Raw genomic sequence first — 66,050 nt, forward strand, 5'->3', positions numbered from 1 at the left:
TATTGCTAACTGTCCATCCCTTTATGACCACAGTAGATCCACCTTCTAATGGCTGCTTCCAGCTTGAAACCAGTTCATGTTGGCGCCATATCTCAAAGCTCAGATCCTCTCTAACTGGCTTCTTGAACATGGCGTCACTGATGGAATGAAGAATGTCTAAAAAGAATTACTGAAGATTTAATATAGTTTCAAGCCCTCCGTCTCCTCATCTCGCCCCTTTCACACTTTCTTATTTTGCTGATGAACACTGCATATGCGTGTGCGCGCGTGAGTATGCAATCAGGAATGTAGTCTGTTTTTAGGAGTGGAAGTGCAGCAGAGATTGAGAGATTGGAAGTCTGGTTATTGCCTACGGGAACTGGGAGTCTATTTAATAAACGGGACTGGAGGCCAGAGGGATATGTCAGAGAAATGTTATTACCTGGGTTTTATGAATAGCCCCAGCAAGGTGGGGAGGGGTCTAGTCAGCCTCTCACCAGAGCCCTAATTCTGCCTCCAAATCCTATTTACTACTGGGTGCCATGACTACATCCATGTTATTTCCATATAGGATGACAAGGACTTCCCACTTTTGATAAGCAACTCTTTGTGTTTAACAGCTCCTTTATTATTTTAGTAGCATTTAACGTGTTGCTAAACATAATGTACTTTTTTTTTTAAATCAGAGTTTAGTTTTTGTTGTATATTTTACTTTTTCTTTCCACCTGCAGGACTTTTGTTCTCCTGAAGCTCCGTTTCCTCCCGTAAACTCATCTCAGACTTGGTTGGGCAGTGCTCCCAGTCCTTTCAACCTCCTACCCAACTCCAGAATCCTAACCTGGGCCTCCAACGCCAGCTCCTTCTCATCCTGGCCTCCTCTCACTGCACTCCGTGTCGTGGCTTCACTCGAGAGCGAGTCGTGTGTGAAGGCATGCCAGACTGCAGGACTAATCTGCGAACCCGCCTTGTATCGTTTCATTAACATTAGGGAGACTTTCAGCGCGTAAGTCCTTTTTTCCTGAATTTGTTGAATGATGAATCATTTTTGCGTGCACATCTCTTGCGTGCCTGTCCTAGCTCAGAAAAAAAAAAATTCTCAGCATCTGAGTGTTTTTTAGGTTAATAAGACAAGTTAATTTACAAAAAAACATTTGAGGGATCCTGCTGGCATCACTAAAATAAAGGTTACAAGTTCCATAGTTCATGTTTAAATGTGAATGTGATGTAAATTTATTCTAAAAAGGAAACTTCAGCTGTGATGTGCACTCATCTGAAACATCTAGTGCAGTTTTTTATTTTCATTGTTTTTTTGCAAACTGTAACATCTTAAAAGTCCATCTCACTGAGCTCATTCTACAAATAATTATTTGATTGCATTCCATCAGCGCAGCACCACGCCTCATTTGCACTTCTAGTTTCAGTATTATACAGTAGTACAAAGTACTGATGAAACAACTGGATCACCCTTTCCTCTGTTGTTTTCCTGCCATTCTGAACAACAGCCGTAGTAAACACATTAAAGGGTTTTATTAGTGGGTTTTTATATATAAATTGTCATGAAGAAAGAGAGTCATTGCTCATAAAATGAGGTCAGATCTTCACACGTAGTTTGTTTTGAGATGGTTTCATTTCTTTATTGAGCGTCCTGAGTAATCGTTCACAATACATGCTGGTAAAAGTAACTGAACTCATGAGTCTAGTACTATGTTGAGCCTCCTCCATCTGCAGCTTCATCAGGTGTTTCACACTGTCTGCTTTCAGAATGCACGTCAATGCTTTGGGAATTTGAACCGTTCCTCCAACAAAACTCTTAATATTTCTCAGGTGTAGCAATTTACTGGCCTACTTGGGCACTCAAAGCACTTTATACAACATCTGTCGATCACCTATTCACACAAACACTTTTTTCTAAGTCTAAGTGCTAACTACCTAGCATCCACAATCTGATGAACACACTGGAAGCAGCTTCGGGGTTCAGTATCTTGCCCAAGTTTACTATTTTATTCAAGGATGCAGACTGGAGCAGCCAGGGATTGATCTGCATCCTGAGCCACAGCTACCCTACAATTATCAGATTTTGCTTTAAGGTCAGCATTCCTACTTCAATTTCTTCATTTTTACCCACTTTCTTGTCTTCATATGACACGAAAGTGGGTTTTGGTCATCATGTTCCACAGTAGGTGTTAACACTGTGCTGTGCCTTTTTTGAGAAGTTTTGTCACCTGTCCACAGAACATTTCCACGGAAACCTGTTCCAGGATTACAAGTATTGCTCTTTCTCGGATTTTTGCAGGACACACAAACTTTAAGAAGTGTCATTAGCGCAGTGGTTCACAGTGCAGTGTATATGTGTATGTATGTATGTATGTATATTAGGGGTGCAACGATATTCGTATCGATATTGAACCGTTCGATACAGTGCTTTCGGTTCGGTACGTGTATGTATCGAACAATACAACATTTGTAATTTATTTTATCAACTTTCCTTCTGACGATGCTGTCTGTGTGGAGCGCTCAGTGAATCTGCGTTCGACTACTCCGCCTAGGCTGCACTGTCGAGCGCAGATCCACTGAGCGCTCCACACAGACAGCATAGTCAGAAGGAAGAGCGCAGGGCACCTCCCCCACCCTCATTCAGATCTGGCGTTTGGAATTATTTTGGTTTTCATGTGACGTATGACCCTGAAGGTAAGCGAGTCACGGACTAAAGTAAAACAGTATGTTGGATGTGCCATGCAATGCTCAATTACATGGGTGGGAACTAGTGTGTTAGCGCAGTTAGCTCGTTAACGTGTTGGCCGTCTAGCCCCATGCACGGGGCGATCGGCGGTAGCTCGTTAACGGAGATTTGCCATGTTGTGGTGTTAAGGTCATTTCAACGAGATTAACCTGAAAGCACTAGTGGGAACACAACGAATATGACTGCACATTTACGCCGACATCATCCTAGTGCAAAGACAAAAACAACAAGCATGCTACTAACTTTAGCCGAGTCATTTAGACAGCTGTTAGCACATGATTCTCCTTATGCTGCTGAGAATATAGCCCAGAAGAAGCGGATAGTATAGCTTTTATTTTGGAAAGAGACATTTCTCTGTAATAAACTCTCTTTTCCAAAGATGCATGATTCCTCAATCAGATACAGGGCTTGCAATATCGCTAGCCTGACGTCCTGGGGCTAGCGATTTTTTCAGTCGGGCTACCAAAATCTATCTCTTCCCTGCCCGTCGGGCTATTGTAGGAAAAATATATGTCAATGCTTTTGCATTCTTTCAGAAATGTAGCTGGGTAATTATGTCATTGGGTGAGCCACTGTCAATATGTGACATATTGAAATCGCGTTTGAATTTGCGCTTGTTTTTTTGCTTTCACTTTGCAATCGTGCGAACTGTGTATAGAGAGCGACAGCACTGATCTGTGAGTGATGATAATTTGTGCACCAATTCCTCTGACATCGTCTTATTAATCGTTAGCTTACTATGCAAACATGACAAGTGAAATCTCCCGCAGCTTAAACATGTGAGAGGTTGATCGCGCAGAGAATCGCTGAGCTTATGTGAGTCCCTGTGTAAAAGCAGCAGGATTTATATTTGACTATGATGACCTGGATGACTGAGAACCTTCACAGACAGATATATATTTTAGTTCTGCTGAGCCAAATAAGACAGGTCAGGGTGAAGAAGTGACAGCCAAAGAAAAGCTTACCACAAAACGGAGAAGTTATGACAAATCAGACTATAAGGCAAAAAGAAAGTGCAGCTTTATGGTTTCATGGACAAAATAATTTCTGTGGCTGCAATATGACGAGCTATATAACCAGGGCTGCACATAAGTGGTCCGCAGGTGCGCATTCGCTGTCAAAATTAAAAACACGCACAAGGGTTAGGGTTAAATTTAAAAACTGTACTTTTGAGTTAAAATATATATTTATAATTTTAATAAATGACAAATTAAAAAGGCATGAACATTTTTTTTGTATCGAAAAAATATCGAACCGTGACACCAAAGTATCGAACCGAACCGAACCGTGAATTTTGTGTATCGTTGCACCCCTAAAATATATATATATATATATATATATATATATATATATATATATACACGCACACGCACACACACACACACACACACACACACACACACACACACACACACACACACACTGTAAACTGTGTCCTCATCCTTTGTCTTTGTTCCCAGGCTGGACTTTCAATGTGAAGGAGTGGAGTCTGAGAAGAACCACCTCTTTCCTGCTTTCTCAGCAGAGCATGCTGAATGCAGCCTGCAGCAGGACCCCTTGCTGTTCAGCTGTGCCGGCTCCAGTGCCAAATACCGACGCCTTTGCCCCTGCAGGGATTTTCGCAACGGCCAGGTGGCATTGTGCAAGGACTGCTTATGACCAGAAGAGGACCTGGATGATGGAGGCTCTTTTGTAATCCTTGGGTAGGAAACTCACTGGCAAGAGACAGTGTGATAAAAGCAGCAAAGCATACACACTGACTGTGCTACCTTACCTCTGACCCAGAACTGGCTACCAAAGTAGGTAAGGTGTAAACGTCTCAGGGATCTGCATGATTGTACTTTGAGTCTGGAGGGTTTGAAGCTTCACTGTACAGATGTTCTGCATTCAGACAGTCTTTACAGAAATCACGATGAAATGTAAAACTTAATGGATGAGTTATATGAGTAATCAAGAAAGATTTGAATAAAAAAAAAATGCTTGATTTTCACAAGTGTGGTTACTTGTTGTTGTGTGAATATTTACAGTGTCATAGTGGAGTTGGATATTTGTACTAGATGCACCCAAAGCCATTTACACTATATTGAGATGTACTATTTTAAATGTCCGTGATGAAATTTGTACATAAGTGTTGTTTAATAAAATACATACAGGAAACATCGTCTTTTTCTATTTAAAAAAGTACTCTACTAGCTATCAGTCTCTGTATCTAAACACATTTTAATACAGGTCTCTGAGGGTTTTGAGAGAGCACATCTTCCATCACGGTCAGAGCTCCTTCTTGTAATGTCACCATCTGAAATGTTCTGGATCCACACCAAAATTTAATGAGGTCTGTCTTTTCAAATGCTTCAAATTTTCACAATTTCTGGCTAGACAGATTTCTTCAGTAAACTTGCTGATTTACAGACATGACAATGCACAAATCGTGATTTAAAGTGAGGTAAAACTATCCATCTTTTATTATCTTTTTATGGCAAAATATAACAATTACTTCTTTCAGCCTGATTTATACGGACATAAAGCTTTGTTGGCACAGACTCGTTGGTTATAAAGTATACTTTGGATACAAGATGACACTTCTTGGTTTGATTCCTGCACGAATATTTGAGGGTTTTTTTCCCCTATATTATATCCTAAGCTGATTTGTTATAATAATATATTCCTCATAAGGCACATCTCTGCAATCCTTGTACTCTATCCCTTGCAAAAATTTATACTGTCTTTATAGATAAACGCATGCCTGCTTAGGTAGCAGAACAAATGGCGAAAATAATGGAGTCAGACATCAAACTTCAATACTTGGATGATAAAAACACAGCTTCCCAACCCAAGACACATTTTACAATATGCTTCTATATCACTCATGGAAAGGGTTTAATATTGTTACCAGGTCGTATCAGAATAGTGTTCATTTGGTAACCGTATTTATTCTCCAGCTCACTCTGCCTATGAAATCACTCCTTTCCTGCTAAAGGTGCAGAAATCTACAGTTTTCACCACAAAATTTCCTCCTTACTTTTTCAGCACTATTTTATGCATAGCAGGTGCAAGGAGGGATTTTTTTATTTTATTTTATAACGAAATGATTTAGTAAGATTATGTACCTACTTGATTTAACTGCAGCCTCGTGTTACTGTGGAGACTGACCTTCTCTTTCATTACAACTGAATAACGAAAGCTCATCATAGTCAGAGTGAACTGGCTGAATGATTACAGGGGCCAGAGACTCCTTCAGTATGTGTGTGTGTATTTATATATATGTAGACTAGGCTGGCGATGACGGAAAGATGGATTTTACCCAGGACGTATGAGAAACTGCATCAGATTTTAAATATTTAAATTATGTCAGCAGTAATGAGACACATTATTCAAGAGTGATATTCATATGCAATATGATATTGTATCTTGGCAGACTGGCAAATCAGTGATTTTATCTCCTGCTAACGTACATCACTCACTGTAATGCTGCTATCTGCTATCATTTTTTTTTACATTTGCTTCTGCTGTTAAAGAAAATATCTTTATCTAGAAAAACAAAACTATAAAAAGAGCATATATGTACAGACTATAAAGTATTTCAAATTTCACAGCATGGCACAGTGAAGATGGAAAATAGCTCTTTCCCACACACTTCTCTTTAAGTACCTTTTCCAGACTGAGGGAGAAAATATGCTGTATAGTATTTTTTATTTATTTATTTCAATTTTTTTTAAAAGGTGTCTGGAAGTATAGTTCTTCAGGTTTTCTGAAGGTCCGGTCCAGCCCTCATACCTAAACATTTTCACAGGAATGGTTTTTTTGTTTGTTTGTTTGTTTATTTCTTTCAGCCAATTAATGCTGACTTGTGAATTATTCGAGGAAAAAACAAGTAACTAAAAGCAAAGAACCAAATTTTAAAATTTTAAATTTCAAACTCTGCTAAAATACTGTTGCACAAACACAGAATTGTTCCCATCTCTATAAAAAGGTTTGATGCAAACAGTTTGACAGGCTTAAAAATTGTATTCTTGCACCAACAATGTGATTTCTAAAACAATATTAGCTGAAAACTTGACATATTTCAATTTGATGTGCAGTGTATCAAGTGAAAACTGACAAACACAGGACAAAAGAAGATATTTCAATCCTAAATAAAAGCATGAACAGTATATAAACACATGTCATTAAGAAAGGACATGAAACTCCAGCAGGGACTTGACACAGAACCTCAGAAATTTATCTAAGCCTTAAGTTGATCTTTCTACTGTTCCCTGAGTCGTCATTAGAAATGGTCTCAGCAGAAGGATGGCCGGCAAGAAGCCATTCTTAAGGAAGGGAAACGGGGAGAAAATGCTGAGGTATGGCGAATTACACAAGAACTGGACTGAAAATCTGTTGTCAGTATGTATACAGGAGGTCAAGAGGTGGGTACAACAGTGCATGACTGTAGCCATCTGTAAAACTCGGCCGAGGCTGTGTCATGGTTTGAGGCTCCATTTCAGTCAGTGGTGTTGGGGATCTTCTCAGAACTGATGGAATTATGGACACAGAAAAGATTCACCACACAATACCATCCTGAAAACATCTGACTGTGATCATTGTCATTCTGAAAAATGGAACCAAGCACAACACAAGTGCAGTATAAACATCCCGGGATAGAAAAACAAAAAATGAAACCCTAACAGTTATTGACTGAGCCTGGATCTCAACATTACCGAAGCAGTGTGGGATCATCTTGAGTGAAACTGGAACAAAAGGCAGCCAACATCCAAAAAGGAGCTTTAAATGCCCTTTAAGAAACCTGTGTTCAGGATGTGCTAAAGAATAAAGGTGGTCATATCAAACATTAACGTTCAAGCTGAACTGATTCTATTTATTACCACGTGTTTCCATTTAATAAATCACTCAATCTATTTTGTATTTGCATGTTACAACTTTTCCAGAATTGATCTCAGATTTCCAACGTTAATCTCAGAATTCTGAGGACAAACAGTCAGAATTCTGACTTTAAATCTCAGAATTCTGGAAAAGACGAAAAAAAGGACGTGCCCACTTTTCTTTTTCTTCCGTACTTCAGTATGGTTTATGGTGGCTGTAGTGTATAGAATGCCTTCAACAATGAATCTCCATGTTAGCACACATAGGTGATCACTCAATTTTGGGCCAGTGGTCATTATAGTGTGCATTAATGTTTTTGTTTTTTTTTACAGTCATCATTATACTGCTCATTTGCTTTGATCTACTGACCGTAATGTTAGCATTTTTCCTTTATTTCTTTACTAACGTTGGCACACTCCCATGGGGCGCTAGCACCAATAAGTGCTGTGTGAGGCTGCAGTCCTTTGTGTTGATCTCATGCCAAGTAAATTCAGTGTCAGTCCTGCTCATAGTGCATTGATCCTATTAACCTCCTATACTATTACCTGTGTTGGTATTGCTACTATGGATCTTTAGATCAGTTCTCCCACCTGTAGCATCAGTAAGCAGCTCTCTGTAACTTCAGCTTTAAAGACTCTTCAATGCTTTAGTCGATCTCGTTAACGTTTAAAAATGATCTATTCTAACCTGATGTAGACTGTTCTGCTGGGCACTGACTCTTCACAGCAAAATTTGTAGCAATATTTGATACTTTTTGATTTTGTTTGTGTGGGATTTATGAAACCACTAAGTGAAGTTGAATATTCAGAGCTATTTAAAATCACCTTTACAGATGGACATTTTAATATGCACAGAATGGCTGCAATGTCACCGAAGTCATTATCATGTGAGCCGCTGCTCCACTGAAGCTGAAACCCGTCACTATGATAAGAGGATTTTAATGAGAATCCTCTGAAGACAGAGCTCGAATTTGCCAGTTTTCATTTAATGACGGCGCTAGTGTTTCTTTGACTGATAGTAAGGACCATTTCACAATGTGCCCATTTCTCCTCTCCAATTTATAATCTCTAAACTAATATTGAAATTTCTCTTGATCCTCCGAAACAACAGGATGTGTGTGGCAAGAGCAGTCAGGAGCTTTGAATCTTTTAGGACTTTTATGGCGAGAAATGGAGTGTTGAACAAAAACCTCTTAGACTTAAACTCGCGTATAAAGAATATAAATGTAACACTTCAGAGGCTTTTTTTTTCTTAGATGGTATTTTTTTCTGAAGTAACCCTAAAAAGCTGCACCTACCTTTAAGTGCTTTTCTATTCAGCTCTCTTTTTCTCCATTTCACCACTTAAAAAATATCCCTAATATTCCAGGAAGAAAGAACTGCCACAGCAAGAAACGGGTTTTGCAGAAACCACGCAATGACAGGTTGACATCTTACAGATAAAATGTGCTTCTTTCACACGTGTTTTGTCTTGAAGACCCATTGACGTCAGGCCTCGGGCAAAATAGCCTGTGTGCTGCTGCCGTGTTCCAGAAAGAAGGCCTGCGAGCTCTGAGCTCAGCTGTGTGAAGCCCCTCTGCAGCCAAAGAAAGAAAGAAAATCTATTTCAAGTCTGCGTTTTACAATTTTACTGAGATTCAAATTGTGCACTTCAGACAGCTTGCAAGTTTTGATGAATATATGCACACAGTTTGGTTAAGACAGAATGCCAGCTCAAAAGGCCAGCCTTTTAAAGTTCCTGTTGCCTATAGCTAAATCATGTTGAAACATAATGTCTTTATCCAGTCATAGCCAGGGAAGACAGCAAGCTATAATTGTTATGTTAAGTGATTTTGGTACGACTGTTTAAGTTATTGAGAGAGCAAACTTATTAGTTAAATGTGCTGGCTGCAGTTCATCCTGGAAGTTAAAAGCTGACGAGAACAGCCTCCTCGTATCCAAACATTGGATACGAGGCTGAGTATGATGCCGTGATTTCCATTGGCAGTATCCCCAGCTTCCAAACGGCACAGAGATGCTTCAGCTAAGACAGCCCAACATTGTCCAAATTGTTTCACTTCCAAGTGAAGATAAAGATGAAGATAACCTACTCCTTTCAAATTTTCTAAATTTGGGATGGCACGTTTGGGAAATTCTCAAGGTTACCATTTAAAAAACAGGTCAGTGCAGCATTTCCCCAGATTTCTGAGCATTTCACGCCCAGCTCCACTCCTCCGAGACGGTGACACTGTGGGCAGAGTGATCACTTTAGTCCACATCTGTCATCATTAAGAATCGCATGAAATCCTGTGTTAGCTGTTTAAGCAGCAGTTTTAGCAACGGACCAACTTTTACACGTCACTATATGATTCATGGTGTGGCAGGCCACCTTTTTCAAAGAGAGAGATCACACAGACTAGGATTAATACGTTTTCTCAACACACCGCAGGCATCTTCATTCGTCCCGCTTCACGCTCAGCTCCTCACCAGTGCCCCTCGCTGCTCCCTTATTCTCTTCAACTCCTCTTCGTTTCATCTTTTTCTACTGCTTCTCAATTTACACAGGTTTCTCTTTCTCCTCAGCCTCTTTTGAAACCACCATCATCCCTTCCTCAAAATTGAAATGGTTCCTTTTTTCTTATTTCCTCACCCTATTTTTTTTTTAAAGAAAATTTCTCCATGACCAATTCCCATCCTTAACATTGGTGTAGTTTTGATACTATTTTTCAAACAGCCCCCCCTCTCTCTCTCTTCAGCCCGTATCTTTTTAGTATGGGTGATGGAGTGGGGGCTGTGCTGCCTTCTGTTCATGCTGCTTCACCGCTGCCTCCCACAAAGATAAATGTATCACACATAATGGTTCTGCCCCCCCGTGTGTGCACGCTATATGTGGATATCTTTCTCTATAACAATAGGTGTGAAAAACTGACACTCTCATAGAGAGAGTACTTGGACTGATGGACGTAATGGACTGAAAATAAATATTAGTTAGGTTGTGATCTAAACTAGAACAGCACTCAAAGTACTCGTCCTCCTTCAAAGCCAGCGTCCAGTCACATCATTTTAAAGACGGTGAACCACATCAAAGTTTTATCGGTTCACTGGTTTGCCAGACCCCACGTCTCCAACAAGTTCTAATTTTGATCTGATAGTTTTTGGGTATTCTTGGTGAGAGACAAACAGATCACTTGGCAGATGAACTGTATTGTTTCTGCTCACCAATATGTATGAAAAAATGATTTTCAAATGTAGTTCTGTTAGAGGATACCTCTCCAGCAGTCACTGCAGACGGTATCTCTGCCACAGTGAGAACCGAGCCAGTGGTATCTGGTGACTTCCTTTTTTGTCTTTGAGCATAATTACACATAATCTACCCCAGAGGTGACACATTGTTTAAGAATCCATTCAGTTTGGTGCAGATGCAGATAACTTCAGAAACAGTGAACTGAACTGCCTTTGGTGGAGAATGTCATCTGTGGGTTTATAGATTTACATACTTTTTCAGTCTGTTTGCTTTCCTTCATTTCAACCTTTTGTTTTCAACTTGTTCATCACAACTGAATAACAACTAAGTGGTCTATCAGCTATAAAAAATAATTGATTACAGTTTTGTTTGATTTGTAGATTTAGTCCATTGTTACAGGGTTGCTATGCAACATGATCATGCCATATCAACCCAAATTAATGTTTTGTGGACATTCTAAGGTGTTATAGGTACACAATGAACACTTTGTGGATTATGTGCGCTATGTGAACTCATTTTTAGGGTATGTGGTTGCAAATATATATATATATATGAACCTTCAGGAAGCAAAGGTGCACCTTTGTTCCAGTTTCAGTGTCTTAACTCCTGATCATCTACTCGGAGGTAGCAAAAAATAAAGCGTTTGTGTATTGTGGTGTTTATATACAGTCACAAATCAACTTGGCTTTTTAACATGGCACGCAAATTTTCAATAAAATTGAGGTCAGGGTTTTGTGAAGGTCAGCCCAGAAGCTTTATGGGCCATTCCTAAGCAACTGCAGACTCCAATATCATCACTTGAAACTACTGTTTGAAGTTACTGGTTATTCAGATGTGTCAATACTTTGCCATGTCCTGGAAGAAGACCCAAACTGTCACCCTCAGATGTGAGGGAGTTGGTTAAAAATTCACCAAGGCTCAAGCCTGCCATGAACTGGAAAATGCGGATACACCAGTGTCTCTGTCCACTGTGAAGTTGTGAAGTTTTAAATCTCCATGAAACGAGAAGGTTCCAACCAAGGAAGAAGCTCCTGTTCCAAAATTCACACATTCAAGCTTGACTGAGATTTGCAGCAGTCCACATGGACGAACCTAATGCCTCCTGGAGAAAAGTGTTATGATCAGTTTAAATTAAATCTACCAGTTATGCCAAGAACAGCGGTCAAATATACTGCCAGAATTACTCTAGTAGTTGGCTGATGAATGCCAAAAGTATCTTGCGAAAGGAATTTTAACTTATTTTTAGGGTTGGCATATGTAAACTTTTGACCCTGTATGTATATTTTTGGAGGTAATCCAAAATAAATTGAAACTTGTGCATCCAATTGCTGAATTTCAAAGTTGTTAAAGATTCATGCTGTAGAATAATTCCACTCTGGAAAAAGAAAAGTTTAAAGAAATCATTAAGAGCCCAAAATTGCCATGACATTCATGTCTATGATGAGTTTATGTAAACCTTGGACCACAACTGTATTTTGTCTTTTACTAGCACGTGCTTACCATTTTAAAATTGGTCTGCTGCTATATAGCAAAGTCCATTGTCTACCACAATAAAGCATACCTCATTTTAACTGGAGGCCTTAGCGATATGAGAACTAGAAAGTGCAAACAGAGAAAGTATTGAAGCAAACAGACTCATGTTGATTTTTCAGCTTCACACCCCCCAGTACAGCCAAACCAGAACACACACTATAATTAAAACAGGATACGCTTCAAATTTGATCTGCAGTGTTGCCCACAGATGGTGTTAAAACTCTTTCATGGTTCGCTAGAAAGTTCACCAAAGGTTACACACTGTTGAGGCAGTTTGAGTCAGAAGAGGCAGAATTATTATTGATTGTTTAGCACTAGAAATCTATCATTTGTAAAGATTTTATATGTATTTTTCTAACACCATACATCTGCAAACATAAGGTACTTTTAAAGGGTGGATGTATGCTCAAAATAATGGATGACACAACAGTCATTGGTTTGATTAACCAACAATGATGGGACTGCATACAGTGAGGAGGTGCTAAACCTGGCAGCATAATGTTCTACCAGCAATCTCATCCTAAATATAAGACAAAGGCGATTGTGGTAGATTTCAAGAAGAAAAGAGGTGCACAGAGAGTCCCTAGCTTCTAACATCTGGGGTTGAATATCACTAAGGTCATCTCCTGGTCTGCACACACCTCCACTGCCATCTATGTTTAAAAAGGCTGGGCAGACTTTCACAAGATCTCCTTTTTCCTGAAACTGTTTATCACTGCATGGTACTGCTGTACTGCGCTGCACTAAACAGGACCAGAGGTCTTTGCAGCGTGTTGTCTGGATCGTTGGCGCAGAGCTGTACGCAAATGCTCAGGACATCCTGGCCAATCTGAGAGATTGTGGTAGAAGAGCCTTATTCAAGAAGGTGACCAAGAACTTGATAGCCACTCCTGACAGAGCCCCAGTGTTGATCTGTGGAGAGAGGAGAACCTTCCAGAAAGAAAACCATTTCTGTAGGACTCCATCAATCAGGCCTGAATAGTAGAGTAACCAGATTGAAGCCACTCCTCAGTAAAAAGCAAACGACAACCCACGTGGAGTTTGCTCATGTGGGTTGAAGGATTCTCAGACCGTGCGAGTTCCCTGCTCTGATGAAACAAAGATAAAACTTTTTGGCCTGAATCATGTCTGGAGGAAATCAAGTACCACTCATCACCAGGGCAGTACCATCCCTACAGTGAAGCATGGTGGTGGCAGTATCATGCTATGTGGATGTTTTTCAGGGGCAAAAACTGATAAATTAGTTAGGTTCAAGGAAAAGATGAAAGCAGCAATGTACAGACACATCCTTGATGATAACCTGCTCCAGAGTGCTCTGGACCATGAACTGGGACAAAGGTTCATCTTTCCACAGGACAACAACCTTAAGCACATAGCCGAGATAGCAAACGAGGGGCTTTGGGACCAGTCTGTGAATGTCCTTGACCGGCTCTGCCAGGCTTGAACCTCACTGAACATCTCTGGAGAGATCTGAAAATCGCTGACCACATCCAACTCGATGGAGCTGTAGAGGTTCTGCAAAGATAAGAACAGGCCAGAAATAGGTGTGCTTAGTCTTTTCTCAAAAAGACTTGAGGGTGTAATTGCTGCCAAAAGTGCATCAGCAAGGTCTGTGAATATTTATGTATATTTTATATTTTTGTTTATTATTTGTATTTGTATTATTTTGTCATTATGGGTTTGTGCATGTAGAATTTTGAGGTGAAAAATTCATTTAATCCTTTTTGGAATAAGGCTTTATGGATCCACCTTATGTCTGTTTTCATTTTTTGTCCATAGAAGCAAGGGATGCATAGCCAGTATAATTGTATTTGCCCTGCAGCACAACAACAATATAGTCTTCTTTAGTCTTGAAACGGAGAAATTAGATATGACATGTTATTTTGAGGGCTCGTAGGTGTTAGATACTTTTGTTACAGCCAAGTTTGCCAAGCTTTTTTTCCCCCTAAATGTTTGACTTTCCCATCGTACGTATTAAGCTGTGCCATCATTTGTTTTAAAGTCAGTTTGTCGACTTTACAGAAATGTAAAGTCAAGCTGAATATGCAGATGTGTCTTTTTTTTCCTAGACAAGGGGAGACGTGTGTGGTAAATCCTTTTTCACATTTGCGTGTTGATATTTTCTACATTTCCAGCCTCCTGCTGACAGAGTTATGGCCTGCAGGCTGTGCCTCGTTCTGCAGGAAATTCCACCCTCTTAGAGTAAATCACATTTCACATTTGACATATCTCTATGTATTTTTTCAGTAATGCATGTCCTGAGTAGCAGCGTAGTGCACAATGACAAGTCAAGAGGATACTCCACAGTCATTCTCAGTTACCGAGTCATCCTGGCTTGAACTGCCAGCTGGCAATTGCAGGCACAGACTTCCAGGCTGCATCCTCCGTACAATACCGAAAGCCACTCTGTCGCTGGATTTATTAGATCTGCGTCTAAAGCTAGAGATAAAGGAACCAATTCTTCATCGATCCTCAGCTAGGGTGTGGAAAAGTGGCAACTTTTGCCTGAAGAGCAGAGCTGGCTGTCTGTGGAAAATCTTTTGGCTTGATTTGAGAGCCTCTGTGACTGCATACATTCAGTCCTGACAAAAAAAAAGGTAGGTGGAAAGAGCAAAGGGAGGCAATGAGAGAGAAAGATCCTTATTCCTTATAGACAGCCCATCCGCCCTCATGACCCTGCTGTCTGATTGGACTGTCAAACTGTAATAGAAGTGATTGAGAAGATGTGAGAGGAATTAGGCATAGGGGGGGAAAAGTGGAAAAAGACTGACCACCACCTGCAGAGAAAATGAATCAAATGGAAAGAAGATATAGACGAGAGACAGATGATTGAAAAGTAGGCTGCAAGATTAAAAGCCAGGGTGGCAATAGATAAGAGTAATGACAGAAAGGCAAAGCGAATATATTCAAGTTTTTATTGTGGACAACCTCGAAGTACTCTACAAAGACCATACAGAGATACACAGGAAAAGGCGAGAGCTCTCAAACGGGAAATCATCAAAAAACATGTTTTCTTGGATCAGTGTTGGTAGGACCTTGATGTAAAAGTTTTCAGGAGGATCAAAGGTGTCTCGCAGTTTTACAGCCGGCACGCTTCGTGTCCTCATGAATTATTAAATAAACTTCGGATTGATGCGGGAGGTGAGAGGGCTGGGGAAGAGATGAAGATAGAGAGCGCCGCAGCAATCAGTAGCACAAATAGTTAAAGTGCCATGCCGGTGTTTAAACGCTGTTTGTCCCTGAAGCAGGAAAATTAAGTTAGAAGTCAATGAATACTTGCACTGAAACAGGTCATACTGGCCAAAAATGCCCGAGTGCACCAAAACAGAAATGGAAAGTAATAAGCTGGGTCTGATGCCCAAACCAGCCTAAGCATTCATTTTCATCATCTCATTTCTCACTCATGACCTGATCTTTGCCATCTTTCAAACTTCACGCCTAGCACTCATCAGTCACTGGTACAACCCACTTTGATCTTACGTGAGCCGAACGAGTGAAACTGCACATTCTGTCAATGTAAAGAAGCTTAACTGCACATTTAATCCCTGGGATATCTTAATATAAGATTTTTAAAAAAAACTGTGATTAAACAAGCACATCTCCCTTTTCTACATGACAAATGTGTAAAATTGCAGGAAAAACCTCTGGTAGCTCACTGTCCACATGGTCCTGTAGTTTTAAAAGTATCAATTTTGTTAATTATCCACTTTGGTGTTGTATGAATGGCTGCGGAGGACGTTACCAGAATCAAAAGCTGTAAAACTTACAAAAAATAGAGTTAAAAGCCACAAAATGTATGCCGTCCTTCATATTTTCCAAAGCCATCCAGCGGGCCTGATTGGAGTCTTTGGCAGGACGATTTTGGCCCCCAGGCTTTATGTTTGACACCACTAATCTAGAATGTGCATGATTCTGGGCTCGGACTTCTGCAGTTTTAAGCTACTGAAGAGGAATTATGACTTTTATGTTCAGTGACACACTGAAAAAGTCAGTGACTACAACAGTACTTTTTCATTTTTGGTACACTGCTATATTTTACTACTTCTGACCACAGTGACACTCATAACACATTATTATATATATAATATATAAATGTCACCCAGTCAGCTACAATTTATACAGCTCTTATTGTTTAGTGTTGGTTTATTAGGGAAAAAACACTCTCTTAGAGATCCACATAATCATTAAGCATGAAGAGACCCCTCATAGGTCTTTGTACCAAGACACAGATGTCAGGCTGTGATTGGACAATCTCTGTGCTCTCACAAAGCTTATTAAAAAGGTTGTAAATAGCAGTTTTAAGTCTAAATAACAGTAAAGACTTTTAGTTTGCTTTCTACAGCAGATTTTCCTGCACAGTGTTTCTGTCAGCCTTCCACAAGCCTTGTCATGGATGATGTCTCTAAGCGGCAAGTGGCGTTGTGCCAACATGCACATCCTGTGTGGTAAATCATTAAGATGTTTACTCATGATTAAAGATGTTCTTTCTGCCTGAAAAGCTTCAGATGTGTACCACGGTACACTAAGAGCAGGCGTAAGATGGTGTTTGATAAATGATTCAACACTCGGCTAATCAATTCCCACAAGATCCCGGTTGGTGCTTTGGATTAATCCATTACTCAGTTATGGGTTGTATCACAGAAAGTGCTGCGTTTGTTTGTGCAGGTCCCCGTGGGACACGAGCTGACCTCTGTGTGTGATCTGTTTTTCTGATCTTTACAAATGAGATGAAAGCAGCAAGAGTGAATCCCATGAAACGTCTCTGGGTCTTCTTTCGCAGATTCTTTGGACAGACGCTTCATTTTCTGTCACTACCAATTTGTTTTTAAGAGAGAAACTAAGAAACCCATGATAATTATTAAAAAAATGGTACTATAAAAAGATGCTTATTCAATTGATTTAAGCTACATAAAAGTCTTCTTTTATTCCTAAAACTAGGTAGACCCAGAAAGAGGAAGGGAGTGTGTATGAGTGTGTTTCTTTGTGCGATATCAAGCTTGCTACCAAGTCTTGGTGCATGGATCAGACTGGCATGGACAGGTTTTCAGTCTGGAACATAACTGTCACGCTACCTGCTATAATGTCTTGCTTTGATTGGCCTTAATTGATCTAATTTAAGTTGTTAGAGCTTTCTGAATTGACGCAGCCATTATAGCCACTTTGAGAAATTACTAAGTACATGTCACAACGATCATGTGACACCAAGTTAATTCTGGCAACACAGAATGGTCTCATAGCTTAATAAAGCTGAGACAATCAGAACACATGACTGAATATTGTCTCCTACACACTGTGCTCTATAGAAGAACGAATGTTGACAAAGGTTACATTATGTGCTTTAAGCAATATTGAGCACTGGAACATCTTTATGAAAGTGAGTTTAATGCACTGCAATCCAAGGAACCACATGCCACAAGCTTATTATGCCACAACGCAGATACTTTAGTAATTTACGAAATCCCGCAAACACCAAACAGCGACTGTCCCTCGTATGCGTGTCTCAGCCATGACTTGACCTTTCCCAAGTGGGCCTTTTTCACAGCAGACACTCTGACTTGTCACAGTGGGAAAAGCCTGGGGGCGTTAGTAATGACTACAATCTACTTAAGGGAGGGCCTGCTTTTGTGAAACATCAATACACCTGTGCTTTCCCTGGAGCCCCGAGTCAAAATGTCTGCTGTGAAAAATCACCTTCCAGCAGCCTGCCTGTGCTTAAAACACTGCCCCATGTGAACGCAAGATTAAAAGAAAAAATCACAGCAGGAAGTTAATTTAAACCAGTTCAGTCCCAATCGATTTTCAAATGAACAAACTCAGATTTTGAGCTTTGCAGATGCTTAATCTACAGTCTGTTTCTCTTTAGAGTTTGACAAGCAGCTATTTAAAGTATTAGTTTGGCATTTGGGAACTGTACTTGTTATTTATTGATTTTAATGTGTGGTGATTTGCTATCTTTGGACAGAGGCAGACTAGCTGTTCCCTTTCCTGCTTTTAGTCATTACTGTTAAGCATCTGATAGCCATGGCTTCAATCATCACCACCAACAAAAAGTAAAAAATAAGAAAAAAAAATCCCCAACAATTTGTAGTTTTTATTTCTGCCTTTAATTGTGCCTTATAACAGCATAAGGGATATAATATTTTCCATGAGCTAGTCAATACACAAACACCTCATGAACGCAAGATCGTAAGATGGTGTTCCTTAATGGGTGAAAAATGTCCGATAAACTATTGACATTCCAGAACTGGAATGCAGTAGGAAGAGCAAACACGGCTAATCTGAGGTGATGATCATTGCTCCTTTAAACCTCCTGAATGGGTTCACATTCCCGCAGCTGCCCAGATACTATACGCTCCAGCGTCCTCCTCATTTGAATATGAAAGGGCAGTGGAAGCTTACATCAAGATGACTGATTCTGACACGAATGTCTGGAGACGCATTTGTCATTTTGTGTCTCAAAGTTCAGAACCCTGAATCTGTCTTTATATCAGAAGACCAGCACATTAAAGATTTACTAATTAGACCTCTGTGTACTATCATAAGACCTGAGTCAGAACTGGCTGCCAAGTCTGTAGAAAATGCACGTTTTCTGGCAATTGCAGCTTTCTAGATACTTCCATGTGCACCTATACTAGCATGTGGCAAACAGGCTGTCAAAAAACAGTTGCATACTTTAAAGTTGCTCACTGTTTGTGCACCAAATGCCCCACTAATTGTAGTCATGTATTATTTCCAGGGCTAATATATCTGTTTTCCCTCAAAGAATATGAGATCTGATGTATTTTTCAGGATAGTTTTGCATGTGTGGGCTCGCTGATTGGTCTCTCATCTTGTTTCACTGTCTGCTGGGTCTGTTTCCTATTCTCCACAGCCTCTTTAATCTGATGTTGAAATGTATTCCTCTCACATGAAATTATTTTTGCCTGCTGCCAAGACATAGTAACATGATTTTCTGTCTTAGAGGCATTTTAGTCTGCAAATTTTAAGTTCCCCTACTCTGCTTGATGTTTCTCTGAACGAGTATGGACTACAAGAATCTTTCTTCTTAGATGAGAGGCATGGGATTTAATAAATCATACCTCATTTCTTTTCTGTTTCATTTTTTTCACCTTAGGGGGTGTAATAGAAGCTGCCACATTCTGATGTAGAGTTTTTACAGGGGATGGATGGCATGTATTTCATTACTGTGTGATTGTATAGAGCTATGGCTCTATACTATGGCATAAAAAAGCTATGGCATAAAAAAGACATTTTCTTCCAGAAAACTCCTGCTCACTGGATAATTTCTCTCTTTTTTTGGCCATTCTCTTGTTGTGTGGAAAAATGCCAGCAGAGCAGGCGGTTCAGCAGGTCATGATGACCATGTCTCAATGCCTAAACGCATTGAGTAGCTGCCATGTAATTGGCTGACTAGACATATGTATTAACAAGTGGTTGAACAGATGCAACTAATAAAGTGGCCATTCAGTAAACATATGAATATCTCTCATACTGTTTATATCCGTGAATCAGTTTCTGAATACATCTTTAAAATTGGTACATTTATTTGGACAAACATTAATCGAAATAATTCTGATCTGTTTTCCCCGAGAAAGTCAAAAAAATGCCTCATGCTTGTTGTTCTTTTTTTCCTCGCTAGCCTGGTTTAAGATTAGCTTCACGAATGTCTTCGGCAAAAGCATGCTGCTAATACACAGGCTAGTGTGTGTGGGTGGAGGAGGCCAGTGGAGCAAATTGTTGTGCTGTTCAAAAAAAAAAAAAAAAGAAAGAGGAAAAAACATGCAGAATATCTCAGACATTGCATTTGTATTACACCAGTTAAATTAAATAATTACACATTTTCCTCCCACTTCAATAAAATACCCAATAATAAAAAAAACAAATCTCCCAGGCACAGGGCGCATGTAAAAATGTGGTTCTTCTGAAACTAACAGAGCAGATTGTGAACATTTGTACTGTGCAGGTCAATGAGTTTCCTTTCATTGCTACGTTCACCCTTTACAATGTGCTATTGCTACACTGAAGCACCACTAACTAAAGTGGTAGGAATATTAAAATAAAATACTGTTACACTTTTTCTGTCTTCTTGCAAATCTTAAAATTTACTTCATCTTAATCTCACAGCTAATAGAACCCAGAGTTGGAAACACAGGCGCTCTGCACCACAGATATGTTAAGGAGAAGCTTCAAAAACTGATATTAGTCTAAAATTGGACATTGTGGTGAAGCATCATGCTTAGACAGTTTAACCTTGGGTTACAGCTTATACAGAACTTACCTCCACCTGTTAGGAGAGGGGTGATCTCTGTGTTCCAGGAGCAGTGGAATTAATACGACAGTAAAAAACCAAAAAAAAACCAATTAACCTCACATAAAATGTCCCTTTGTTTTGTTATTTTTTTCTAGTTTTTGCCAATGGACTGAGGACCTCAAGTGGATGGCAAATGAACAACAACCATCTATGTGAGTGCCAAATGCCAGGAATGAAAAGGTCATAACATGCTGTGCTAATGGGGTTTATCAAGCCTGACATAATTGGCCTTGCGTTCCATCTAACGCACAATTTCCCCCATTCAAAGAAAAGCAGCTCTGGGGAGCTGCCATAGATTGAATGGCTATTAAATGCAGTCCTTTTATTTTAACCTTTATGTTGTCTGACTAAGTGTGTGAGGTCTCATCTGACTATCTGCCAAATCCTCAGGCCAGCATTCATTTGGGGGATGCATGTTGTTAAAGACTGCGTTTCTGTAAAGCTTTTTATGATAATGATAGCAAAACGCTCCTTAATTGGATCTCACTGAAAGCTAACACGGCACAGTGAACTGAGCTGAAATGCATCACAGCCACTACAAACAGAATCTGTGTGGTTCCCAGTGTGGTTACTCAAAGACTGTTTTAACACTACATGTGGAATCCTTTCACTGTAAATAGAAATGAAACCTGAAGAAATAATACGTCGAACGCCGAAACAGTGCTGACCTTTCACCTTTTTAATGAAAGCTTAAAAAACTGCAGTAGTGTCGACACACATTTTAACCAAGTATTTTTGTAAGTTAAGTAAGTTTTCTTAACTGCTTACCCAGCTACAGTTGAGTTCAAACAGAGACTGCAACAACCATTTACCCACATCCACACCTTCTTCCACAGTTAACCTCAGTTAACCTTACATGGGTGCGCTGGACTGTGAGAAAAAACCGACCCACCTGTTGAAAACAAATAATGACTCATGGAGAACATGCACATGAAAGCTCCAGCTAGGCAGCAACCCTCCTGCTGTGAGGCAACATTGCTAACAAGTGTAGCTCCACCCTCCCAGGTCCTTCTGTTAATAAATAATTATAATAAGAATACAATATTGCCACAGTTTATCTATTATTTCTACTTTCAACCATGCAATTATTACTCATGTTGTCTGACTTTTCCATCACTGTGTTTGGTTAAATACTCCAGTTACTTAATAACTGCTCAGCTAATTTATCACTCTTTCTTGTCCATTTCTAGTTAACAGGTGGGTTACAGCTGTGAGCTGAAAGTCAACTTGCTCATTTTTTAAACGTTTTGTGATCAGTGTGTCAGTGTTTAAAAGAATTCAGGAAAATGGAAAATGGATGCAGGTTTATGGAAACGTATACAAACAAACATACATACAGCCACATATTGGTGACATTTTGAAGCAGAATGATCAGATTTGGATTCATCGATACATAAGATCTGTTGCTGCTATTTTTCATTTCAGCTGTTGTGGAATTTTTCATATTTCAACCGTTTCTCCCTGTTTTCCTTCCTTAAAAATGGCTACTGTTCATCTGGATAGTTTTTTAGGTTTGCCATTTCTCCATTTGCCCTCAACTTATCCAGTTTCCTCAGATTCTTCAAGGACACACTGCACACCAAGCTGAGATATGCGTTTAGTTATCAGCTGTTTGGTGATCATCATGTCAAAAATATAATTTTATGTCTGTCACACTGTGTTATCGTTGGCATTTTCAATAGATTCAACTTAAAAAAAATGGGAACAAATTATATTTTTGTAACAGATAAAATTTATAGCTGGTTCTTTACTAAACATTCTGTTATGTGTGTGTGTGTTTGAGTTGGTTTTGATGCTTGAATGATTCATAGGTCCGTGTTTGGTGACTTAACAAACAAACAAACAAACAAGAAAGCATTCCTCTGGTCAGGTACAAGGACTCGACTGAAAACAAAGAAACAAGCAGTCAATATCCAAAGAAACACTTCGAAAGTCCTTCATGGAGAACTGGAACTCCTTGGAAGCAAAATATAAAGAGATGAGTGGTGGTTCAAGATTTTTGCACAGTATTGTAATTAGGTGGTCCACACACTCGCTGGCAGTTGCAGGGCGTCGACCCCTTGCTGGGCGTCCTGAAAACATCCAATACTCGTCTTAAAATAAATTAACAGGTATGCATATAGACATCATATTCACAGTGGAGTCTTTTTCATCCACTGCACGTTGGGTATGAACAGGTAGGGGGTATTTAAATTGAATTTCAAATGATCTATTTCATGCTGCTAAACATGGAGCCTTCCAGAATAATTCTCTGTTTGTCTGAAAAGTATTTGAAATTCCTCACAGCTCGGCCTATTATTTTTCTCTTAAATAGCCTCCATTTTAATGAACACTGACTTGTTGCTTCAGGCGCTTTCCCAGGAGAAACAGAAGAGAAAAACTGTGAGGAACCTGTAATCACTTAAACTAATTAACTGCAAAGAGCCTCATCTGCATTACTGCACATGCATTTTGCTTATTCAATTAATGTTGAACAAAAATAGATAAATAAAAAATGTAATATATATTCCAAGCAGAAACAACTAAAATCCAGCTTCTCCTGATTTTTGTTTGATATTTATGGCTTTATGTGCTTTAAATACAGACTCTCCAAGGCCGTAAGGTGCTTTAATTTTGGAAACTGCGTGACAATTTCATTTGTGAGAATCATATTTGGGCATCCTTATTCATATCAAGCTGAAAGGCAGATCAAAAGAGATGTATTTATGCTCTGAATTACCAATGCATGAATGCAATGCTCTACTGTATGGTTGAAATGCGTGGAGTCATTGTGAAGTCTGGGCAGCATTGAAGACAGAAATAAATCTAAAGTGCTTTAGTCATTATTACAGTTAATTAGACATGGGAGCTGAGAAGGGACTGAAAAGAAAGATGAGCTCAGAGAGGTGATGAGCCGAGCTCAAAGGAAACAATCAGTAAACTTCCGTGTGCATTTTCCCCCGTCAGACTATTACCACAAACATCTGAGGGTGTAGGTGATCATTTTAGTCAAAGGGAGTAGATGAGTCATTGTGTTTGTGATATTCTTCGCCTAGGCTGTGAAATATGGCAGGATATGAATTTCAAAGTAATCATCTTTGTCATAATAGAGTCAAGGATGCTTTTTATGGCCCTTGATCATAATTAGAGTATCAAATGGTAGAGACACACCAACTTTTACACCCACGGTGAAAACAACTAAAACACCCACGCAGGAAAACAGAAAAACTTGTCTTGGAGTAATGGCTGACTTTGGTTTCATCGGAAGTACACAGTCAGTTTTATGTAAAGCACATTTTATTAAGTCTTTCAGTCTCTAAGTACACTCGCCGTGATTTCAGTTTCAGTTTTTTAGCACCATCAACAGCTGAAATCATAGTTTTGTTAATGCCAAACCTTTAAAACGGTTGACAACCTGACAGAGGAAAAGGGAAAAAACCTAAACCTAAACTAAACAAATGTCACATCTTTTGTGGTACTTTGCAAGAAATAAAAAACAGAGTGACAGTGCAGTTGCACAACCGAGGTGCAGTTTGATCCATATTTTTTGCAGAGACAGTTGGTAAGAACAGCTTGCTCTGTGGTAACGTTATTCTTTGTGCCTGAGGCTGATTAGGAGAAACAGCTTATCTGAACTCCACTTCCCCCTCTCAGGATGTCCCCCGCTGGACCGCACTACCTTTTGTAGGCTGCCAGATCCAGAACCTTTGAATTCCCCCACAGATGCTGCTTCTGGAGTCTCAATGTGGGACCAGCTGTATCTCCATGGGACGGCAAATGTTAGGCAGCGAGGACACAGTAAACACCTTTGCAAAATAATGCCATGAAAAATATGTCCCAGTAACCAAAGCCATGCCTGTCATCACTCTAACAAGGCAGAACAGCAGTGATGGATTTAATAAGCCTATTGTATATTCAGTGCAGTCCAAAGGTCTGTGGCCAGTAGCAAATAATCTTTGTCGTTTTAGTTCTTAACTTAATTGACAAATTGGCAAATGACAAAATGAGCTTAATAATTTGAGCAATGGCTTAAGTGTCTAATGAAATATACATGTGTTTGAGAAAGTTTTGGTCTGCAGAGTACACTCGTTGCCCCAGCACAATGTGACAGTGTTCCAGAGAGCTTCTTGTAATGTCTGGAGTGTTTGGCTTTATGCCCCACAAATCTTTAATAATGGTAGAGGTTAGTGGCTTGAGGAGTCCCTCTTCACTTAGAATGACAATTTGACTTATGATAGTTTCACTTTGCTTTCATGCCATGTTTTATGTTATAACAGCACTACTTAGTGAGAAATGTTCTGCTGGAAACCAGAGGCACAGTTTAGAGATGATGAGCAATCTATTCAATCTGATTCATTTGAACAAGGCTTTGAAGAGCTACTCAGAGCTACGCTGTGCTCCAATGGAAGGGCTCAGCTCTAGGAAATCCAACCCTTTCTTCAAAGGGGTAAAGATTTTGGGTTTTTTTTCACAGATTTTTAAAGCTGCTAGATGTGGACATCCTACCACACAGTCAGAATTCCCCTCTGCTCAGCTTTTTATTATTGGCCATGAGTTTATAATCATAATTCTCTTTTTGTTTCTATTACCTTAACTCTCATTAACACACACACACACACACACACACACACACACACACACACACACACACACACACACATTTATATATATATATATATAGTTTCACCTGTAGATTAGAGAACTAATCATGACCCCTCTTGTCTTTCTGACCCAATGAAAGGATCGTGACCTAAATCAACAATACTGGGAAATGAGCCACTTTTTTTTTGCAAATAAACATACCAATATGTGCAACCTGTTTGATCAAAATAACACATTTAATTCTATAAATATAATTACTGCTATTACTGTGCTGTATGTTACTATATGTTAATAATTATTGCTATCCATGAATTTTTCAATTTAGTTTTAAAAAAGAAGAAAAACAAGTAAAGCCCATTGTTTTTATTATTGTCTTTATTATTTTTCTATTAAGATGACAAATGCCAGCAACTTACATGCATTTCTGAACAGAATTCGTTTTAGTCGTTTAAATATTTTGTTTCATTAATTTCTGACTTCAAATTTAGATTAAAAATGTGAAGTTTGTCATTTTTCTAATAAACAACAATATAAACAAACTAATAAACAACAATACACATTATTTTTGTTTAACAAACTTTTGACATATTTTTTAAAACATTTTCCGTGTTTATCATGTCGTCTGGTAAGGTACAACAACAACAGCTTTAAAAAGCTTTGTATATATGCCCTCCTACGTTTGTGTCCGAGTCCAGAAAGGCGGTAGAAAATATTCAATAATGTTAGACAGATAAAAAAAAAAAAAAATCACGAATTTACAGTCTTTTGTTCATTTCGTGTTTGTCAGTGTCGGATGAAATTTTGCTTGAAAATGTGCGACCAAAACGACTTTTTTTTTTTCAAACATCACGTTGATTTCCTGTTTGGCCGAAAGGGGGCGGAGTCAAAAGTCTGCCGTAAGGTCAAAGTGACGGGTAGGAAATGTTTTTCTTTTGCGGTTTTCATTGTAGGAAAGTAGGCGAGAGGCTCGCTTTCTTCTCTCAGCTGACGACATGGACCCTCATATAGTTGGACAGCTACAGTAAGCCAACCTGCCGGCACGGAAAGAAAACATTTCTGTAAGTCAAAGTGTCTTTCTTTCCGCTATAGAAACCGCTTGACACTGTGTTTGCTTATGTGTCATTACATTGTAACAAACTTTGAATTTTGACATTTTCTCTATGGATCAAAACATCCCAACTGGTTCCAAAAAAACTTTCTGAAATTCTCCTTCTGCAGCACACAGCTTATATTTCAACCCTAATTATGGTCATGTGAATGTCACTGTCCTCTCTTTCTCCCCTCATTGACCTTTACTCAGCTCATGTTATGTAGACTTTTTTTAAGAAGAAGAAGACGTGCCCTTTCCACTAATCTATACTGACAGCTGCCGTGTCATATCTCTGTGGCAGTTTAACAGAGTTTGCTGCTGACTGAGCTTCAGCCATGGTGCAGGAGTACCAGTCCCCTGTTCGGGTCTACAAGCACCCGTTTGAGTTGATAATGGCGGTAAGTGACGTGCTTATATTGAGGAATCTTTTAAATTCACAGATTGTGTGCGTATGTATATATGCAGCCTTCCAGCTCACAGCATTGAATATGAGCTTCATATTTGCAAAATATCCTTTATACACAAACTAGGGATCAAAGTTTGGCAATCTGCTTTTCACTCTAGGGCACTGACCTTTTGCAATCCAAATGCTGTTCAGCTTTTCCTCTCATGAAAATAAATAAATTTTAGATTTCAAAAGTTTTCCAGCTCATTCCATGGTTAGGTGGCAATGTAAAAGAGACCAGACACTTTCAGAAAATAGTCAGTAGCCTTGTCTGCCTCAGATAGTCATTTGTCTCATTTTTGATATTTGCTTACTTGCAGTCTGTACTGCATGTTTATTGACTTTACTGGAATGCTGCATATTTTTTCTTTCCTGCTCGTGCTGCTTTAAATACAATAACTTGAAGGGTGCTTTTCTTTCTTTTTGCATGAAAACACACAGCACAATAAAGACTCCTTTTTTCAAAACCAGACTTGCCATTTAGTGTTTGGCAACTGGCCTTGATGTTGAATGGTTATGCAAAAACCAGGGGTAGGCAACCTTTTTGATGACAAGTGCCATCTAAAAAAGTGCCATATCAACCGTTGCATTAACAATACGATAACTTGCTTCAGTTCCAGTACCAGATGTTTTGCAGCTGTAAAAACTTTTAGAGTACTTGCTTGCTTCTCATATCTTGACACAGCACGTGTAATTGATTCAACTTTCTCTGCCTCATCCTTGAAGGTTTTTTTGATGTTTCATCTCAAATTGTCGTTTAACACTGGAAGTCCGGCAAACAACACTCTCGAGGCAAAGGGCACATACAGCACGATCTTTCTGTTGCACAAAGTCTTCCGTCCAAATTGTCATAAAAGACCATTAGCTGTATTGTCATTAGCTCTGTGTGAGCTAATTTGTGATGTGCATTGGTGGCCCAGCCTTAGATATTTATTTTTAAATACACCTTCTCAGATTATTTCACTGCATGCCGTGCCACCATTTAACCCTTCACCACGTGCCAAGGGTTGCCGACCCCTGATATAGACACTCAATCAATCAAAATTTATTTATATAGCACATATTAAAACAACAGTGTTGACCAAAGTGCTTCACAGTCAGCCACTTCACTTGGTACGTCAGTTTAACTGCTCGTTTGGCGCAAATATCAAAAACGGACAAATTTCGGTCAATCTCGTTATTTCTTATCTATACAGAGTCTGGCAAATGCAAAGGTTGTGGGGTTTAATCAAGAATATATCAGAATGAGAAAGTCATTTAAGTGACCTTGAACGTGGCATCGTTCTTGTTCGGGGTATTTTGCAAACTGCTGATCTATTGTGATTTTTGTTTTTGCATTAGAATTACATTTCTTAGACTTTTTGTCTTATTTATGTCAGAAATCAGAGGAGAATAACCAGACTGCTTTGAGCTGAAAGGATCCACTCCTTACAGCCAAAGTCAACCCAGTATCACAGCAAAACGTGTAATAAACACGCCGGTACACCCTGTCCACTTCTAACTTTGGAGAGGGAAAAAAGATAATGGTTGCATTACCGACAGGGGGAGATTGTATATTTAAAGCCAAGAAGTCAGTAGTAAGCAAAAACACATGAAGTACATTCAAGGGTCCTTAATAACCAGAAACGATTAAGCTAGGTGGCTAGTATATATTTACATGTAAATGTCTTAATGATGTCAGTTTAAATGCTTCCTCCCATGATTATTTTCATGTTGGCTTGAAATAAAGTATCTCCCTCTGCTGTTACTGCAAGTGCTACGTGTGTATATTTCATTTGTAAAGGCAAAGTGTGAAATGGTCTTTTACATAACGCTGTGATACTGGGCTGCCAACGTAAGCAGAGTGCACAGCACAGATGGAGAAGAAGCGCACCGAGCGCTGCTCCAAATAGCCAAAAACAGGAAACTGAAGCTCACCAATATTTGACAACAGAAGATTGGAAAACATTGCCTGGTCTGATAAGTCTTGAGTTCTTCTGCAACATTCAGATGGTGAGGTCAGAATTTGCTGTAAACAGCTTGAAATCATGGATCCATTCTGCCTTGTATCAGCGGTTCAGGCTGCTGGTGGTGTAATGATTGTGGGATATTTCCATGACACGCTTTGACCCCTTTAGTACCAGCTGAATATTGTCTAAACACCACAGCCGACCTGAGTATTGTTGCTGACCATGTCCAAAGCTGTATGACCACAGTTCACTGTACTCAACTGGCCGCCTCAGGTACCAGATCTCAGTCCAATAGATTGCACCTTTGGGAAATTCACCACAAAGATGTGAAATCAGCAAATCTTCAGCAACTGTGTAATGGTGTCATGTCCATATGGACCAAAATCTCAGAGGAATGTTTCCAGCGTCTCAGAAATAATGTTAGTTCTGAATGCAAAAGAGCGTCCAACCCAGTGCTAGTGAGGTGTAACTAATGAAGTGGCTGGTGAGTGTGTATTTGAGGTGTCTGTAAGTCATTCAGCGTGGTTGTTGTTTTCTTATCATGTGCTGCCTGGGCAGAGGTCGGGAGTTCTCGAGTTGTTTTGTAGGATGGTTTTTTAGAACAGCTGTAAGTTATGTAAGTGCCTCGCTGACCAGTTCTCTTATCCTTTAGAAAGCAAACAAAATGCAACGCTAAGAAAAAGAGAGTTTGTCAGCAGAAAACTTTGCAGCTATATTTATATAACTCACTTTCCATTATTCCAACAGTATTCAATAGTTACACAGGGGGAAAAATCCATTAAAATTCCATGCTATAAGCTGGCTTTTCTTTAAATGGAATATTTTTTGTTATGATACCGATGCATTGCTTTCCCATCACTGCAAATTGCAGTTTTGGGCTAAAACCATAAGCACAAGAACACCAGGCAAAGCAAAAGTAGGACAAAAGAAAAATAAATACGGATTCCCGTGAGGGGCACCGTCACCTGTACGGTCTGCTCTTGGTGTTTTCTCTTAAGTTACACATTAAGCCAAAGTGTTGCACAACATCCTTGATGAAGGGTTGTAGAGACTGCGATGCTGCAGCGGTTACAGTTTGCCGTGCAGCTGCTATACAGAGTTAACACAATAGACAGTGTGGATAACACCTACACCAAAGCCATTTGATGCTTCCCCATGGAACATTTGCAGGTCTGAAATTCTTCCTGCGTCACTGCAGGTTATTGAAAAGACTCTCAAAATAAGCCCTTTGTGAAAGCTAAATAACAGCTCCTTTAAGAAGAGAAAGAAGCCTGCGACAGCTTAAAGAGGAGAATCCAAATGAACAGCTAACATCCTCTTCTGCTCCCATTTACCTCAGAGCTTCTCATTAGCTCCCTCAATGCTACTGACAGCTGTTGTTCAGGCTAACAGTGCTAATCAGTGTCCTGGATATTACTGAATGTTTAACCTTGACACCATTGTTGTTCCTGTCATGACATTTCTTAATGACTCTCCGGGGCCTTTATGTAACAGAGCTAGGTGCCTGTAAACGCACGACACTTGTAGAAATGCATTTGATCAATATCGGCAGAAGAGTAAAACATGATTTGAATGAGCTGAAAAGTGCTGTCTGTCTGACGTTTGGCTTACACAAAGTCCTCAAGGCTTGCTTTGCCTAAAACACTAGAAACCCATGTTCTCCCCCCCCCCCTCCCTTTTATATATATTATTAAATATTTTGTGCCTCCATTATGTGGTTATGCTCATAATGCTGAAGGGGGAATAGGCAGAACAGAGCTTTCAATTTGTCTGCAATCAGTGAAACATACTGTTTTTGTTAGTTTGCCTGTTGCACAGCGCCAGTCATTGCTGCTTAATTAGCACAGAAACATTTCCCAATAATTTTCTTAGTGAATAATTTCATCCTGTTGATTGGATTGTTCATACGCTGTGCTGTATTGATGCGTGCAGGATGTGCGAGGTTGTCTGTGTGTGTGTGATTTTGAGAGTTTAGCTTTTTAAACTTTTAAAATCTTAAGTCTTGGCTGACTTAGTGATTTTACTGCTTAACGCAGTTCCTCAAGACATTGACGGCACTTTTCTATCCCATGCTAAAATGCTTATCCCTCTATCCGCGCCATTACACAGGCAGCTGTCCGTATCATAAAGGTCTAGTTCATCCCCTGCTTTTGCTTAGTTGTCAATAGTTTGCTATCAGAAGCTGCACTGCCCCTTGTTAAGTAACATCTTTTACTGCAGATCTTGAAACGCCTGCCTGGCAGCTCAGTAAGTGCATACAGGTAGCCCTGGTGATAGTGGCGAGGGCAGATGGTCACATGCTTTGGTCTTTAAAACACGTGGCAATTACTGCTTGTAAATGCTGCAGGCTGTTGGTGTCTGCAAAACACAACATTTTAATAGGCATTTACATAAACTAAAGTTGCTAACTACAGAAAAAAGCACCCTAACCTGACACAGTAGTTCAGTGCTATAAATCTATTCAGTCAGCCTTTGTGATTATAGTTTTCTATAAGCAGCTTTCCCTTCCTAACAGTGAGCTACCTCACTGAGGCAGAGCTCCCAGTGGAACAAACTGAATGGACGCAGGCAAGCCATTAATACAGACAACATAATAATAAACCCAATCAATCAATTTTTCTATATAAATGTCTTTCAGGCCTACGTGAGACGGTTCCCAAAGTGTCCATTGATTCCAATGTTTGTGGACAGCGAGATCATAAGTGAGAGCCAAAGTGATGATGGATGCGTGCTGGTGACTGAGAGGCGCTGTACGATCGACATCGAAGCCCCACGACTTCTCAAACGGGTACTTCCACTCTGACCTTATAGGGGATGAGGGCGGTAAAGCAAAGGAATTGGTTACTATGATGTGATCTTTCTTTTGTGAAGTACAAAAACCAGATGCTCTTTATTTAGTGAAATACTTGTAAATGATGCATTTCAGCCTTGCACATGTTATTGGAGGATAAAAGATGTGACTTTTTGCAGTAACTGTAAATGTAGCATGTTTTGTTTCTTCTGCATGTAGATCGCCAGCGTGGATTATCTGTACTTCATCCAAAAAAACTCTCTGAACTGCAGAGACAGGACGCTCCATATTGAGGTTCACAATGAGACTTTTTCTAACAGAGTCATTGTCCGTGAGAGGTGCAGCTACACGGTGAGTCTGAGAGTCAAACGTGGTAATCAGGTGCTTAGAATGTGGCAGCGTGTAGGAGGTTTATTTCTTTGTTTTTATATAAACTTTTACAACGCCTAGTGCTTGCCGGATGGTACAGAGTCCCTGCTAAAGGCAATGCAATATGTGGTGCATGAATTGTTCATCTTAGGTGATCCTCCCATAGTGTGCTCAAGGCACTAAAGAGCTAGTGTCACCAGGTGTCTTTAAAGCTGCTGTTGTCTCAGTCAGAGTTACTATAATACTGCTCTCCCTGTTAAAAGATGCTTCGCACAACTTTTTGATGTCTGCTCTGTATCATGTGGCAGTCTGCACAGAAGAAAGTAAGAATTTTGTATGACAGTAATTTTGCAATTACTGAACCAGCCACTTCATTAGGTATACCTTGCTACAGCTGCCTTCTCATCTTCTTTAACTCTTCGTGGCACAAATTCAATCAATTTTGGTTCATGTTAACATAATAGCATCACATAGTTGCATAGGTGCTCAATTGGATTGAGATCTGCCGATTGTGGAAACCGTTTGAGTTCGGTGAACTCATTGTGATGTTCAAGAAACCAGTTTGGCATGATCTGAGCTTTCTGAAATGATGTGTTACGCTGTAGTCATAAAGAGATGGACAACAGCAATAATCCAACCCATCTGGCACCAATTTTCTTCCTCATTCAGACGCTCAGTTTTCAGCTTTAGTAGATTGTGTTGACCATGTCTGCATGCCTGTATGCACTGAGTTGCTACTAAGTGATTAGCTGATTAGATATTTACAATAACAAGCAGTTGAAAAGGCGTACCTAATGAAGTGGCTTGTGAGTGTATGTGCAGTACCTGGCACCAGAACCTACCATTTACTTAAAAGGCAGTTAAAATTGTGATGACGAGATATGTAACCATGTATGCACTGATGTAATATTTTGTATTAAACCTCAGCTTGTGCTTTGTTTACATAACAAAGAGTTTGGTCGAACAGTTTGGTTCAAGTTCAAATTCATATGCGTGTCCTCTTCCACAGGTTCATCCAGAGAATGAGAGCTGGACTTGCTTCGAACAGTCGGCTAGTCTGGATATTAAGTCCTTTTTTGGTTTTGAAAGCACCGCAGAGAAGATAGCGATGAAGCAATATGCTAGTAGCATTAAAAAGGTTTGCATATTTTACTTCATTTGCCTTCACGTCTTGGTCCAGATGCTTCCCTAACTGTCAAAATTAATTCAGTCTTTCATTTCCTTCAACTGATGAAGGGTAAAGAAATTATTGAGTACTACCTCAGAGAGCTGGAGAAAGAAGGAGTCACTTATATACCTCGTTGGACCTCCACTGTTGACTCTGGGACAGTCACTTGGAGGCACCAGCTGCTGCCCCCCTCTGCTGCCAGAGCCATCCCAGTGAACAGTGCCAAGGACGGGCTGCACTGTAAAGACTCATCATGTTCTGCAGAGCTAGTGACCGGTTCGCCTGATGGTCAGTGTGTGCTCGCTAATCCCAGCAAAGGTTTAATATAAATGTCAAAAGATAACAATACATAGAGTGAATTTACCAACTGAGATATTAAAAGTGTGGGAAATAGATCAGTGGGTGATTTATACAGCAGTGCAGGAATCCTCCTATAACTGCACTGCCAAAAAACCTCAAACAAACAGAAGCAACATTTTAAGTGTTTGATAAAAACCTGCAAAACTCACCGTGTCTAATTATTTTCAAAAACGCTGAAATTGCACCATAGTCTTCAGTCTGTTGGATGCAATATTGTGTAACATTATGCTGTTATTGTGTTTTGGCCTGTAGACAAGTTGGATGCTGACTACATCAGACGTTACCTAGGTGATTTAACGCCTCTGCAGGAGAGCTGTCTTATTCGGCTGCGTCAATGGCTGCAGGAAACCCACAAGGGCAAGGTCACAAATAAACAAACACAGTTTCTTTCATTAGTGAACAGTTGATGCTGCGATATACAGTATGCCTTTATTTCTAAGACACTCACGCAACCTGTTATTTCCCTCTTGCTTCCACTCTTACTCTAGCTCAGTTTTGATGCTCAGAGACATACAGTGCTGTGAAAAAGTATTTGCACCCTTCTTGTTTTCTTAGTTTTTTGCATATTTATCATGTTTATCAGATCATCCAGCAAATTTTAATATAGGTTTAATACAGGTAACCCCAGTAAATACAAAAGGCATTTTTTAAATTATTGTTTTATTTATTTAAGGAAAAAAGGTCATTCAAACCTCCCTGGCCCCGTGCAAAAAAGTCATTGCCATCGTCTGCAAAGGGTTACAAAGCCAATTCTAAGGATTTAGGACTCCAGTCAACCACAATGAAAGCCATTATCCACAAATGGAGAAAATTTGGAACAGTAGTGAACCTTCCCAGGAGCAGATGGCCTGCCAAAATTTCACCAAGAGTGCATCAACAACTCTTCCATGAGATCGCAAAAGAACCCAGAACAACATCTTAAGACCTCCGGGCCTCACTTATCTCAAATAAGCTCAAAGTTCATGGTTCAACAATAAGAAAGAGACAAACGATGAACATTATGGAAGGTTTGAGTCCCTTTGCATCGGCATAAAACTAACACAGCATTTAATAATTAGAACATGAAACCAAGAGTCAGACATGGTGGTGGTAGTGTAATGGTCTGGGGCTCCTTTGCTGTTTCAGGACCTTTTTGCAAACGAAGCAAACCAGTTATTCAGTTTAGGGCGCAATTTCTTTTTCACTGCACTACATGCAATTTGCAAAGATTTTCACCAGCAGAGTATTAAAAAATGCTTTGGATTCATCAGCATCTTTAACGATGCACCTCTCATGTACAGATTCCAAAGGATCAGCATGTGCTACGCTTCCTCAGGGCCAGAGATTTCAACCTCGACAAGGCCAGGGAGTTCCTCTGCCAGTCACTGACCTGGAGGAGACAGCATCAGGTGGATTTCCTGTTAGACACATGGAAGCGCCCTCAACTGCTCCAGGATTATTACTCTGGAGGCTGGCACCACCACGACAAAGGTACTGAGTGAGCGATGCTGGTTGATATTGCCATTATTGTGAGGCTTTTTTACTCCAGGCAGAGGGAAATTTTATCAGCTAATCTTAAAAGCCACAGGGATTTAAGCTTTTGTGTTTATATAGTTCTCAAACAGCCTGTTAATTATTGACTGCAAAGTCTGAACACCATATGTCTTCACTCCCATGTTTGGAAAAGGTTTCATTGCTTTTAACAGCTCAGCTGATCCAACTGATCACAGTTAAGACTTGAACACAGGATGTTCCCCTTGAGTGTTTACATGCTAAACCGATACCCTTTCTAGAGCGGTAAACACCAGCTTTGTTTACAGGTGGAAGTGTGCAGTGCAGTTTGTGATTGTTCACTGTGTTTCCTTCTCATTCAGATGGCCGTCCTCTGTACATTTTGCGTCTGGGTCAAATGGACACTAAAGGTTTCGTACGAGCCTTGGGTGAGGAGGCGCTGCTGAGACAGGTGACATAATTTATGACTTAATTTACATGGAAACAAAGCAAAAAGTGAAGATATTCTAAATGAAGTTGGCGCTTAACTGTGACAATGTTGCAGGTGCTTTCCATTAATGAGGAGGGACTGAGGCGCTGTGAGGAAAACACCAGAGTTTTTGGACAACCTATTAGGTGCCTAAATCGTATTTAGTTTAATCCTGCTCGTGTCCCATTGGTTAATGAGAAATCAGCAGTGCACTTTAACCAAAACAATGCGATGTCTGTTTTTATGTGTCGCTAGTTCTTGGACTTGCCTGGTGGATCTGGACGGTCTAAACATGCGTCATCTGTGGCGACCTGGCATTAAGGCGCTGTTGAGAATCATCGAAATTGTTGAGGCCAATTACCCTGAAACTTTGGGTCGCCTGCTCATACTGCGGGCACCGAGAGTTTTCCCTGTGCTGTGGACCCTGGTGAGAATAAACTGACTGCATCACCTGAATATGGAAGAATTCATAAAGCTGTAGAATACAGATGCAGAGATTATAAATAGCTAAGTGCAGTCCAGCCATGCTGGAAAAATGAGCAACTAATAAACAAAGAAAAATCTATTTATGGACCAGGAAAGATGACTGTAAAACTAAAACCCATAGGGGCACATTTAATCTTTGCTGTATGCAGTAGCATGGGTGGCAGGATTGTAAGAAATTACAGAAAGAGAATGAGCTACTGGGACGATGATGTCAATATAAAATACTATGGATGCTTAGTAACACCATCAACCAGCTAACATGTGCATTTTTCATGCTTGAATTATTCATTGATTATGGATTGGCTTTCACAGTCCATAATAAGTGACTTTGCCCTTTCCTGCATGCTCTCTCGGTCTCACCGCCAGGTCAGCCCCCTTATTGATGAAAACACTCGTAAGAAGTTCCTTGTTTATGCTGGAAACGACTACCAGGGTCCAGGAGGTTTGGTAGACTACATTGACAGAGAAATTATCCCTGACTTCCTGCAAGGAGACTGCATGGTGAGGTTAAGTCTTCAGCTTATTGACCATACCTGTGAAAGTCAGTCTCAGCCCAGCCAGAAATATGCATATCATACCTGCAGTATGTGGTTTCACCAGCATGTACCAGTTTAGCATAGCTACATCTGGGTAGACATTTCTCTACAAATCCAGTGAACATCACCTTGCACTTCAGGCCCTTGACCCTGTGTTGTTTTGTTATGAAGAAATGATATATTGGAGGCCTGTATAGATTTTTGAGCTGCAGGTTGTCAGATAGGACCAGAACATACTGTGCTCACTGGCTAGTGGGTACAGTATCTGCCTCAGCTCAGCTGGCTCAGTTTTCTTTCCTTTTTTTGTTGACATAAAGGAAAAAAATTGCATCTGGGGCACATCACGATGTCCTTACAGGAGGACTCGCGTGTTTGAATTCTGTGACAGTTCAGTCAGTTCTGTGAGCACTCAACAAGTTGTTGCTCAGCTGCAAACGTGAAAGTGAAAGAGCTGTATCTAGTTGGAACTATAAAATGGCATTTCATACTGAGAAAGGTTATCCTTTAACTGAACCTGCATATCTAAGTTCATGGCATATGAATTGCAGTAAAACTTATTACATAAGATATTACTTTATTACACTATGCTTTTTGTAAAACAAGCTAGTATGTCTACATATATTTTGATATATATTAGTAAGCGTTCTGCTTTAATCACATTTATTTCTTCTTCTTCAGTGTGACATTCCTGAAGGAGGAATGGTTCCCAAATTTCTGTACAGAACAGCAGAAGAATTAGAGAGTGAAGAAAACCGCCTGTTGACTGATTCCATCTATAAAAGTGCCAGTATCTACAAGGGGGCTCCATACGAGGTGCAGTCTCAACTTTTATGCTTTGCCTCCAGTTTTATGACAATAAGAGTTAACAACAGGGCAAGAAAGGCGACATTTCTTTGCGTTTACAGTTTTTTTCAATCGCTAACAAGCGCCTACCCATACTTCAGATACTTTTTCTAAACTCTTAACACAGACTCACACCTACAAAACACAATTGGCCAAATGGATAATTTTCTTCTCAAAAATACATTTTGTTAAATATATACTAACTCTTCATTTCAAAATAGAACACATCTTTCTCTGCACACACTAACTGTACAAAAACACTATAAATCTGACTCAAAATGAAATTAGTCTGTCAAAGAATAACACTTGTTTTCACTTCACAAGGTACATGCAGTCAATCAAAGTACACCAGGTTTCAAAATACTGGCTATTATTGACATTACAAAAACTGCATAGACTTTTATGTTTCAGTGTCACAGGTATTTGCATGCGAAACATGCAATCCACCATTTTGACACCAGAAATGTCTTGGTTGGTAACTGTATGTCCACATGTACAGTAATGTTCACATTCAAAAGCATTCCAGTAAAAAGCAAACAAGTTTATGTTTCTTTACTGTTTACTACAGGAGGTACAGTAGAAACACGGTATGATAGGACAGAGAAAGTTTTACAGTATTGCTTACAGTGAACAAAATATCCATGAAACACACAAGAGCATTCTGAACAAAAAAACAACAGCAAAAAGCCAAGATCAAAAGGGGGGGAGGGGGGCTAAAAAAAGGCAAAAACTTTGCATCTAATCTCTGCGATCTTCAGGGTTAGGCCACATTTTTTCATCAACATCACATCTGATGTTATCCAAGTCGATGCACCTGGGATAAAACCGCCTGGTATGTCGGATCCACCCTTGGCAATCGTCAACTGTGATGTCCCTGGAGCCAGCATCCATGGCTTCGAGGAGGGACATCTGGTCATGTGGCTGATGGTCATAAACCTTCCACCTCCATGCAGAAAAGAACTCCTCTATGGGGTTGAGGAAAGGTGAATAGGGTGGAAGGAAGAGACTTACCAGTCTTGGGTGGACTTCAAACCATGTTGATATTGCTTGCGAGTGATGGAAAGCCACATTGTCCCAGGTAATTACAAAGGTCCTCATGTTTTCACCCTCCTGACCCTGCTCTGGAACCAGGCGCTGGTGGAGATCATTGAGAAAGGCAAGCAAGCGCTCTGTATTATAGGGTCCAACCTGACATCTGTGAAGGAGTAATCCTGCATTTGCAATTGCTGCACACATGGTAATGTTTGCCCCTCTCTGTCCTGGCACATCAACTGTGGCCCTTTTTCCAATTACATTTCGTCCACGTCGACGCCTTTTGGCCAGATTGAATCCTGCCTCATCGATGTATATGAATTCATGAGGGGCCTGGTTGGCCTCCAATTCCATAACTCTCTGAAACAAAGTTTATGTAAGTCATGTTATTACTGTATACCATACTGTACTGTAACCTAGTATTGTGTAGGTTACCTACTTGCAAAGTGCAAAGCTTATAGAACTGGACATTGGATTGAATATACACTATACCTGGACATATTGTCGTCGTAGCTCCTTGACCCTCTCACTGTTCCTCTCAAAGGGAACAGTGTAGAGCTGCTTCATCCGCACTCTGTGTTTGGACAATGTCCGCGTAATGGTTGTGAGGCTGATTCTATCGATATTGTCAAATATCTCATGGTCCGCCACAATTCTAGTTTGAATTTCACGCAGTTTTATTGCATTATTTGCAGTAACCATTTCTACAATGGCAAGCTCCTGATCATTACTGAGGAGCTTTCCTCTTCCCCCAGAGGGTGGAAGACATTGCATTCTTTAGAAAGACAAAAAATTCAACATATGCATTACTGTATGACCATATTGACATGTCAAGTGAGAATAGAAACAATCCATGTAAAATGCAATACTTACCTGTTGGTTTGTTGAAAGATGCGTATAATGGAGGCAACCGTTGACCGCCTCAAATTGGGCTGCACTCTTTCACCAGCCTCTCTTAGTGAAAGACCATGGTTGATTACATGGTCAATGATAGTGGCACGAATTTCATCACTGACTACTGTTCTTGCAGCCCTTGGAATGCCACCACCACGCATTCTTACACCTCTACCTTGCCCTCTCCTTGGGCCTGCTCTTCTCTCTGGGCCCCTTGCTCTTACTCTTCCTCGACCAGACATTACAGTGTTTGTCTTTTTTTTGTTTCCAAAAACATCACTCCTCAAGGTCTTGCCTTATAAACCCCACTGAGTCTAAGCCAGAATGGAAGAAGCTGTCGTTGGCCCAATTTACCCAACATAAATCAGCTGTGTGTCAATTATTCAATTGTTTGTTTATTATCAGCTGATATATATTTTTGATATTGATATTGTTTTTGTACTGATATCATTGCAGAAGCAGAGGTTTTTATACTGTATCTACGGTTTGGAATATTGTTTTTGCTATTGTGGGATGTTGTGTGTTAACATTCGTAAATACTACAAAAACAGTCCATAATTTTGTTGGGAGGTATAGCTTGTCTGTTAAGAAAATGTAAGCATCGTGGAAATGTGTTCACTGACTGCATATTGGGTGAACACGACATGAAATGTAAGAATGGTATGGCCACAACAGACCGATGCTGTGCTAATTGTGTTTAGAGTTTTGCAAATGTGACAACTGTTTGGACAAACGCTTGTTAGCGACTGGAAAAAACTGTAATAGAGTTTATGCATTGTGTAATAGTGCCACTTACTGGAACAACTATGCATTGCATGCTTAAAATATATAGCGTGATTAATGAATTGCAGTCTTCAGACCTGTGTTTCTAATCTTCTTACATCTTTCTACAGCTGCTGATAGAGATCACAGAGGCCTCCTCTGTCATCACATGGGACTTTGATGTGTCTAAAGGAGATGTGGTATTTAACATCTACCACTCCAGGAGAGCCCCTCAGCCTCCCAGAAAGGAAACTCATGGTATCGCTTCCCTAGGGGCTGTTAATCCACAGCTTATAGACAAGAGCTGGGTACTAGGCCAGGACTACAGCACGGTGGAGAAAGCCCTCATGTGTAGGGAGGGAGAGAGTGTGCAGGTGAGAGAGGACATAAAAAGCTCTTTTGATCTGTCTTTGTTTAACAGTCTCAGACAACCTTCCTTTGTCCCCGTTCGCCGTCTTAAGTGCTTAATCCTCCGTCACAGCGAACACAAATTGATCCTGCAGATTTCTCTGGTTTGAAACAGGGCTCCCACATAACACGCTGGCCCGGCTTCTACATCCTCCAGTGGCGTTTCCTAAGCTCCGCAGCCTGCGCAGCCTCCAGCATGCCTCGAGTGGATGATGTGCTGGCCTCTCTGCAGGTTTCCTCCCACAAGTGTAAAATCATGTACTACACCGAGGTCCTTGCCTCCTGTGACTTCAGGTCAGTTTGGTATTTTTATTTTTTTGATGCTATACTGAGGCTCTTTTTCACTGCATGGGTCTTATGTAAGACTTTAAATATATATACAGGGACATTTATGCAAACTGTTTGTTCCTTATGCTTGTGCGCAAGCTGCCTTTTATTTGCCGCAGTGATTAGAATAATTGATTAGTATTTGATTGGGTGTAACTACGTCTTCAAGTTAAGATAATGTTGTTTGTCGATTTGTTTTTGTTTGTTTGTTTTTTTAGGGGTTCCATGACCAGTCTCGAGTCTTGTCACAGTGGCTTCTCACAGCTCAGTGGCACCACAACATCCTCTACCATTTCAAGGTAGCGTCTGTTAAGCGGACGTCCAGATGCAGCGATGACCAAAGCTCACTTGTATCCACTGGTGCCTTCAAAGAGAATTTTGTTTTTCAAATATGAGCTGTGTCACTGAAGACTGATTTTTGTTTCTACCGGAGTACATTAATAATGCAAATACCTGATGAAAATGCACTTTCGTCTTATATCCTTGCAATACGACAATGCATAAAATGAAAAAAAGGAGATGACTCACACACAGTAGCGTTTATATATTCTTAGATTAAATTTTAAAAAAGCACACATGAGCTTCTGTCCTTGCTTCTGTTGTCCACAAGGTGTCAGTGCAGTCTGCTGGAGCTGCTCTCAAATCTGCAGCGGCCTTTCCGCTTGGAGTTTAACTCACAGTCTTCATTTGGTTGTCTATGAAATTGAAGGGAGAATTGTTCAGAATTGTAAAACAATAATAATCGATGTCTCTGGAGTGTCTTGCACCAAGTGTTTCGAACAGCACCTGCGCTGGCAAAGCTGTGCTGAAGCAATATCTTTGATTTATCATCGAGATTGTTATTGCTCTTCGAGCAAACGGTGAGGTTTTAGGAATGAGAAGCTGGTATGAAACCTCTTTTTTGAAAATCTGCAGCACACTCCCTAGATTTCATGTAATGTTTTTTGGGCTTGTTAGGCGGAGCTGCTTAGTTTTCTCAGGCAGCTAATTTAAATGCAATAAAGTGCAGCCTCTTGTGATCTGGCACTGGGCCAGGCAGACTACTGATTTACATAAAACTTTAATTTCCATAAACTTATCAGATGCTTCCAGCTAAAGCTTAATTGAATTTTCCTGCGTTATTATTATTATTTCTTTTTTTTGTCTTCTTGGTTGCAAACTCGTGTCATGTTGGTGTTTATCCCGGCACAGTCAGGTACGTGGAGTTTTTTCTTTTTGAGGCTGATTTACCAGCATCCTGACTTCCTGCTGCCATGCCGGTGCTGTTAGACAGAGAAAGTTCACCGACTTAGCCTGAAGCTTGTTTAGTGAATTATTCAGCCTTCTCTAACAACCTCCCAAAACCCACATTTTCCACACACAGAATAACACTTCTGTATCTTGATGTGCCTAATTTTCTCGTAAAAAATGTTTTTGTTAATATAACTGTTATATATTTTAAGGCCAAATTATTTTACTGGCTCACATTGGCTTGAAAATGTCTACATATGTAAAATTTCATAAGCAAATGAAATACTCGATAATGCATAACCTCATAATGTGGCCACCTGTTTGGTTGACCTGACGCCACCTTCTGAGGGTGTCCTGGCTGACCTGAAGCCACAAATCACTCGGCTGATTAATCATTACAGCTCGTCCTGTGTGCTCACATGCTGATGTTTACTAGGTACAGTGTAATGTTAAAAGTGGGCAGGGGGAGGAGATGGGAACATTTCTTCTGCATATATTTGTTGTAAACTGAATGAATTTTGACTTTATAACATCTGATAAAATGAAGAAAGATTAGAGATGTCCTGAATATCTATTCTAAGTTGTAATTGTAAGAAACCTGAAATGTTTTGAAAGATTTCAAGCTACTCACAAAAAATGGGAATCTCTCTCTGTGCTAGAAGAGATGTCTTAGGATCAAATGTATTGTCCAATATATTATATATTATCTCTCTTCCTCACCAGTTTTGACGAAAGAACTGATAAATGCACCTGCACTTTGACTTCTTATTACTTATTCGCTTGTTGCGCTGCTGAACATCCCAGATAAGTCTCCACCAAAGTTATCTGGAATTTGCCTCCCCATAGGCACAAATGAAGACTCAATCCCCCTGTTATTTCCCTAAGACATTTCACATTCTCTCTCTAACCTGCCTCATAAGCGGCTGATTGAATGTGCTTTCCCACCACGGCGGAGATTGGACTTGTCTGAAGTAAGAGTCAAATTAAAATCAGTCTGGAATAAGACCGCAACCTAGAAGACTAGAACACTTTATTCTTTGGCGAGCACAGCAGGCAGGCAGGAGGAGGGCTGCATTCATAATATGCTGCTGAAATAGTCCTCAGACTTGTTACCGATATTAGCATCCCAGCCTTCACTGGGAATATGTACATGATAATGAACGATCTTTTCTCAGCTTTTCCAGACTCAGACATGGAAATAGGCAACACGGGGATGACTTTGAGGCTGTCTTTTTTTTCTGTATTTACATCTCATGAATAGAAAAAATAAATAAATTACAAAAGGTAGGGAGGTTGTGCTTTGCAAAATAGTGATTCATGCACCGCTTACCCATGTCAACACACTCCTCTGAGTCTATTTGCAAGAGCTAACAAAGTTGATGCATTAAGAGAAGCCAAGGTCAGCTGATAATAGCGCCTAAAATACAAAGCGAAAAATAAAATAATAAAAAATAAGGTGAAAACCACTTATCGCTCAACCAGTTCTCTTTATCCACCACAGGCTTCAGCTAAAATGGATTTTTTTCTTGTTGAACTCGATAATAAAAGAGAAAACCTTATCAGGCATAAGGTTGTAGGCTCTCACTGTAGTGTGGAGCCTCATTAAAACCTAAGCCGTGTTTCATTTGCTTCCTTCTGACAATCTTGACCTTCCCACTAATTGAAAAGGAGAGCTCCGGATTAGTGCGCCACATTATTTTCCGGAGGCTTGATACACTGGCAGGAAAACTTTGCCCGGGATTGTTGGTCTCAAAACAACTGTGCGTCTAAATCGCGGCCCTGGTTTGAGTGTGATGTACGGAAGCTGAAAAACAAACAGTAAAACTCCTTCGTTTGAGTTGTGGACCTGTCTGATTAGCTAATCTTATATTGGCCTGTTTGAAATTCATTTTCTGACTTGATATACTGCTGGGCTTGATTAATATGTCCACAAACAAATAGATACAGTCACATCTATTTATCTCTGATGTTTCATACCATCTCTCATATCGTGTTACATTGATTTTTCCCTGCTACAAGAGACACCATCAATCTAGCTACAATTTAGGGCAATTTCTGAGCTCTGCCCTCATTTGCAACAGACTGTCAAGGTTCTGCTTTAAGTTGTGTTGTTTTCATCTGCGTTCGAATCACACCTGCATTTATTTCTCTGGGCTTCCTCGGCTCACTGACTGCTGTAGTTGACATTTTCATTCTTTGCCCTCTAATTGGTCACTGAACTGTGGAGGTCAATATGAGTTTTTGCCCCCCCCCCCACACACACACACTCTTTTAAATGCTTTAGTGGAAACACTATAGCAGTTACTTATCTTTTTGCTTGTTTGGATCGATTACTAAGCTGTGCCGAGTAACTAATCTGTCTAATGTAAGAATGAACGACAGGAGACATCGAGCACCACATCGCAGTCCCGTTTATGACACAACCACAAACATGTTTTGTGCTGCATCCCTTTCCTGTAATAAAGAAGAGTGCCAACTCACGCTTTATCGTCATGCCATTGATTGAATCCTGACAATAGCTGCCCCAGGGTTCACATAAAATATTGAATTACTTTCCTCTATAAAAAGACAACAGACCTCGAAGGCTGTGTGCAAATCAAATTAAGCCTTCCTCTTTTTTTTTAAAAAAAAAAAAAAGAAATTTAGAAAATTTAGAACAAGAAATGCTAAATTAGCTAAAATTCATGCTGGGAAAACAGCAGTGGGAGCAATATGCTTGGAGACTTGTTAAATTTGAAATGGTGGCTTCGACTTGGAGCAGGCCTGCAACTACAAAGCATCTACAAACCAAAGTGATAAAATAACATGGCAATAAGACCGAATGAGTCTGTGTGATGATAAAATGATTAACGATGATAAATTGGACACATTTTCTGAAATTCCTCCTTGCAAACTACATCTATCTATCTATCTATCTATCTATCTATCTATCTATCTATCTATCTATCTATCTGATATGCAAGCCACTTGGCTTTAATATTTTCATTGGTTGAAGTCTGAAGTCAGACATACCACACTGATGCAGTTTAATAAAAATACCAGTGCTTTTCCTTCTATAACAAGTCAAAAACTCTGCTGTGGAAAGGACACACTACTGTATATTTTAACCTTCTGCATGAGGTGTGTCCTATTAAATGCTACCATGTGACAGGAGGGAGCTAGTTCTTCCTGCCTGATGGTGCATGTCCCTTCTATAGACAGTAAAGGTTCCTCTATACTACTTCATGTTAGATCATGGGTAATCAATAGTGTTTCTGCTGGCAAAGAGTAAATGTTGACATTCAGAGCACCTGTCTTTGCTCTCCTCTCGAAGCAAGCCTCACCACCAGCTCTAAATGAACACTGCTGAAAGCCAGACTGTTGGGGGTTGATGTGGGCACCTGCTGAGAGGCAGAGAGAATAAAGCGAGACAGACAGGTAGAGAGACTGACATAAAGGTGTGAAGGTAAGATTAAGGACGAGGGGAGCAGGACGATCAAGGCAAATGTAGATATTGAAGAGTTCTGTATATCTCATGGGAGCGTCTGCCAGCTCACCTGCCAGTCCTTTTTATCCTGTCAGACTTTATAGAGGGATGGCTCAGTACGTGGTGCCATCACCCCTGTATCCACTGCACATGCATACCTAAATTTTACTGTATTACCTCTTCCCTCTCTTTCCTATAGATGTCTCTGGCTTCTGTTTTTCTGTTCCTATGCTTTTCTGTTTCATTGTGTTAACGTCTCAGGACAGCCTGTTTTATCACCATCATCTTCATAAGCTATTGTACAGTAATCTTAAGTTATGATCAGTAAGCAGTGTTTTTGCCAACTAATTAATGGTGAGGTGCTTAGTTAATTAATCAGTTTTGCCTAGTCTTTAACCAGAAAATTAAATAAGATGCAATCATCTTCTGCAAACACTTTTATTCAAGGACATAAAAGGACATTATTGCTGACAAAACTACAGGTAATTTCATAAAATCATTTTATATTTCTCTTAACAGCTTAGGCTAAAATGTAAATAATTTTAAAAAATGAATATAAACAGCAATTCAGGTCAGTTCAAGACTCAAGGTGATACTATCAAATTATCTGAGCAGCACTTTAAGATGAAGACAGCAAATCTATGAGAACAAAAAGTGTCACCCAGTTTAAAAAACGGCAGATCGGCTTCTGCAGACCGTCCAGAACAAGTCTGGTCCCCGTGTTGTTTTAAACAATGCTTCACAGATGCATTGAATCAGAGAACAAGAGGAGATAAAAACACAGCCAAACTGTTGTCTGAAAATGTTTCCTGGCACTAGTGTTCACTGCTCTGTCTCCGTGTCGCTCTCCAACATTATGAGGTAGTTACTGTAAGCCAGGGCCGTAAGTGATCCCCAGATGCATGCTGGCGCTACACCACTCAGTGTGTTTGTAGCATCTAAGCCCTCCGTCCTTGTCTAAACTGCGTGTGTCAATGTGCTGTGTAATTAAAAGAAACTTTCCTCACAGTAAAGGGACACCTCTATTCTCAGGTGACAGTGAACTCATTTTCATTTGGAAAGAGATTAGTGGAAAACACAGAATGACTGTTTGATGCAAACTGGCACACACTGCGGCTCAAATTCCCTATAGCCCATGTTATGAAGAAATGAAGAGGCTTCTGCAACTTGGGTCCTGTGTGGTTCTAGATGTAGGTAAGCATCATCTTTTGTTTTCTAAAATGCTGCGCTTGTTTCAAACCCGATGACCTTCAAATCTGAATTTTACAGAATGTTTAATCCATCACTGGTCAATGCAATTCATAATTCACTCCATGCTGCTTGAATTAGAATCACAAATTTAAATACCTTTAGAGAAAAATTCCCTCCCTGGCAGAGAATTGCACAACATGATTAATACCGCTGTCACATCTATCCATAAAATGTAAGGCTGTAGCCAGCAGCCAGTTAGCTTAACATAAACAAAATCTGCCTACTTGCCCCTTAATGTTCAATAATTAACCCTCGTTTGTGTTTAATCCATAAAACATAAAGCCTGTAAGACTGTACTAAGACTTGCTATGATGTATGGTTTAGAGACGGTGGCAATGACAAGAAGACAGGAGGCCGAGCTGGAAGATGCTAAGATTTTCACTGGGACAGGGGGACAGCTCGGGTTGACCAGTTTGGAGACAAAGAAATAGGACAAAGGATGCTGGATATAGAGCTTAGAGGCAGAAGGAAAAGAGTAGGATCACAAAGAAGCTGCTTGGATGTAGCGATGGATGCAGAAGGTTTGTGTGACAAAGGAAGAAACCCCCAGCAGCCTAAGTCTATTGCAGTACAGCAAAAGCAAGATCAGGGTCACCTAATTCAGTCTCAATGATAAGTTTTATCAAAAGTTAAAGCCTAATCTTGAAGGCAAAGAGAATGTCTGTCTCCCAAATCCAAACTGGGAGCTGAGAGGAGCCTGAGAGCTGAAAGCTCTGCGTCCTATTTTACTTTTGAAACTTTAGAGATAGGAGTGCTCTGAAATGTGGCTACTTTATTGAATTGATATACCTTTATTAGTCCCACAAGGGGAAATTTCACAAGGCTGCCAACCTATTGCACGCAATGGCGGCGCCATCTTACCCTCCGACCATACATACATTACACAAAACATCACATGGGGAAGACAGTTCAGAGAGGTATAACAATGGAAAATGCACCACATGAGGAAAGATAAGGAGAAAAAAATAACTCCCCCCAGACTGAGCTCCAACAGGGAGATCAGTTTGAGAACTTTAGAGTGAGTATTTTCCACCATGCAAATTTCCTTGAATGAAGACCAAAACATTATCATAAATGTATGCCAGCACTATCCCTAGCATCAACTAGGGATCCATCTACCTCTTGTCTCTCCCCTGTAGCCTGCATCATCTAAGACTGGAGTGATTTCCAGCCACCCCCTTGGTGCCTTTGTCTTTACACTTAACACTGAACATGTAAATAAAGAATGTAAAAGTAAAATCATTCTCTGTGGTCCTCGTTTGGGTTCTGCACTTGAGCCCATTTTCCCACCGGTTTATCCAGTTTATGACATCAGGTAGGGAAAGACAAGCAGTTTAGCCATCACTGAATTTCATTTAAACAACTCATGTTTAAACAGTGCTGCCAGAAATTGGTTTTCATTTTTTTTATTATGCAGATATAAAAAAAAATCTTTTTTAGTTAGTTTGACTTCTCTATGAATTTTAAAATGCCTTCTTATAAAATTGGGTTACTGTTCATGAGGAGGCTGTTTCAAGACTGATTCAGCTGGTTTTTGTCAGTCCAGTTGGGCAAACTGCATTTCAAATTATTTATTACTACAGGAGAATATAGTTGTGTTTGTCTGTGTAGTCTCCAAGCGCTTCGAGCTCCTCGGTTATGATGCATACAGTAATTGGGGAGTGATGAGTAAATATCCCCATGGAGCTCAGAGGTGCAGGGACAGGCAGATGCTGAAGGTGGAGGGTTTTGAAACAGCAGGCAGAAATGCACTAACAGAGTATGTCAGACAGAGAGATGGAGAGATGGGAAATTTTGCTGCTTAAATAGACCACCTAATTGACAGGGTATGCTTGGTATATCGTGTCAGGAGAGTGAGGCATGTCTAAAGCAATGCAGCTTGAGCTGAATGCCTTGACTAGGTTGGAGGATTTGCTCCATTTGGAAAGAAAAACGTGAATACAGTAATTTACTTCCTTTTAATGCTCTAACCTGTATTTGCCCTATCCTAGTATACTGCTCAAGGTTTCACCATGTCAGTGTTACATTTATAAACCTTTAAGGCAGGTGTTTTCAAAATGCAGATGTGGAAAATGTTTTTGACTGTCCCACCTGTAGTTGGGGAAAATTGCTTTGACAAGCAACAGAGATGAGATATAGAGCTTGACAGGTCTGCCTATTGTATGTGCCTGAGGGAAACTCATCACCTGTCAGGGCTAAAATAACTTTGGGCTGGTGTGTTACCCGTGTTTCTTGCCTTTCAGATCCTGATTTGGATATTGAAATGATCAATCTCCCCTCTCTGCTTCCACACGAGACCGATGCAGAGAGTCTCAACAATGACAGCTTTAACTACCACCACCCCCGCCTCCCCTGGCTAATCCTCTTTCTGTCCGTCTTGCTTACATGTTGTGTGAAGGCATTGTGCTTGTAATTGCCTTCAAGACTGGCTTAGGCTCTTGACCAAGGATCTTTCAGCTGTGATCTGTTAAGCCTATTACATACTTGTTGCATGCAGACACACACTACCGTGTGGATGAAAGCCTGAATGTGAGAGCCAATTTGTGGCACTTGCTTTGGCAACACTGCTACATCCTGTGTGCTGAAATTTAGTGCAAGTCTTTTGTTCTGTGGATCATTAGCACTTCAAAACAAAAGAGACAATGCAATGTATCGAGGGCCTTTGACTGTTAAAATCTGTTGGTTGTTGAATGAGCTTAAGGAAAGGATAAGACAAAAAAACGTCAATTCATTAGATAGAAAAGAAATGAAATTTAATTCCGTTTTATTTATATAGGGCTAATTCACAACAACAAGTGCCTCGTGGCACTTTATATTTTAAAGTCACTACAGTATTAGAAGGAAACCCCAATAATCAGACAAATGGCCTGTATTTATATAGCGCTTTACTAGTCCCTAAGGACCCCAAAGCACTTTACATATCCAGTCATCCACCCATTCACACACTGGTGATGGCAAGCTACATTGTAGCCACAGCCACCCCGGGGCGCACTGACAGAGGCGAGGCTGCCGGACACTGGCGCCACCGGGCCCTCTGACCACCACCAGTAGGCAATGGGTGAAGTGTCGTGCCCAAGGACACAATGACCGAGACTGTCCAAGCCGGGGCTCGAACCAGCAACCTTCCGATTACAAGGCGAATGCCCAACTCTTGAGCCACGATCGCCAACATCGACAACATCAATAAGCAAGCACTTAGCAACAGTGGGAAGGAAAAACGCAATTTTAACAGGATGGAACCACCTGCAGAGCCAGGCTGAGGGAGGGGAAAAGAGAACAATGAGACGAACTACAGGAGAGAGCGCGCCAGAGTTTAATAATTGGTAATAATTAAAAACAGTAATGTTGTATGAACACACAGAGAAAAGATGCAAAGAGGTGAAAACAGCTGAGTGAAGAGGAAATGCTCAGTGCATCATGGGATGCATTGAACATTTCCCTCTCAGCAGTCTAAGCTTATTACAGCATGACAAGTGGTGGATTCAAGGTCACCTGATCCAGCCCTAACTAGAAGCTTTATCAAAAAGGCTAATCTTAAAAGCAGAGAGTGTGCCTGTCCCCAAATCCAAACTGGGAGCTGATTCAACAGAAGAGGAATCAGGAGTCCCTCCCATTTCACTTTTGAAAACTCTACAAACCACAACAAAGCCAGCAAGCTGAGAGCAAAGTGCTCTGAAATGTGGTTACTTTAGGAGAAGCAATTTCATTATTCACCATTCGTTTTGATCTTTTATCAATACAAAAATGAGAATCTCCTTAATTGAAGATCATAATATCATTATACATGTACGCCAGCAACCAGCTGAAGGATAGTGTAGCAACAGAAGAAGACCCGGAGAAAGAACCACTCTTGGTTTCTACTTAGTCTGAAAACCTGTCAGAAAACTGGCACGCTTGTATGTGTAGACTCACTGATGAATGTATTTCTCAAGGTAAAGAGAACTTGAGACTACATTAAAGAAACTCATTATTACCTTGGACAACTGCAAGATTAATGTCCTCCTGGTGTAATTCAATTTACAACTGAATGTAAAGGCAAAATCCAGAACCCAGTAAAAAGACTGAGGGCTTTTTCCCCTTCTCCTTCTTAATTTAGCTCTTTTTACTGCAAAGTAATGTGAAAGTGCTAACGGGGTTACAACTACATTAAACACAGCAAACTGGCTTGTGAAAATGTTACATTTCAAGAGTTATGAGCACTGATCTTGTTAAAAAGAAGCAAGTAAGGTTTGACATGTTGCAGTATAGTACAGTACAGTGGCAGATCATACATTTTCTGCCAGCTTGTAAAGTGCTCCGAGATCCTGTGTGCACTATAAATCCTGATCAACTGACTCCAAAGTTAGCATCAACCACTCTTCCCTGTATCTGTTTAGCTGCTCCTTTAATTGTTGCTATGTGAAAACGACACAATGTATGAACATATTAATACATTTACTGTATGTATTTTAGGTCCTATTGTAAATACAGCTAGCTAGACAGTGCAGCAAGAGGGTAGCACAACAAATATTTGCTTGCCAGCAGTCTTTATATGATCTACCTTGACTCTAATCCGAATTCCCATCAGACACTGTTTTGCGTGTGGGTGTGCGTGGCAGTCACCGTATGTGGAGACCCCGTTGTTTGTGTAGTTGGAGCCATATTGTATGATTAAACAAGGAATCCTGCAGAGTTTTGCATCTGTTGTTGTTTATGGCTCTTTCAGCATGTCGAGTCTGAACTGCGGATGGAAGTTGATATGAAATGGGAATGGCTCTTGGCTAAATTCACGGGCCGCATCTCATTCATAATTTATAAGGAAAAGAAGTATTTTATGACTTTGGGGTAGCAAATGTGTTTGTGTAAATATTACTGATGATCAGGAAGCTGTGAAGAGAGGTCAAGCATCACAAATTCTGCCTCCAGACATGTTCTAAATGCCTTTTAAACAGTTTCTGAAATATAATATATAATTTACTAGATAAAGGAAAACAGTGTTTTTGGATTTCTTAGTGTGCCGCTAAACTGTATGTTTCTACATGGTGCCCCTGAAAGGGTTTTGCATTACAGGAAAATAGTGCATATTGGCAATTATTTTAAAGCAATTCAAACTCATAGAGGGTGTAATGATGTAGGTAGTTGTTTAACAGATCACTAAACATATAAAGTATTGTGCTTAAGTCTTGAGGGACCAATCAATACTTTGTATTTTGCTTCCAAGGAGTCAGGATGCTTTTTCACTGAGTTTCAGTACACTCATTTTACTGATGTGGTCAAAGGCTTAGGTGTGCCAAATTACACAAGAACTGAACTGAAAGTCAGTGTGAACATGTCTTATGAAGTGATATTTCCAATTTTGTCATTTTTGGTTCAAATCATCAACAATATGTGCAGAAGAGAGGAGAGAGGTACAACAGTCAGTGCAGTCATCTGTAAAACCGGGTGGAGGTTATGTCATAGTTTGATTGAATTCTGAACACATAAAAGTATCACACTTTGAACAAACACACAGTACTGTGAGCATCATTTGTCAGCATGACTATGATCCCAAGCACACTGTCAGTGGAGTAAAAGCATACCTGGATAGAAAAACACAATATGGAAGCCTATCAGTCATGGATTGGCCTCCCCAGAGCCACAACCTCAACATTGTTGAAGCAGTGTGGGATCAACTTGACAGAGAACAGAACAAAAAGGCAGCCAACATGCAAAGAAGAGCTTTGAATGTCCTTCAAGAAGCCTGGAGAACTAGTCCTAAAGACTACTTAAAGAAATGACAAGTCTTGCCTGAGGCTGTGTCGAAGTCTGTGTCAGTTCTTATTCATCCAGGTCATGGGAGTCTTAAATGCTCGAAAGGAAGGCAACTGGACTTCAGTGTTCAATTGCCTTCATTTCAAGTGCTCATGACAGGCTGTACTGAAGAATACCGGTGGACATGTCAAATATTGACTTGACTAGGTTTTTGCCTTATAACCTGTATTTCTAATTATTTTTAGAAAAGTGTGTAAAATATACAAAATATAAAGAAATAATTAGTGGCTCAAAGCTTTTGCACATTACTGCATTTATTGAGTGTGAGCCAGCAGATGACCATAACATGAATTTTATGTGATCCTGAGCTAGTAGTTATAGTCAAGAGTTAGAGGGTAAAGCGGGATGTAATAGAACAATACGAGAATGACCTTACGACAGGTTGTTCACTTTGTAAAGCTCATTGACGAGTTCACAACCCCTCTAAACTTTGATGTCCCGTCATAAAAATAGTTATTTTCGAGGAAGATCTTTCAAGGCCAAAACTTGTATGATATCTTGTGAAGTGACTGTGGGTGTATAGTTCTTATTTCAACCCTTTGATTGTATGTGATCAAATAGATCATTGTGTCAGATGCAATCAAGAAGTCCTGATCAAAACTCTTCGTACATCTGAATTCAGATTACCTGTCTGCCTGTGGATCAAAGGTTTCGAGCAGAGACAGGATTATCCGCCAGTGGAAGGTAAAAGAATCCAAGGCCTTTGCCCTGAGCTAATATGGGGATTTCCATTTCAGAATGATTAGAGTCAGAGAGGAAGACTCCGCAGTGTTAAAACGCAATTTCGTGTCATGCCATTTAATGGCCGTCTGCTGATCATTTAATTGCTTGCAAGGTTCACTTGACATTGCTGCTCAGTGGCACCTATGATTGGATGAGTGCGATCCTATCTTGACCCTTACATCCTGTGATTATTTAAGCTGGACTGCCCCTATTCCACCTTTCCCTCTTCACTGACACGTTTGGAAATTATTCATCAGGTTTTTAACTGCTCGTATCTTCGCTCAATTCAGTACCCATTGCCTGTCCAGCAATAAAAATTCATTACAGTGATTTGCCTTAGGTGAGTGCTTGATATTTCATTCTTACGCTCTCCGGGACTTCACCACTAAAACATAATTTCAGTTTGAATGGTTTTACAGGGACCCGTGAGGCTTTGGCTTATGCGGAGAGATTTGACTCTATGGTAACATGTGCGTCAGACCGTGTTTCTCAATTATTTCTTGGTTTTGTTCTCTTGGGTTGTGCTGCCGTGCTTTGTTTATCTGCCATGTTTGACAACCATGGGCCACATATTGCTGTGACACTGAACCTGCAGTCGGACATAAAAATATCACTTTAATGACTCTTGTTTATTGTTATCTGGAACAGAGGATTTCTACAGCACACGTGTTTGTGCATTACATAATTTCAGTGTTTTGTTGTGTAGAAGGGTAATTTAGTTCAAATGAATCCTTGGGACATTGCAAAAACACCAATACGCCCATTTTGTACAAAAGAAATTGCCTCTTCAGGCAATTATGCCAGCTGTTAACTACAACCCAGTCCACAAGATGTTGCCTTTGATTTGACTTTCAGGTTTTGGGTGCCACTTGCTCTCGAAATCGTAATAATATCCCCTGTTACTGATATTAGCCACAACAAATTCTTATTGATGATAGTTGTCTCTCTCTGCTCTCTTCTCTTCCAGTTGCACATATGGCTGCCCCTCCCTGAACTTGCCAGAGGTTTTTTCCTGTTAAAAGGGAGTTTTTCCTTCCCTCTGTCACCAAATGCTTGCTCACAGGGGGTTGTATGATTGTTGGGGGTTCTTTCTATTGTAGGGTTTTTACCTTACAATATAAAGCACTGTGGGGTGAACGCTGTCATGAATTGAGGATATGTAAGCAAAACTGAATTGAATGAATTCATTAATGCAAGTCCTTAAATGTATTTAGTGTGTTTCAAAAAGACATGGTCTATTTCAGTACTGTCAAATGAAAAATGAAGTTTGAGTAAGCCACACTATGTATGTTACAGGTACAATAAACTGCCAAATGAATCAAAGATAGAAACATAGTTCAAGGATGTTTAAGAAAAATCTTTTAAACCTTATTTGAACTTTTGTTTCTGAATACTCCACCCTGTTGCTATGGTAAGTGGAAAAAAAAATCCTCTAAAATGCCCTCATGTTACTCGCTTTTTCAATAGCCTTGCTTTCGTCCACTGTAGCTGCATTTAGGTGCCACTAGGAAGCATGAGTACTTTATTGGTACCTAATTCATTGAACAAAATTACATTGTAACTTGCTCCTTCCTCTGTGGTCTGAAGTAGAGACCAATCAATACTGGCTGGGCTCTATAGGCTGATGATTGAGCTGTGCCTCTGAGCCAGTGGGCTGAACTTTTCAAGACAAAGAACAGAGCAAAGGTGATTCATGGTGATTCACTCCTGTGGCACAAATTAGAAGGCCTGGGGTTCCATTACGTGCAGTGGTGGTGGTGGTGGGCGCTGATATAATGAGGGTTAGTCGGCCAATGCTAGGACAGAAGGCATGGGGGAAGCGCAATTTTCTGAGTGGCTCCCACTGCAGTGCTGCCGAACATGAGAAATGCTATAGAGGAAAGAAAGGTTACTACGATTGACATTGATTGGCCATCCAGACTTGAATCTCCACCAGCTAACTGCAATCTAAAATTGGATTTGGTATAATAAAACTGTCAGTCAGACCTGTCACATATCCTTCTCGCTGGTATTGCTTTATATTCCCATGTCACCATCTTATTCCTGCGTGTTTTCGTTTTTGTTTCCGTTAGCTAATTGCTCTGATTGTAGCTCCCCATTTTCATTTAGTCGTGTTAACCTTTCAAGCTGTTCATCTGAGCTCCTGCTAGTCTACAAGTACTTACGGTAAAAGTCTACCAGTGCTTAAAACAGGCACTGGTGTGCAAGTGACAAATGAGCGAGAACCTGATTTTTCTTGTTAAATCAACCCCTGTATGTTTTCTTGCACCGCTTCTGTACAAGTGTACTATTCCACTAATCAATAGCATCGCTAAGTGGCTACCTCTCATCCACCTAATGACTCTGGTAATTGCTCCAGATACAATAGCCCACTATATTTCTATAGATTGCAGGTTTCATCAGAGGTGAGTTGTGTGCAGCAGGGAGACAGAAGGGGGAAATGTGAGACAGAGATAAAGAGGACGGTTATTAAAAGAAGCTGAGGTGGGGGAATGCAGTAGAGGATGACAGATTTTGAGCAATGGATAAAGATTTAAAGCCAGGGAAAGGAAGAGGAGAGAGTTTCCACTGAATCCCAGATTCCAACAGAGCCACTGATCCTACTCTCTTGTGATGTCTGATTTGTCTGCTTGATCTTAGATGGAGCCTGTTAATGGCTCTAGGCAGGGTTTCTATCTTGCCAATGTAATTAGGAATCTTTATATGTCTGTAGACATACAGACGACGGGGACAGCCGGGAATTTTAATATGAAAAAGTGTTGCGTTTGTCAAATTTGTGTTTCTGAATTGCAGTTGTTATTTTTTTCAATAATACCTAATAGAAGACAATGATGTGTCATATGTAGCTGTTTGGGATGTATTCAGTGGATGGTCTATGTGTTTGTGAGTGTGTTTAATCCCCCCCCCCACACACACACACACACACACATGTTCTGCAAGAGAATGAAGTGAAGCCAATGTCTGCTCCTGATCAAAGTGTAAATGATACACGATGCTGTCAGTTATGGGTTTTTTTTCTTTTTCCCATTTGTGCATATTTGATGTTTCCCAGCACATAACAGACAGTGAAGCACTGATGTCGTCTGATCTTGTATGAAAAAAGAACTGAGACTCCAAATGATTTACAGATGAAAACTGTCAACACCACCCTTGCCATTCAGGGAACTTTGAGAAGAATATTGCCTCAGAGCCTTTTGTGACAAGAGAACTATGGTTCTGAGTCTCAGTGGACTTTAGATGAAGTGAAATTGGAAATGAAGAAAGGGGATGAATTTCACCTTTCAGTTCTACCTACACCACAGTAAAAAAAAATATGAAGAAGTTTATGTAAAAAAAATGACTCACTGTGTTTCAATGAGATGATCAGCATAGCTGTGTTGCTGAATCAAGGTCATAAACTATATCCTATTTATTTAGGTGAGGTAACAGTTGAATGTATGGCATCTTTGCTTCTGTAATTTTTACTTTAATGACTGCAAAGCTGTTTACCTGTAAACATTTATTCAACATCTCTATTCTAAATATTAATACTGTAAATTCTTTTGTGTCATGCCACAAAACACCTAAAATAAATTTGTTACATGTTCTCAGATGTAAGGATTTGATACTTCTCTCTCTGTGTTGTACTGATTAGGTGCTGCTAGGCTCCATCTGGCTTCCTTAAACAGACTTAATGTATCTAGCCAAATATAAGTGCATTATTGGAATCCTGGTAATGCATTATTGAACTTTGTTGGACTGAAGTAACATTGGTGGTGAATAATGGTCCCAGTGTATTTGTGGGAGAATCAGCTGGTTAGAGTGGTAGCAAACAGGTTAAAATCAATATGCATTAGGTTTGTTTTGTATAAAATATAACGTCTCAGCAGAGTGTACAGCGCTGTGAAACAATATTTTCATCCTTCATAACTCATAATTTCTTATTTTTTGTGTAATTGTAGCCCTTATATTTTTCAGATCATTAAATAAATTTTAGAATAATATTATTTTAATATTAGACCAAGATAACCCAAGTAAATACAAAATGCAGATTTTAAAGGATGGTTTCATTTATTAAGTAAAAAGGTACCCAAAACGACCTGGCCCTGTGTGAAAAAGTCATTTCCCCCCTTGGCAGCAAGAACTTCAAGTATTTGTGATAACTGGCAAGTCTTTCACGTCGCTGTGCAGGGATTTGGACCCACTCTTCTTTGCAGAATTATTTTAATTCAGCCACAGTGGAGGGTTTTCAAGCATGAACGGTCTGTTTAAGATCATACCAAAACATCCCAATCTGTGATGTACAAATCACTCCAAAACCTTAAGAGCAGAATTCCATCAATCATAGCAAGTTGTCCTTAAGCAGCAAAACATGCCTTAGACCATCCTAGTACCACCACCATGTCTGGTGATTTGAATTTCTTTTTATGAAATGCTGTGTTAGTTTTAGTCAGATGTAACAGGACTCAAACCCAAATCTTTTGTCCTGCCTGTTTACAGATTATTTCCCCCAAATTCTTGGAGATCATCAAGATATACTTTGCTAGATGTAAGACAAACCTGTGTGGTCTTCTTTATCAGCGGTGTCGTTTTGTTTGTTTGTGTTTTACCATGACACTTTCCATTTTTGGAGTGTGACCTTTCTTGTTGTTGAACCATGAACCCTGACTGAGGCAAGTGAGGCCTGCAGTTCTTTAGATGTTGCGTTGGGTTCTTCTGTGACCTCGTGGATGACTTTGATAACATGTAAACATTTCGGAGTAATTTTGGGAGCTCGGTCACACCTGGGAAGGTTCACCACTGTTCCAAGTTTCCTCCACTTGTAGATATTGGCTGTCACTGTTGTTCATTGCATTTTGCATTTATCTGGGGTAGTTTTGTCTAATATTAAAATTCATTTGATTGCCTTAAACCTTTAAGTGACCATGTGTAAAATAATAAGATATAAAGTGAACAAATCCTTTTTCATAGCCCAATATGTAAAGGGTGCACACAGCCTCTATGACATCACCCATTGATTTGAAGACTACTATTTTGCATCATTAAGTTTAACAGGGTTTGTTTTTTTTTTGTCTTTCGAAGCCAGAAGTGAGATAGAATACTAGATAATCTGCTAATGTCAGAACCTCACTCATTTAAAAGAAACACAGAGAACAGGTCTTTTGGATTGTCTGTTTTTATTATAAACTTAACAGGAACCCATAAGCATGAATAAAAACAACAGGTTCAGTTCAGTGACTTAGAGTGTCAGAAATGAAGCCTATCACATAGTATAGTATCTAGTGTCTAATCATGCATGTGTCTCCTGAACCAGCCATGCCTCTGAGTTTTAAAGCATTAATACAATTTCAACATGGGAATTAAACATGAAAATATAACACAAAAATGTTTCTAACCATATATATTCATTAAAGTTGTTCTAAAGTTGTGTTTTAACATTGGTATCCATGGTGACTCTCTCTATGGCCATTGCTAAATGGCAGTTTTGGGAATTTCATTATTGTAGCCTTCAATTTCCAGCCCTGGAGGTTGCTATATTTGAATAACTTGGAACTAAATAAAAACGAATGTGCTGTGGTTGATTAATGCATCCCTTTTGAAATGGCACCATCTATAAACACTATTTGGTTATTTAATTAGTATTTTTCTTAATTAATCTAAATCCTTTCAATCCTCAGCTTTGCGAAACTGCTGTTTAAGTTCTGATAATTAATAACATTTAAAAATTTAAAAAACTCAAAACACAGAAACTTTTTTTAGTATTGACCATAATAGATTGTACAATCTGTAGCTAGAACCTGAAGACAAGAAAGCAACCTGTATATCAATAATAAATTCAATTATTGTAGCAAACTTTGGAGGGCAACATGGTGGCACAGTTAGCACTGTTGTTTCACTGAGTTGGACTCAGGTACCTTTCTGTAGAGTCTGCATGTTTTTCTGTCCCCATGTTTGCTCTGTGTTAGCCCTCCGATAGACTGCTGACCTGTCCAGGGTGTACCCTGCCTCTCATCCTATGATAGCTGGAATAGGCTCCAGCCCTACACCTGAAGTGGGTAAGTGGAAGAGAGAGGATGCATGGACTCTGGAGGGCAGTACACAAATGCTTAAGGTATGAATCTGAAAATACATTATTCATATATTTAGAAGCATTGTAGACACAAAACAGTATTAGAGTCATGCTTCTTCCCCCTCATAAATAATTTCAGGCTCGACGTTATTGTGACAAAGCCTGATTCCCCACCAGCTTGCAAATCAAACAATGCCTAAGTTTAACTTTGGCCTTTCATCAAGTTAAATCATAGAATTAATACAAGTTAGCAATAGCCAGTACGGCATGCTGTTTGTCATTTTAACCAGCAACAGCAGCTCAAGAGACAGACTGTGTTCATCTAATAAAATTTTATTCATTTTCATCTGCAATAGAAGCCATGAGAGACCACAGTAACAATGCTCCCTGCATCAGCTACGCCCCAGGCATTTGTACTGTGATGAACCCAGCTATTCACAGGTAATAACACAGCTAATTTAGTTGTTGGGAAACAAAAAATAAAAATACACGTGTCTGTGTTTTCACATGGGCTGAGTCATCTATTGAACACGCGCCACAACAGCCATGTTGGCCCTCTCCCCAAGGGCACCCCGTTGCTCTTTTCATCTTCCGTGCGCGTGTGTTAGTTTGTGTGTGTGTGCTTTTTCAAAATGTTCAGTGCACATGTTTGTGTGAGTCTGCTTTGTGGGTGGCAGTGTGATTCATTATGTACAAACTCCCTCTCATCTACAGACCAGATTAATTTGTTAAAGCTCAGCTCCCATTTGTTATTTGGTGAGAGAGTGCAGCATAAAGTAACACAACTTTGGATGGGCGGAATTGATATAGGGCCCAATAAAGTGTTTATTAACACAGATGCTTTATACTATGCTATCTAGAACTGTGCTACCATTTATCACGGTGTAAAGTGTTTGGCTCTCTTGCATGTCGAACTGTGGGACTGTAGAGGAAGATGGGTTTAATTTGAATGGTTTTGACTGGAGTTGGGGTGTTACCTGAGCCCCTTCTTCATGAAGTCTACATTTCTAAAGATGCTTTGTGTGACAGGGATTCAGATGTGCTGAAACCCTTTGGTGAAGAATCATTGTATTTAAAGACTGTACTGACTGTACGTTAGTTATCAATACACAAACAGTTTCTTTCATGAGTTGTCCTTCATGGCTGGATGCCACAACTCACACAACAAAAGAAAAGTGCTGGAAGCGGTGCGCATCGGCATAAATAGGAGTGCCAACGTGCTGATCAGGGCTGTCTGAGGCTACACAGGAATATAAGAGCATTACAGAGTGAGTCACAGCAACAGAAATCCATGTAGGCAGTATCGGCTGTACAGTCCGTAGGCCCTTCTTACTTTAGCTTGCACACATTCTTATTGATTTCTTTGGACTCCCACAAAAGGATTTTCAAAAAAAAAAAAAAAGTTTTTAAAAATTTAGATGACTTTTCTGAACTAAATTTCACAGCATATCCATTAGAGTCCAAAGATTACGTTAAACTTTACAGGAAATACACATGCATATATTTTTTACAGAGGAGCAAAAGGTTCAGCCTGAGAAATTTCAGAGCTTGTAGCACAACTCACACAGTTCTACTTGCTGTACAGTATTTTTGACTACTGGGTAAACATTTGCAATATGAGCTGTACAGTACTAATGATTAGAAGGTAAAAACAATTTTATCCCATTAGTAGCGGAGAACGAATCCAATATGATATGCTGCTTTGCCTACTGTCTTAAGGGGTAGATCTAATTGCACTTCTAGGCGCTGTCTATTTGCATTGTATGGTTGTTGCTGCTGTTCTAAAAAAAACGGAACAAAAAACTGAATCAGCCTGAGAGTAATTTAACATCAAATAAGCTGAGAGGAAGCACAGGTCAATGTGTATCATGTTCTTCAAAGCTGAGCTAAAAGCAATTATATGTTCTCATTAACAACCAGCTATTGGTTTAAATGAGTGGTGAGGATATAGAAAAGATGCCTTCATGCCTTCTTAGAATATCTTGCTGTTTGGACACTTGGGAGAAAGTATAATTTAGTATTATTTGGAACACAGCCATCTTTACAATTGCTTCATCCCGTCTTCTAACATAAAAGGCTTTGTGAGTGGATGAAACAAATTGTTATGAATACAAAACATTTTTCTGTTGTATGATGGCTGCTTAAGACTTCAATTTTGTGAATTGTGGAAAATGCATAGACTAGTTTGGCACCATGATTCTTTCAGTATATTGTTGTCATGCTGTAAATCACCAATTTACAGGGTTCTGGTTGAGGGAAGGCTGTCATCCAAGAGTTTACTGTATAAGGCCATGTCCATTGGCCCATTAATGCAGGGAAGTTGTTCGCTACCCTTAGTAGAAAACCCCCCCAAAGGATAATGTTTCCACCGCCATGCTTGACTGTGGGGCTGTTACCAATGGTGTTCTTGGTGACTGTGGTCCCAACTGCCTTCAGATCATTAACAAGCTCCTCCCCTGTAGTTTTGGGATGATGAGACAAAGTCTTGCGTCGAGCTCCAGACCAACACTGGCTGTAGTTTAGGTGGTAGGGCAGGTGTTCTGCTGATCAGAAGGTTGGTGGTCCGTATGTCTGCATACCAAATATCTCTGGCCAAGATACTAACCCCAAGTTGCTCTCCAATGGATCCATCGGAGCATGAATGTTGGTTAGAAAGCAATTTAAAAAAGCATAGAAGAAAGTGTTTGTCTGAATGGGTGAATGTGGCATGTTGTATAAAGCGCTTTGATGAGAATCAGTCCATTTAGTATTTATGGTCATTTTATATTTCTTCCATTTCCGAATAACCACACCAGCAGTTGTCACCTTCTCACCCAGCTTTTTGCTGATCTTGTAGTCCCTCCAGCCTTGTGCAGGTCTACAGTCTTGTCCCTGAGATCCTTTGCCAGCTCTATGGTCTTCCTCATGGTGGTAGAGAGGCTGGAATGAAAAAAGAGTGATTCTGTGGACAGCTGTTTTATACATATGAGCAGTGCTGGTCAAGTTACTTGAAAAAAGTAATTAGTTACTGATTACCTCTCCGAGAAAGTAATCCTGTTACTTTACTGATTATTTATTTTCAAAAGTAATTAGCTACTTTATTATTTAGTTACTGTTTAAAAACATGACACACAACTTGAAAATCAAAGATACAGCAGCACTAAGTCCTGTCGCTCTTTAATTGTGTTTTCACCTGTTTAGCAGGAGTGGGTCATGTCAGTGGGGAGGTCTGGGGGTTTTTTCTGTGAATTTCACATTCCCGTGGCGGCGTGCTGGGTGCTTGCTGAGATTTGAAGTTTTTGCTGTTTTTTTTGCCATAGAAAGAAGTTTTCTTCCCACGCAGAGTGTACAGCGGACGTTAATGTTTTTGTCACTGCATGGTCGTACTCTCTCCTGCACTCCGTATTATCCAATATTGATCTACACACGTCTGTTGCTAGCACAGAGGTTGCACGCTCGTACGTCATTCTAATGAGACACTCACAGACACATACAAAATCCCAGTTTAGTAATGCAGTAAAGCAGCGTGCTTACGGGAAAGTAACAGTAATCTAATTACTTTTTTGCAATAGTAATCCCTTAATTTACTCTTTACTTGAAAAAAGTAATCGGATTACAGTAACGCGTTACTTGTAATGCTTTACTGCCCATCTCTGCATATGAGTGGAGATCAGAAGTATTTGTGGTTGATTAATTGATACACAAGGACACACAACTGATCTATAGGAGGCAGAAGGCTTTTTGGACGCTATTCTGTCTCTTTCCATTAAAATGAAATTGCCAGTTACAAAGCATGTGCACTCATTTGTCCAAAATGCTATCTGTGTGCTTATAAAAATCCAAATTGTCCCACTACTCTTTTCTGTAAGGATGTGGCAATGAGACTTTCATATTTGCTTCTTCAGGCCATCCCACAGTTTCCCACATCAATGGCATAGAACTTGGTAGAAGTTTAATTTTAAATGTGGAAAAGGCAATGAACTATGTTTACTGACGAGTGTATTGAGAAGAGTTCCTGAGCCCAAGCAACATAATAAAGTGTGTTTTTAATACTTTGCTGTCGGAAAGCTTGAAGATCACGGCCATTCAGTATTGATTTTCAACAATGTCTCCTATTCACAATGATTTCTTCAGATTCACTAAATCCTGAATTATTTTCTTTGTGAAGAGATTCAGTGGGTCACACTGAGTCATTACCTGATGATTTCTTACTGCTGGAAGGTATGTGTAAGGCTGTAATAGCTCAGTGTCTGCCCGGAAAAACCAAGGACGTACATTGCTCTGGTTGCGTAAGTAACACAAAGTAAGGGAAATAATTCACAAGTGGAAAACATTCAACGTTCACCCCAAGTCTGCGAAATGGTCAGAAAGCATTTTAAATATTCAAGTTAACTTAGAAAGAGACTGAACAAGTAGGTTTCTTTGAAAGGATTGCCAGGAGAAAATAACAACGTTAATAATAAACATTATGTAATAATATAGGAAGTTAACATATATCATTTAATTAACATTTATCAAAGCCTTTGTATGTTTATCTTGCAGGCAGGATCATTTTGCTTCTTACTTTTAATGACTTTGTCCACTGTGGCCTTTCCTCACTGTGGAAACACTGCATTTGTATCCACAGGCAGTTTACTTTTTATCCTTGCATTACCTATTTGTTTGTTTATCTGTTTTTTTTACAACACAGTCTTTTGATCTTTATCAGGCTCCCCTCAGACAGAAAATCTCCAGGAAGATTACACTCTGGTTTCTTTTTTCCCTCCTTTTTCATTATTAATTTTTTATTCATCAGCTTTGCAATAAATGGATTTTAGCTCCCTTGCAGACCATTTCATTTGGGGATACATTGCTTAACAACACTTCCAAATAAAGATACATGCAACTCTTAAAAGCTCTGCGGTGCCACTGTCTAAAAAAGTGAACATTATGTAACGTAATGATGAGCTTGGACAGACATGGTTGAAAAAGTGACCTTGGATTAGAGCCGTACCCCTCCACGGTGACCTGGTGTAGAGCCAATGTCTTGGGATTATGGTAAACCACTGCTGTGCCAATGTGACACACAGGATTATTTGATACTGCATTTTTCTGGACAGAGAAGACTGTGTAGTGTTTAACACATGTTTGGGTTTCAGCAGATTAGAAAGTCAAGGACAAGTTTATATGAGAATTTTTGTCCTAAAACAGCTCATGTGTTATCAGTTTGGCTGAATTTGGTGGGCTGTATCTTAAAACACATCTCTGCCGAATCCTCACAAGATTTACCTGCTCCAAGCTTCCGTGCTATTTAATTAACTCCATCGTTTTTCTGATTGTAGCACTGCAACTGCAAAAAAGCAGCAATCTGTTGGCCTGGTCTCCACGGCATTCTTTTTCAAGTGCGCAACAATTCTGCTACAAATGCAAATAAAAGTAGAAGGCTTTCATTTTCACATCACTTAAACCCGACACAGAACTAAATCTGGTATAAACACAACATATAAAATGCTGAAGCACAGACCTTTTTTTTTAAATATATGCTCATGTCGAATCTCCCCAAACTGACTCATGTCAACATGGTGCAGCACCACTCTGTGACTCTGTGTGTACAGCATGAGTCACAGCAAGCTGAAGACTTATTTCTGCCACAGTTTTCTGATCGAAGGATCTTGTCACACATTAAGGTTTTAAAGTCAGTGGATAGGAAATGATTCTGAGCTGACAAAATGTATTTATTTATTTGCTCTTTCAACTTCCATCCTGTTTGTATGTAGCTTGACATCCAGATTTGGAATTATTATATAGCTAACCTGTGATCTGTTCCGAGTGCTGTCAAGAATGTGAGTTGTGAAAAGCTAGGAACCCTCAATAAAGCTCACAAGGGCTTGTTAGGTTGACTTAATCACAGTTGTCTCTGACCTGCTCTTTATCATAGTATGCCAGATTGAATAGAGGCATTTTGGGTCAAAATATTAGAGATTTTGGCTTTTTGGATTATATCTCTGCTCTGAAAGTCCAGAACTGGGTGCCAGGAAACAGATTTGGATAATTCCTGTTAACGTTCTCTTTGAACTCTGAACTGAGATGATGGTTACACTGAGGACCAAACAGTACACTGGCTGAAAACAAGACGCTAACAACAAACTTACTCATATCACTCTTAGCACTTCTACATTTTTACGTTTCTTAAGCTTCAAAGTTCTGAGCACACACTGACTCAGTTTTGGGAAAACTGTTGCAACAGTAAACAAATGGATAGGCAACAGTCATTAATAGGATAAAGTTTGGAAATGAAACCAGTGTAAGTGCCTAAAAAAAGAAAACTACAAGGTACATGCTGAATTGTTGTACTGAAATTCAGGTACTAATTGCAAAAGTATCATACAGCAGTCTCACAAAGTTTTCATAGTTTGTGTAAAGGGCTCCAGCTTTCTATCTAGATTGATTTTCCATTTATTTTCTTTATAAATGAATAAAAGGTAGTTTCAGGTTCCAAAAAGAACACCTTTTATTATTTTAATATTAATGTCTTTATGCTCAGCATTACAAATGTGTAAGATGACTGCCTGTTTCGTGACAGTGAATATATTTTTGCGTGACAGAAGCTGGTGAACTGCAGTTTGTGTGTTAGTGGTAAAGATCATGACCTGACTGAAGGTACCTGGCTTTTAAGCTATAATGATATTTGATTCTTACAAGAAGTCTCCTTGTACAGAGAGGCATCATATCACGCTAGATGAAATATGCATGCATTGTAAAGCATAAACTGTGTAGTATTACAATGTGCCAGCTAAAGGCTTTTTTTTATTACTCCACTGTGTATTCCTGTGTTTCTCTGCTTGTCACTGGGGAAACATAATTGCACTGAAATATGTATTTTGTAAAAGCCACATCCTGTATCCAGCAGGGGAAAATTCAAGGGAAACTCAGCCAA

General features: G+C 39.8%; 2 protein-coding genes across 3 annotated transcripts in view; both read left to right on the forward strand.

The window, feature by feature from the left end:
* mgat5b (alpha-1,6-mannosylglycoprotein 6-beta-N-acetylglucosaminyltransferase B) overlaps positions 1-4,869 on the forward strand; it is a 75,770-nt gene extending 70,901 nt beyond the window's left edge. For both annotated transcript variants that reach the window (XM_085403510.1, XM_085403511.1), the window contains 2 exons: positions 711-982; positions 4,180-4,869. In XM_085403510.1, the coding sequence (XP_085259636.1) occupies positions 711-982; positions 4,180-4,378 (471 nt within the window). In that variant the 3' untranslated portion in view covers positions 4,379-4,869. The remainder of the gene's footprint in view (positions 1-710; positions 983-4,179) is intronic.
* Positions 4,870-26,109: 21,240 nt separating this feature from the next.
* Positions 26,110-44,320, forward strand: sec14l1 (SEC14-like lipid binding 1). Its single transcript, XM_085403512.1, has 16 exons — positions 26,110-26,284; positions 26,618-26,714; positions 31,349-31,498; positions 31,721-31,852; positions 32,880-33,008; positions 33,107-33,326; positions 33,651-33,760; positions 34,679-34,868; positions 35,252-35,340; positions 35,434-35,504; positions 35,614-35,785; positions 36,211-36,345; positions 37,059-37,193; positions 40,043-40,285; positions 40,435-40,613; positions 40,865-44,320. The coding sequence occupies exons 2-16, from the start codon at positions 26,652-26,654 to the stop codon at positions 40,947-40,949; spliced, it is 2,103 nt and encodes a 700-aa protein (XP_085259638.1). The 5' UTR covers positions 26,110-26,284; positions 26,618-26,651; the 3' UTR covers positions 40,950-44,320.
* The last annotated feature ends 21,730 nt before the right edge of the window (positions 44,321-66,050 follow it).

The sequence above is a fragment of the Rhamphochromis longiceps genome, linkage group LG4 (assembly GCF_057381845.1).
Source record: "Rhamphochromis longiceps isolate RC_006_pf linkage group LG4, R_longiceps_female_GT1.1, whole genome shotgun sequence".
Taxonomy (NCBI): domain Eukaryota; kingdom Metazoa; phylum Chordata; class Actinopteri; order Cichliformes; family Cichlidae; genus Rhamphochromis; species Rhamphochromis longiceps.

What these genes read in the sequence shown, in the direction of transcription:
- sec14l1 (XM_085403512.1), top strand. Translation starts at nt 26,652, where the DNA reads ATGGTGCAGGAGTACCAGTCCCCTGTTCGGGTCTACAAGCACCCGTTT. An exon ending in AGGAGGCGCTGCTGAGACAG is followed by an intron (nt 35,341 to 35,433) that starts GTGACATAATTT and finishes ACAATGTTGCAG; the next exon opens with GTGCTTTCCATTAATGAGGA. An exon ending in CTTGCCTCCTGTGACTTCAG is followed by an intron (nt 40,614 to 40,864) that starts GTCAGTTTGGTA and finishes TTGTTTTTTTAG; the next exon opens with GGGTTCCATGACCAGTCTCG.